This window comes from Hakea prostrata, chromosome 9 (assembly GCF_041222555.1).
Source record: "Hakea prostrata isolate BN-2017 chromosome 9, UWA_Hpros_2, whole genome shotgun sequence".
Taxonomy (NCBI): Eukaryota; Viridiplantae; Streptophyta; class Magnoliopsida; order Proteales; family Proteaceae; genus Hakea; species Hakea prostrata.
The window spans coordinates 44,636,573-44,708,435 of record NC_142608.1 but is presented as its reverse complement, the minus strand read 5'-3'; the positions used below and the strand labels follow the sequence as shown (position 1 = coordinate 44,708,435).

The window sequence follows — 71,863 nt, the reverse complement described above, 5'->3', positions numbered from 1 at the left end:
AGCCGTGGATTGTCCCAAGGGATGCAGGACCCAATTCCCACCGGAGAACCCAAGATACCGAAATGGTTGAGGGAAGAGTGATTTGAGACCTACCCAAGGAAGTATGGTGCTATGACTTAAAGCATGTCTACCCTAGAGACTAGCATATATATAGTTAGAATCATATTTGCATCATCTGTCTCATATCATTTCGCACCATGTTATGACTTGTATCATATGGCTTATGTATTATGGATTAACTGCCTTGCTGAGTTCTTTTGAACTCATTCCTTTTTATGCAATTGTTTTGTTAGACTATTCTACAGGTTTTGAAGAGACTGATGGCACGTCCTTCGAGGCACCCTATGATGAGTCATACTACCCTCAAGGTAGTAGCTACTATGAAGATCACGGTGAAGGTACCGAAGAGGATCATGCTTCGTACCAAGATTAGTCCGATACTAGTGTGGGAGCGGTCGTGCTGGGTTTCTTACATTTATGTTTATGAGGACATATTGTATAAGACCGAGGAAACCTTAGCCTAGGTTTTATGTTGTTATTCTGGAACTTGGATTTGTAATTTAACTTTCATGGATATACTCTTAAATTTTGGACTTGTAACCTTAACTTGAATGATCTGCTTTCCATTGCCATTGAGGGAGTGACTTTCCACCCACTCTCTCTCCTTTTGGATTATATAATTTTGGTATCATTTTATTCCGCACTCTGATTATTTGTTGATCTTATCCATGATTTTTTATTATATGCTTTTACCTTGATTATTATTGTTCATGATTGTGTTATCGTGTATGTGGGAGGCATGGTTGCTCGATACTTGATCCTTGGGGCTGTGGATCACATACTGGGGTATGCCCGATGGGGTATCAGCTGGGTGGATGTGACAAGTCCTAGGTATGACATCCAATAGTTGCGGAAAGCGCCAAGGGGCACTATAGGAATGCATCCCCTAACACCTCCACTAGTGTCCAATGACAAAATTGCCAAAAGGGCATTCCCCAATCCACAACCACACTTAGGCAATCAAATCATATCATGATTCCATAAATATCACAATAAAGACCAACTCACAATTGAATCAATCTCATTCATACAAGTATGCAATTTACATAATGAAACATATTCTAGAATTTCAAAAGTTAACATTATAGAAAAAATATATTTACAGTAGCTAACACTTGCATACAAGTCTTAGCATATCAACGCATGTAATCTTGTTAATTGTGAGTGAACGTACTCACCTTGCATTTGATTCATAAACACCGAAGTATGAGGTCAGAGGGTAAGTCCAAGATCACCAAAATAACCCTAAACAAATAAGTATAGAACATAATGATCAAACCCTAATGATCGGAGACAAAACAAAGGCAAAACATAGCAGAGTTGTTGTCCTGGCACCCTTTTGTTGCTTGGGCTTGGGGCGACCAAGGCAGGCGACCAAGCCTGCTATGTGCGGACAACAAACTCCAATTTTGGTTGAAAACTTCTTGTTCAAGTTCGGAACACTCCGAAATTAATAGGAAATTTCAAAAATAATTTAATAAGACTATCTATGAAGATATAAGCATCTAACATGGTCATTGGAGTAGCAATCTATCGGATCACATAATAGGCTTAATCCAAAATCGATCCATAGATTTTACGGATAGTCTTGAATGAATAGGGATTCATTCTAGAGATAAGAAACCAGTATATCATGGTCAAAAATTCACTTAAGAATAGATCTAGCATAGGTTAGAGGTCAAATGACACAAGTAAAGATAAGATCATGAAGATTATATTAGGTTTAATATCGAAGTCACACCATGTTGTCCACGGAAAGAATAGAGTGAATGGTAATTCACTCTAAGACTATGAGGATCAAAGATTAGGCCATTATAGTAGTGTAAGACCTTCCTCACAATCACAACAATGGGTTAATATAGTAGAGAGAGAAGATCTAGAGAGTATAGATGAAAATATTAACCTTGTAGAAGAAGATTCAATGGAGAAATCTCTCAAAGATGCTTGGAATCAACCTTGGCCTTGAAGAGGAAGCTCTTGGGTTCTTCTCATGTTCTCCAATACCTAAGAGGCAAATTGGTATGAATTAGATTGAAGTTTGAATATATAGGCTCCAAAAACCTAATTTTTCCCAAAGAAACAATTATGTTTGTGGCCAGCTTTGGTCGCTTGGATGGGGCGACCAAGGCAATCAACCAAGGCAGTGCCCTTAGGTCAATTGCTGAATTTTGGTCTCCGAAAGCCATATTCACCACTTAGGTCCTCGTCCAACTTAAGAAAGGGTCTTACCTGATTGTGTAGGACCTGTCGAAGGTGTTAACACTATACTCAAAGTCCATCTTCCAAGTCCATCTTCATTCAAGCTAATTCTTCTCTCAAAGTCATTCAGGGTTTCCATAATAGGATCTTCATTATCGACCTCCATTGATTCTAGGTCAAACCCAATGGGTCTAAAAGAGAGGGTCCACAACTGTCTCCTACCTTGACTTCGGGTTTTTGAACCTACAACATAGATTTTCGGGTTAGGGTTTGTGAGGGATTTCACATAAATCGTCCAGGTGCTCCCTAGGTTGTGACTATGTAGAACGTTCTAAATATAATGGGGAATATATGCAACAACAAAACAACCATTTTAATCAAATGATGAATGTGTTCATGACTGCATAATGCCAACCGTACTGCCCAAGTGAACCCTAACATTGCTGGGACATCTATTGTAGGTGGTAATGCAGTTGTACCTCATGCCAAGATGTTGGAGAATTTCTTAAAACTTCAAGTACCGAACTTCACTGGTGTGACCAAGGACACTTTGTTTCCTAATAAGTGGCTTGGGAAAATGGAGAAGGCCTTTCGAAGTTTGCCTTGTTCAAAAGCTCGGAAAATCATCAATGTAGAACAAAAACTCCAATATGAAGCAGATGCATGGTGGAATTCAACCTGACCAGTTTTAGAGGCTTTGCATAATAATAACATTACTTGGGTTGTTTTCAAAGATACATTCTATAAGAATTACTTCCCTGAAGTAGTTAACGATGCCAAAGAATATGAATTTATGGTGCTTGTCCAAGGACCTCTGACGATGTTGGGATACCAGTAGAAATCTGAAGAACTTTTTACTTTGCTTCTGAGTCAATGAAAGTGGACAAAGAAAAAGCGAAGAAATTTTTCAAAGGACTCGACCTTCTACATACCTCTTAGTCCTACCCATAAAGAGCTATGCCCAGATGGTTCAGAACTCTAAGAAGGTGGAAGAGTCAGAAAGAGAAAATTATCATCTTCAATGCACTTTGCAGAATAAGCACACTGGCTATGCTGATAGAGGTTATAAGAAGTTCAATAGAATGAATCCATACCCTACTCCATCATTTCAACCTAGGAGTATGGGATATGGATATGGGAATGCACAAAACGGACAATATGGACAGAGTGGTGTCAATCGACCAGTTGGTACTACTCAAGCCCCCAAGCCAATCTATGCTAATCTAAGGCCAATAAATCAGAGACCCCTGGTGTTGGTGCAAGTAGGACAAAAGGAACCTATTTGTTTTTTATTGCCAACAAACAAGACATCATGCTCATATCTACCCTCACAAACGAAATCGAAAAATTGATGTAGTGGCAGAGCTAGCACAAGCCCCTCCTGCTAGAAAGTTACATAGCATAGCTAGGACTAAACAAGATCAGAGCCACGATGTTGTGGCATGTACTCTATTCGCAGCCTCCATTTCTGCCCTCGTTTTATTTGACACATGTGCATCACATACATTCATATCATTTGCAATTGTCATGAACTTTTTTCTCTATTGTCTAGGAAGTTAGCCAAGGGTCTAGTGATTAGTAGACTGATTAGATCTATAGTTTGAATAGACGAAGTAAGTAGAACCATGTCCTATAATTATAGATGGTAGAATTGGGAAGCCCACATGGTGGTTTTAGACAAGAAGGACTGATATGGAGTTTCAAGTTGGGAAAAGAGTTGTTCTAAAAGTATCACCTATGAAGGGAGTAATGAGGTTCAAAATCAAAGGAAAGCTTAGCCCTTGGTACATCGGACCTTACGAGATTGTTGAAAAGGTTGGACCGGTTGCATACAGATTAACCTTACCCTCATCGTTGGCCGGTGTGCATGATGTGTTCCACGTGTCGATGCTACGTCAATGTGTAGAAAATCTTGAGCATCTCCTCCAGCAAGAACCGAAAGGTCTACATGCAAACCTTACATATGAAGAAGAACTAGCCGAAATCCTAGATAGGAAAGACAAGTAGTTGCGGAATAGGACCATACCCCTAGTGAAGATTAGGTGGAAGAATAACACTGCCTAAGAAGCTTCTTGGAAAAAGGAAGATGACATGAGAGAGAAGTACCCTTGTCTCTTGAAAACCAGGCATGCTTCCTATTTTGAGGACAAAAATTTTTTGGGGTGGGGGAGGGGAGGATGTGAAATCCCCCACAATCCTAACCCAAAAATATGTGGTAGGTCCGAAAACCCGGAGTGTGGGTAGAAGGCAACTGTAGGCAATCTAGATAGAGACCATGGGATTGAAGTCTAAACCAATGAAAGTGGATGGAGATGATGCTGAGTTGGAAGTTCTAGAGTCCACATCAGACTCTACAACTACAATCCAAGTAATACTCTCTTATAGGATAAGGCTCCTCCTCTGCTCTGGGGAGTTAACAACAATTATAGAGTTTAAGTTGAACTCCATCACTACACAACCAAGCTAATCTACTAAGCTATATATACCCACACCTTCACCGTTATTAGGTACACACTCTTGTGTTACTCTCTCTAGCATTGAGAGCTCTACAGATTATTTTATTCTTCTAAAAGTTGTGCGCTTCCACTAACTTGATCGTTGAAGACATTCCTCGACCAACCTAGTCAAGCACATTTTTTGTAGGTTGTTTGCTTGCATTGCCAAACATGATTTTACAACAACAGTGTGCAACAAAGATTAATTAAATATGGACCAAAAACTAGGCTTGAGTTTGAAGACCATAATTTAGAGTGGATTAGTTAGATAGTTTAAGACATGGTTTTAGTTGGTAATACTAATAGTGGGTTGGATTAACCCTGTCTTTGTTAGCTGAAAGCCTAAAACCCTAGATTGAAATAGATTGAACAAGAGAGAAAGAATAGAGGGGAAAGTAGGGGAGCTGCCATTTTATTCCGCACTTTGATTATACTTTAAGATTTATTCTCTGATTTGTTTCTTAATATAATTGAACATTGATTATTCATTGCTCGTGATTATGTTATCGTGCAATGTGGGTATATGATCTCCCTAAACTTGACCATGGGACTTGTGGATCACACCTCCGGGTATCGCGGTAAGGGTACTGGCTGGGGGGATGTGACACAAGGCATCCATCTCAGACATTCCATGGCTGAGGTTTAGGTCACCACTCTCTCACTCCACCATTGGCATGAGTATTGGCGCATGTCAGGGTTATACCTAGCCTAATGCATGTCATCTACTAAGTCATATCAATCTTGGAGTCAAATACTTCCCTTCCATACCCCCAGGCAGTCCGTTGCAATATCTTTCTCCTTAGAGTCATCGTATCCTATGGCTCCAACCAACTCCGACTATGGACTCTTAACCTTATTGGTCATCCACATATAATAAACGAGAAGCTCTCATATCCTCTCACGGGTTGTCTATCAATCTTAAGCGCCCATGAACCCAGGCTTATTATGTGCGTCCCTACCAATGAATGGCCTGCACGATGTGATTGAGTCCTCTCACGGATTGGATACCGGTCTTGAGAGCCCACAATCCCCACTGTTTTCACGAGTCACTCGGCCTCAATACCCTCGCCAATAGGGTGAGATATAATGGGGTTTCCTAGCCAAACCCATCTAGACAAGTCCTAGGTATGGTATCCAGTAATTATGTAAAGCGCCAAGGGGCACCATAGGAAAGTGTCCCATACCACCTCCACTGATGTCCCAAGATAGAAATACCAAAAGGGTATCCCCCATTCCACAACCACAACTTAAGCAATCACATCACAATATGATTCCATATAGCATATCATATCATATGTCCATTGATAATATAATCAATCACATTCTTACAAGTATGCAAATCAACATATGAATCACATTTTGAAATTACAGAGATATAACAATAATGAATGAGTCCTAAGACAGAAGTTAAATCATGCATACAAGTTATAACATAATAAAGAATGTAATCATGTTAATTGTGAGTGAACGTACTCACCTTAAGCTTGATTTGAAAAATCCGGAGAATAGATCAAAGGGTAGGTTCAAAGTTACCCAAGAAACCCTAATCATACAAGGATTAAGTATTAGGAACAAACCCTAAAGGATTGGAGATGAAACACAACCAAAATAGGGATAGTTGCTATTCTCTGTACCCTTTGGTCGCTTGGGGCGACCAAGCCTTCTGTGTATGGATAGAAAACCCTAATTTTGATCGGGAACTCATTGTTCGGGTTTCAAAACACTCCAAAATTAATAGAAATTTTCTGGAATAGTATAAGGAGACTATCTAGCATGATCTAAGCATCTAACATGGTCAAAGGAATAGAAATCCTATGGATCATATAATAGGCTTAATCCAAAATTTGTCCGCAGATTTCATGGATAGACTAGAGTGAATGGGAATTCACTCTAGGAATAAGAAAGCATAAAATCAGGGTGAGAAAATAACATAGGAATAGATGTATGTGTAGTTGATCTTCATCGATATAAAGTGGGTTGATTTAGTCATTCGGTATACTATTACCCACACCGGGTCATTTCCTTTGCTTGTGCGAGGTAGAGTTGTGACAAAATCCATGGAAATATCTTCCCACTTCCAACTAGGTTTGGGAAGGGGTTTTAGAAGACCAGATGATGGTTGTCTAAAAAGTACCACATTTGGCAACCAAATCTTCCACATCATTCCTCATTCTAGGCCACCAGAAATGTTCCTTCATATCTTGATACATTTTCATACTACCTAGATGAATAGTGAAGATGGAGCATTTAGTCAATCACTTCTTGAGTTCTTGGAAATTGTTCTCACAAGCCTCATTCCATTCAAACTTGACACCTTTCCTAGTAAGCTTTGTCATAGGAGCCGATAATCTGGAGAAATTCTCGATGAATCGTCTATAGTATCCAGCCATATCCAGGAAGCTTATGATTTATGTGACTGTCTCAGGTCTATCCCAATCTGCCACAATGTTAACCTTCTCAGGATCAACTCTAATCCCTTTAAATGATACTATATATCCCAAGAATACCACCCTAGGCAACCAAAACTCACACTTTCTGAATTTTGCAAACAACTTCTCTTTTAATTGCTATAATGCAAAACTCAAGTGGTCAGCATGTTCCCTTTCATTCTTCGAATAAATCAGAATATCATCAATGAACACTATGACGAAATTGTCCAATACATCCTGAATACCTGGTTCATTAAATCCATGAATGTCACATGCGCATTGGTAAGACCAAATGGCATGACTCGAAATTTAAAATGCCCATATCCGGTCCTAATTGTCGTCTTGCAAGTATCATTGGACTTCACTCTTGATTGATGATATCCATATCTTAGGTCAGTCTTTGAGAACACAGTCACACCTTTCAATTGATCAAACAAGTTGTCAATCAAGGGTATCTTAGAGGCAAAGTGGCTCAAATTAGATCGAAGTTGGAATATATAGAGCCTTGGAAACCTAATTTCCAAAAATACCAAATCTGTCTTAGGGAGGTTTGGTCGCTTGGGACGACCAGGGCAATCAACCAAACATTACCTTTTTGCCAAAAAGTGATTTTGGTCCCCGAAAGCCACAAGCTCCTCTTGGATCCTTTTCCAACTTATGAAAGAATCTTAACTAGTTTTGTAGGACCTTCCAATTGTGTTAGCACTATACGCATAGTCCATCTACCAAGTCCATCATTATTCAAGTTGCATCTTCTTCCAAAGTCAGTCAGGGTTTCCATAATAGGATCTTCATCATCAACATCCATTGGGTTCTAGGTCAGACCCAATGGGTTCAAATGAAATGGCCCACATCTATCTTCTACCTTCACTTTAGGTTTTCGGACCTACAACATAGATTTTTGGGTTAGGGTTGTGAGGGATTTCACATCAATACTGGACCAATGTGTCCAGCTGTGAGTAATCAGACTATTGGACCAATGTATGCTAACCCTAACCCAATAGTGAATAACCAGAGACCTACAACTTTAACCCGGTGACTTCAGTTGGCTCGAGAGATATTTCATGTTTCACTTTTGGGAAGACATGCCACTATTCCTGCAACTGCTCTCAAAGGCCTAATCAGCAACTGTTAGCAGTGGCAAGACTAGTGCAGAACCCTCCAATGCTCAATCAAATTTGAAGATAGCTTAGGCAACATATTAATTTGTGAAGTGATCGTTGGATGTGCCAAGGCCTATAACACATTTCTGGAGTCTTTTCATTATGTGTGAATCCTTTGACCCTAGCTTTTATGATGACCTCGAAATTACTTGATCATCTTGGATGGTCGGAGAGTAGAGCTCTTGTTGTAAGTAGATAATATTTTAGACTCCAGTTGGGAGCCGACCGTTGAAGAAGAAGTAGAGGCCCATGCTGAAGATGTCGACGAAAGATGCAAAAGAGGAAGTTCAATCCATAGATCATATTTGTTCTTTCTCGATCATATAGTCCAACTTTTGTTGATCGAACCACCTAGCTTTAGTTTCCAAATCCTTCAAACTTTCCTTGGTCAAGCACTTTTGGCAAATAGTCCCTAGTCGACCACTTCATCTTTGCATAGAATAGCAATCGTTATATATTTTTTAAGGCCCAATTTCCATGATATCTTAGAATTTTAGTGACTCTAGGTATCTTTCCTAGATGCTGCATTGGATTTCAAGAATGAAGATCTCTCTCATATTTATAAAGTAATGCTCAAAAAGCAAGACTTTATGTTAATGCTAAACAGTGAATGATGATTTGACTTACTCAAAAAACAAATTTTGAATTGATGTTAATCATCGGATCAATGTTTTGATCTGGTAGAACCATTCTAGTGTTAGTCAACCAAAGTCATTTTTCTGGTGAGCAGAATCAATCAGGTGCTTGAACCATCTTAAAAAGACTTGCTAAAAACAAGTTTGCATTGATGTTAAACAATGGGTCGAGGATTTGCTCAAAAGGCAAATTTTGAATCAAAGCTAAACAACAAACTAAAGATTTGCTTAGCAAGCAAAATATTTGCATTAATGCTTTTGTTGGATCAAATACTTTTATTGGTCGATCTTGCCCTTTTTTCTTTAATAGTAAAATTCCTTGATCGACTTTGACCTTGGTCGAGCATGATTTTTACCTTTTTTGCAACTTTGTCAGAGACTTTCTTTTAGTTTTATTTTCTTTGTTGTCTCCAACCTGGTCTGTCTATTTTAGGTTGACCATAAGTCACTTGGTCATGGTGGCTCCATACTTGGACAAAGGGATTAGGTCTTCCTTATAATCAAGCTTTGATTTGGCCAGGCAAAGTTCGGTCTGACTTTTGCTCGACCAATGCTGCGGGTGGTGCATTTATGGGCATAAGATCTTTTGCATCATCTCAGTTTTAAGCCAGTGTTCTAGTTGAACGCATCTGAATTTTCATAGTGCTCAAGTCATTGATATGGTCGAACTGGTTAGAATCATTGAACTAGTCGAATTCTTGAGCTTTCATTCCAATTTGTTAGCTCTAAAACAGCCGGGAAGGAGACTAGTACTATTAAACAGGATGAGTCCAACAAATGAGGCTCTAGCTAGTATGGTGAATATGGATTCACTAGTGAGGAATACAAGGTCGCCTAACTACAAGTTTTCTTGGTTGGACCTAGGTTCAATCATCCATATCTTGGCTTTTGTAAAACTTTTGTTATTTAATAGCCAATTTGCTTGGTTGACCCTATCCTTGGTTGAGCATTGTGTTAATCCTTTCGTGAATCCTTTGGTTTTCTTCATCGCCTCTTTGGCTATTGACTAATCATCCTTATCAAGTTGCCATGGTTACCTATTCGGTATATGTAGATATATGTTTGACTACTTCCCCCAAGCATGGTAACTTGAGAATTGCTCAAAAAGTGAATTGATGCTAAGCGCGGCGAATCAAGTGTTTGCTAAAGAAGCGAAATTTACATTGATGCTTAATAGCGACTAGAAGATTTGCTCAAGAAGCAAAATTTACTTCGATGCTTAACAACAACTCGATTTGTTGCTTAAAAAGCAAATTTTACTTCGAAGCTAAATAGCGAATCAAAGATTTGCTCAAAAAGCAAAATTCACTTCAATGCTAAATAGCGAATCGAAGATTTGCTCAATAAGTGAAATTTGAATTGATGTCAAACAACGGACCAACCATCATAGAAGAAAACTAGGGCCTTCGGCAAAGATAAAGTAAGTAACCATTTGCAAGTAAAGAGTTGCATTCCTCTGGAATTCTTAATATAATCTGCTTGATATTCCACATCCATCTTTAGGTTGTATATGGTGAATACTCCCGATCACCCATCAAATGTAGAAAGAATCTTTGCAAATTGAAGATTTCAAATATTGTCAGAAAAAGAAATGATGATAAGAAATCTCTGATATAGAGTCATCTTCTTTGAAGAAGATGAGAACAACTCTTGAAGAAGCTTTGTTGTTAGAACAAGAACTCTACTTCGAGAATTCTTGCTTGAATTGAAGAAACATAATTGAATTTCCGAATGTCCATTCGGAAAAGTCACTTGGAGAGTCAATGTCAAGCCAGTTGTCTGATAACGCGCCATTGGAATTTGAAGGGAACAGCTCGCAATCAGATTCCTTTGGTTTTTTCTCCATGGTGGATTCTGAATTGGAAACAACTAATTTTCTCAACGCATGATGATTAAGAAAATTCAGATATTTGAAGTCTATCTTCCTCCTCCGCTGCCTTGCGAATGATTCAGCAGTTGGATATACATTTTGGTTTCTCACTTTAGCATCCCACTCAAGGCAAGAAATCTCTGACTTAGATTCATTCTTTCTGATTGTAGTAGAATTTTGTGCTCCATGATCTCTTTCTGTACGTGAATTCTTTACACAACACTTCTTGAGGAGTAGAGGTTTGAATACAAGAGCTTTTGGAAAGTGAGATTGCCGCAAAGTTTGCATTTCCTCCACGTTCCCTAGCCTTTGAAACCCCATTAATGGATTTGGTTTTCAACTTTAGATTTCTCTGTGGAAACTTGTCCATTTCGCAAGAAATCGAGTCTCTACTCCACAAAACGACTCCGAGCAAGACGATTGTGATAATTCCTCCGTTATGTCTGTTGCTTCTTCATTCACAATCTTCTTTTATTTTGTTTCTGCCAACTAATCGGTCGTTGGTCTCTTCTCTTCCCTCGAAGTGGCAACTAACAATCGCCTTAAAGTTTTGGTATATCGTTTTGAGATTATTGCCATTCAAATTATAGGCAAAAGTAGATGTGAACTTTTTTTATAGATTTTGCCATGAAGTATTAGAGTGGATGCAGTAGTGAAGCTGGTTAAGTTGCTTTCTGTTGGAGGAAACCCTCTTGCTGTTGTTATTGGTGGTGGTGGTGGTACCACCTGAGGAGGTTGGGTCGTTTGAACCATTATTTTATAGTTCCTCTTCTGAGAACAAGTTCTTCTTCATCTTCTTTTGTTTCACTTCCAAAGATTCCAAGGAAAGCAAAGCATCGGTCGACACTCCAAAGACGCGCCAACATCTCTCTCTGAGCATTTATTGAGTTCAAGGCAGTTTCAATCCTGGTAAGTATATTGAAATCCAAAATTATTCTATTGCTTCCGCTACAATTATGATAATGACATCACCACTAGTTTTGAAAACTCTCTCATTCGTCGGGATACAAATGACTGGCAGGTTTTTCAGGTTTCCTCTGAAGATGCTTCCACATGACTTGAGATCCCATCATTCATTATTGAAGTATTGATATCTACGTTACTATCCGAAGCCTTTCCTCTACAGAGAGGTCAGGCCTGATAATAGTCCAAGCATGCTGTTCGAAATCCTGTATCAAACTCATTTAGGATTTTTAGAAAACGCAAGAATGCTATCTATTTTGTTCGAGCTGCTTTTATTAAAGAAATTCTTGCTTTTCATTCCTTGGCTCTGCTCTAGGTTTTCTAGAAAAATAATTGAGTAATGTTCTGTCTAATTTCCCTGCCTGACTACTTTCTTTCTGACGAAGAGAGTGTTTCAGTAGAGGAGTCTTTGAGCTCGACTTCTCTCATTCTGCCCTCAGGGGAGTTATAAAAATCTACAAGTGGAACTGTACTTTGTCAAAAGGTTTGCGGATCACTTTATTGTAACCATGCTTTGGCAAAAGAAAAACATAAAAAATAGTTAATTCATCATAAATTTGCAATTAGTTCTCTTTATTTAACCGTACTTTGCCAAAAGCAAAATATGAATAGTTAATTCATTGTGACAATGACATTCTTTAGGCAAAGTAATCATGCAAACATAAACTTCTCTTTCCTTAAATCTAAAAGGTTATTTAAAAAAATCAAGGCACGTGGTTCTGACGTTGTGTTCTTGGTAATGTAACTTACAAAAATCAATGCACTCAATGAAGCAAGTGATTGGTTCTTAGAAAACTGAGCGAGTTCCCACAAAATTATGATTAATTGGTTTTGTAGCCTCAAATCAGGGGTAATATAACATTAAAAATTTCTTCAGTAAAATAATTCCTCAAAGTCGATGAAAAATAATGGTTATTTTAATTAGAGAGTAGAGGGAATGTACGATATACGTTATGGTTGGATTACTCAAAAAGGGATTTTGAAGGCAGTTGTACCTCACAATCAAACTTGCCAATCACCTCATGATTAATTATTATTTGGAGGGTTGATTTAGGATGCCTAATCTAATTTACACAATGCCTTTTTTTTTTAACCAAGATTTGCACAGACGGTGCCAAATGTTGCTGCAAAATCTTGTTTGGCAACATAAGCGAACAACCTATAAAAAATGTGCTCGACTGGGTTGGTCAAGGAACGTCTCCGATGATCATGTTAATGGAAGCGCACAACTTTTAGAAGAAGAAAATAACTTGTAGAATTCTCAATGCTAGAGAGAGAAACCCAAGAGTGCGTACCTGACAATGGTGAAGGTGTGGGTATTTATAGCTTAGTAGATTACCTTGGTTGTGAGGTGATGGAGTTCAACTTAAACTCTATAATTGTTGTTAACTTCCTAGAGGAGATGATGAATCTTATCCTATGAGAGAGTATTACTTGGATTGTAGTTGTGAAGTCGGATTTGGATTCCAATAGCAATTCAAACTATCCGACTTGATCATGATTTTTATCCCTATCTTTAAGGAGGTTGGATACGATTCATATCGTACACGTTGCTTAGTGCCTTTATTTTATATGTTTATTTGTGGTCCGACCGAGGTTTGATCTGTTCGGTTCTTCTTTGGTCTACCTAAGTTGGTCTATTATGAATTGTCCATGACACACTTTAATTATCAAAATAATACACTTAACACGAGGTATTATAGGAAATGTGTTTTTGAAATTTAAAATGGGGTCTGTGCTTTAAGGCCTTTCTTTTAGGGTGTCAAGAGCAATTTGGAAGGTAAATTCTCAAACTGGAATCATTGATTGTGTGAGATGGGAAGCTTAAAACTATTTTCATCATGGATCACTCGTTCTTCTCTGAAATTGATATATTAAAATTTTCAGTGAAAAATAAAAGGCTGTTTTAATTGGACCTCTTGAGGTTTGACCAACATCATTTTTTATTAAAAAAAAAATGGCATTTTGGATTTGTCTTCCTTTTAGTATCAGAAGAAGACCAATTAAGGACACACTATTAATGACCTACCAGTTTTAAAATGTTCTAATACGCTTTTAATTTTTTTAATACTGAAATAAATATTATTAAAAAAAACTTACAATTGGATTGCAGAATTATTCGATTGGTAAGACCAACACTTAGTTGGGGATTTTCCCTCATGGTATATTATGTAATATACTAATACTGAATGTATGAAAAAACGCCATTCCCGGAAAAAGGAAAAGAGGGGGCAGGCGGGGTAAAATTTGGATTTGGGGTTTGGGATCCCAGGGTAGGGTTGAACCAACCCCTCGGAAACTCGGGGTTTAAGAGTGGATGAACGGTTCGTGACATCTTCTGCTTCTACGACCTCCAATCGCCCTTCCCTTCATTACATCATCGTAGGTGGTACGTTCGAGACACGGGTTTCCACCAGTCAAGCCGCAGCGACTCTGCAGCACTTCGTAAGGTTTTGAAGGGTTTCTGTTCGTCTGCTCTCTCTCTTTTCTCGAAGGTATGGTGTATCTTTTCTCGTCTGGGGTTAGGGTTCGCGTCGATGTCTTTAGTGAAATGTTTTTAAGTAAAGCATTTGGGATTTTTCTTCTGCATAGCTGAAACATTCTAACTCCTTGATGGGGACCTTTTATGCATTTACTTCTGTTCCGTTCTGTCTGTTTTCTGTCTCTCTGTCTCTCTGTCTCTCTCTCTTCTTATCGGTTTCAGTTTTTTCTTTTATTGAATTATGGTGTTCCCCACTGTCGCATCCGCCGTGTTATTGCTTAGGTAGATATAAGCGAAATCAGTTTAAAGTTTTTTTCTTTGTTGCAAATTTAGTTCTTATGTTCTGATAATTTGTGGGTCCTTAAGCGTAGAAGCTATTTCTGTAGTCTATGGTTGTCCACCCCTGAAAGAGGTCAGGAATTAAGTTTATTGTGGGCGGGCTTATCACTCCCAGTTCTTTCAAACCATTCAATGGACGCTTGCCACACCCCAATCCCCACCATCCCCCTTAAGAAAAAGGAGAGAAAAAATCCCATGTATTGCAACTTTTCCAGTGATGGTTTGTTACTATTTCTACTATGATGTTCTAATTGGGCTTCTTTCCAATGCTGATTGATGTTTTATGTTTTGCATTCAGGTGGCAGTTTCTACTCCAAATATTGATTGGTGAGTATGGGTGAGACTGGCAAGCGAAGCCGTTCGCAGAGGGATAGAGATAATGATGGAAGCGGAAAGAACCAGAAGAAACAGTCAACTAATAAAGATGAATCAGTGGATGGTGAGTTAGTTGTATATCGCATCCTTTGCCCGGACAATATTATTGGTAGTGTGATTGGTAAGAGTGGGAAAATAATAAATTCAATAAGACAAGAGACACGGGCCAAGGTGAAGATTGTGGATCCTTCTCCTGGAGCTAAGGATAGGGTCATTACCATATATTGTTATGTTAAGCACAAGAGTGATGTGGAGGTTGATGATGAGGATGAAGACATGGAACCTCTTTGCCCGGCTCAGGATGCTCTTCTCAAAGTGCATTTGGCAATTACCAATGCATCGGACACTGGCGGTGATTCTAACAAGAAACTAAAAGATAAGGTGGAAACACGCCTTCTTGTCCCTACCAGCCAATCTGCAAATATAATTGGCAAGTCTGGTTCAACTATCAAGAAGTTGAGAAACAAGACAAATGCAAACATCAAAGTTAATCCAAAAGAAACAAATGACCCCAGTCAGTCATATGCTATGGATTTCGACAACTTTGTTCTGGTAAGTAAGATCTCAGCATTTCGATTAGATTGTTGAAATACACTTATCAATAGATCTGCTGACAAAAACCTGCCTGTTAAATTTACTCATGTTTAACTATGAAGATCTTATTGAATAAAATTCTGATCTTGAAAGAGAAGAATTATGTTGACATGAAGCTCTAGTTTGTGAGGGTACCTATGCCCTATGGTGTAAGACTTGACGGGAACATGAACACCCAAGAAAATGGATTTTTGAGTTTTACCAATATTCTGGTATTGGGCTTCTATCTGTAGCTTGTTTTTATTTGCAAAAAATCCATATCTAGGGAGTTGTGCATAGGCACTAGTATATTATTCATGTAACTCTTGTTTATGGTTTTCTTGTAATTGACTTGCCAAAAAATTTAGAGGGTGAGCCTTGTTCCCATAGTAAGGTTGGTCAATTGTGACCAACCACGGTGATGGGTTCGAGTATGAAAGCAGCTCTCTGCTAAGCAGGGGTAAGGCTGTGGACATTCGGTTCCTTTCTAGACCCACAGCCGCATGAACCTTTTTGCAGTAGGTACCTTTTGTTTTCTTCCCCCTGTTCTCAAGGTTTTGCTTCTCCTGGTTTTACTATCTTGAGTCATTTCTGGTGCCTCCTGTATTGAAAATTTATGCATGCATTACCCTGTGGATGACATAGTTTGTACCAGGCAATGATGTATATGCTGCGTCAGACATTTGTGATATATCCTATGTTGTGCGTGTGTGTGATAAATGCATGTCTCAGTGGTTGGCGTAAATCATTGAAAATTTATGAATGCATGCCCTGTGGATGACATTGTCTAATGTGCGCAACTGCATTTATGTTGTTAATTTTTGATTGATCTGTTTTTAATGACTTCTTAACCATTTGGAGGTCTATTGTTGGGCTTGGTGACTGGATACATGTTCTACAGAATGATTTTGGTATTAGTGGAGGGAGAATAGTGTTTCTTTAGTTTCCATTTAAAATGATCTTGTTACTATTGTGTGTATATCCAATGTATAAGTGGACGCAATCCTGATTGCTAAGAAGTTTAAACACATCCAGGTGAATGCCCATGCATTTTATCCATTGAACTTTTGTTGCTTATTGAACTTTCCACCTGCCTCTGATCAGTGAGAAATTATTTTTGTGAGCAGATAACAGGTGCGGCTGAAGCAGTGAAGAAGGCATTATATGCCATATCATGTATCATGTACAAGTTCTCTCCTAGAGAAGATGTCCCTCTTGAGACGTCAGTGCCAGAAGCCCCCCAAAGTATCATTATCCCATCAGACATCCCTATTTATCCTGCTGGTGGTTTCTATCCAAGTGCCGACCCTATGGTTCCTAGTTCGAGATCCATGCCATCAATCATAGGAGCTCCACCTTCTGCACAAGATCTCCCTGTATACACAGACACAGGCAATGCATGGCCAATGTATTCAAGTGCCCTTCCCATGGTTTCTGGTTATGCAGCTCCATCTCGATCTGAGGAGTTGATGATAAGAATGTTGTGTCCTTATGACCAGATTGGCCGTGTTATTGGCAAGGGAGGAAGTTCCATTAAAAGTGTGAGGCAGGCAAGTGGTGCCCGTATTGAGGTTGATGATAAAAAAGCTGACCGTGATGAATGTCTTGTCACCATCACGTCAACAGAGGTTAGACCTTTTCATTTCTTTTTTCGTTTTCTTTAATTTCTAGTTGATTGTGTCATCTTATCATCATTGTTGTCACTTCTTGGTCATCAATGGAATTGAAATATATCATATTTTATATACAAAATATTTTGCAGATAATTTAGGCTATGGATTTCTTCTTGCCAAAACAGATGAATGTGCCCTAGAAATTTTCTTGCTTGAACTAGACATCATGTATCTTCTGGTTTTCGCATACAATCGAATCAAGTAGATTCAAATATTGGAATGAGTGTAGTTATAATATTGGAAAGAATGTAATGTGCGCTTAGTTGATCTCCCTGGGTGGGATTGTAAACACCACTCTTCCTGTCTGCCTATTCCAGACATGCATACTTGCTTCTGTATTTCTTTCTGAACTACTCCTATCAATCTTCTATTTCCAAATTGATGACAAGTGTCCTCACTTTGTTGACAGTCCTCAGATGATGTGAAATCAGTGGCGATTGAAGCTGTTTTACTGCTGCAAGAGAAAATAAACAACAATGATAATGATAGTGTTGGTATTCGTTTCCTTGTTCCATCTAAAATTATTGGGTGTATTATTGGAAAGAGTGGTGCTATTATAAATGAAATCCGGAAGAGGACAAAAGCTGATGTGCGGATATCAAAAAGTGAGAAGCCCAAGTGTGCTAATGATAATGATGAGCTAGTTGAGGTTTGTTTCTGTGCCTGCCTTATGAATATAATCCGGGTGTTATATCTACTTATTTAATTGTTCTGTTCATTTAGGTGTTTGGAGAGGTGAGTAGCGTGCGAGATGCACTTGTTCAAATAGTTTTGAGGCTCCGAGATTATGTTTTGAAAGACAAGGACAGTGGTGGGAATCCTCCTGCTGCAGCTGCTGATTCTACTTATTCCAGCGGTGTTAGTCTTTCTGTGCCTCCAGCATTGCCTAGTGTCCCTTCAGTTGCTCCACTGGGTTATGATCAAAGGGTTGACAGCGGAAGTGGCTTGGGCCTGCTTTCCTCAAGTGGCCTATATAGATATGGGTCATTGCCGGTATGTTACATGCAGTTTCATATTCAGTATTTTTTTTCCAAGTTATTGTATTGGAATCATGTGCCAATATTGACATATTCTTGCACTGGACAACTGCTTTGATTTATCTTGTTGCTGCTTAACATTAATTGTGAGATTCTACACTTGTCTGATAGGTTAAGTTTCAATGGTTTGCGTTGCCACAGATTACCTCTATCTTACCTTGATGTGTGCAACGTTGTGTATAACACTTTGTGATGACCTCTAAGGCTCCAAGGAAAAACACCCAATGGACTTCAAGTTCTGAAAGAGGAATTTTTTAGGTTGTTGCTAACATGCTCTACTGCATTTTATGATGATGTACAATCATTGACTAGATATTCCACCAAATGTGATTAATTATGTGGGCACTGTGGCATCCTTTATGACAAAAATTTTCTTGTAAATGCCAAACTTCATGGTTGTGGGTTTGCATGCAAGTTTTTGATATTTTTGGGTCTGTTCTCTGTGACAGAGAAATGAGATTTTCTTTTTTCTTGCAAATAATCTCTAAATGGTAGAGCACAGGCTAGGAGAATTAGGAAGTTTTTAGAGGAAGAAATCAGAGTTGAAGGGGAGGAGAAGAATGCATAAGAAGACAAAGAGAAAAAAAGTGAGAACAGAAGATGAGTGCACACACACATAGAGCTACATGGGTTCTCTGACCATAATTCACTATCCTAAATCAGAAATTTCATCTTAATACAAACTGTTTGATAGAAGAAAATCTAACTAAGAAGGGAAACATGGTGTAAACTTAGAAACAGAATTTACAAAGGGAAGGGTCTCTGAACTTGTAAGATTCCTGATCAACTTTATACTTGCTCATTATCTAAAATTGACTGACTTGTGTATTCTTATTCTTATATAAAATAATAGCTAACGCGTCCTGATGTGAACGCAAGGACTCCCTGGCTGAAAGCTCAAGTGGGGGCCCTCAAGATGGTTCCAAGAAACCACCCTGAACTGGCTGAACCCTTCTTGGGGACGTTTTGGGCATTTTAGTCTTTATTTTATTTCTGAAATTAACTTCAGAATTTTCCAGAATTTTAATTAACTCCAATTTTGCAATTTGAGTTGAGATTGGTTATGTTTGGACTTTGGAGAAGTCTAGTTTGAGTTAAAGTTGTTTTGAAGGGTCCCAAGTTAGTTTAGGTAAGATTCCTTATCTGTTAGGAGTTGCTTTATGGATGAGAGTCTAGTCAAAGATGTAATTGGAACATTATCTGTTAAGGAATTCCAAAGTGAGTCAGAGTCTTCTATTTTCATGTTATAAATAGGCTCTTTATGTAATGCTATCTTCAGTTTGGATTATTGAATGAAACGTTATTGAGGTTCCTGTTTTGAGGGGACCTCGGCGGGTTTTGAGAGAGTCTTCAACATTCAGCATCTTTATTCAAGTTTCATGTGTTCTTCTTCATCGGTCCAGCAGCTTACATGCCTTCTTCAAGCAAGTCTCTGCAACTTTCAACCAACTCCAGCAGTCACCCATCAACCCCAGCAGCCTTTCAACCAAGTAAGTAAAAACCCCCTACCCACCCCACCTCCCCAAGGTCCATGCACCCAGCCCATGCCCTTCCCATATTCTGCGCAAGGCAGAATCCTTTCCCCCAGACCCCTACAAGCCTAGATCCCCACCCCATTGCTGTTTCAGACCCCTAACCCCCAACCCACCTTTCTGCGACCTAATCCCCTTCCCCAACTTGTCTAGCCCTTAACCATTCCTTCCATTCAGTCCCCTGTTTTCTGGCAAATTTCTGAGAAACAGCAAATCTAGAAATTCTTCAAACTCAATTTGAGACTTCTGAATATGAACATTCTTACAATTCCCTGCTCAACCTTACAATCCAGAACAGTGAAAGCAAGTTCTGAAATCACAAAACTACTAGTTCAGATTTTCCAGCCCTTAACCGGAAACCCTAGTTTCTGAGTCTATTAGATTTCAGACCTGAAACTTACATCTCCGCAGGGTTCTGAGTAGAAAAATCCCTTCTAAACCCTAAGGTATTCATTCTTCTTTGCTGGAATTTCCTGGGCAAACCCTAAGTCTTGGGGAACTACTAAAATACCTCTAACCTAGACCTGGTTTACATCACATCCTATTAAACTTAAGACTTAAGGTAGACCTGGATCATCTCTAATTGGGCACAACTTGGTATGAGTTTGATGCTGGGGCCGATTCAACACTCGACATCAAGTGGAAGGTCAAGACTAGGAAAAGCCCCTAAGGTTGCTGTCGAGATTAGCCAAGTAGTTTTAATTTTAAGGAATTTGAGTGCGCACTATGTTCCCAGTTTATATTCTGTTTTAGAGTTTTAGTTTGACAAGTGTCACACAGTGAGTTTGAATTCCAACTTTCGAAGTCAGTTTACAGGATGATGTAGCTGTAGATTGAATAGGTTTAACTTGGGGCCAGTCTTTTGGATCTCAGTACAAAAGTTAGGTTTTAGGATTTCGGGGAAGTTGATTAGGGTACACAAGAACAGAGGTTTTAGTGGTTGGATGGGGATGAAACTTTGAGACAAGTTAGGTGATAATATATGGGGATGATCCCTAAAGTTTGAACAGTTTTAACGGTTATATCGGGATTGGCGTAGATCTAAGTTTGAAATTTGGGTTTTTGGGAGTACAAAAACTCAGAAAAGAGGGTTTAATCCTTGGATTTTGGATGATATTTTGATGTGTATTCTTGATTGGTAGAAGCGATGATGACAAGTACAGACTGTGGTATGGATTTCCAATGGATTCTAATGGTTAGTTTGGGCTGGAGATAGGTTCTAATGGCTAGGTTTTAAGGTAAAAGAAAGTAGAAAGAAATAGTGTAAGGATTTTGATTAACTGGACAGGAAGAAGAAGAACTCACTGTTATTAAAGGACAGCTCCTGGAATGCTTGGATAGTCCTTGAACTTGCAGAATTTTCAACAATATTGAAGTTCCTTCAGTGAAGATCGAATGAGACAGCTTAGTGGAATTTTAGGAGAGAGGTATAAATTAGTAATACTAATTCACAGAGCATTAATGCTCAAAACAATCTTTCATTCATCGAGTCGTGGGGTAAGCTGAGTAATTACATCAATGTATATATGCAACTTTGGCTGACATAAGATGACATGTAAAACTAGGACTCTAGTAGGACTAGAGTTACTATCCATGGTTGCTCTTCATGTGAACGGTAACTTCATTTTTCCTACTGGAATTACAGCTTCAAATAAGGTTTAAATAAAACCGTTAATAGGATAAACTAAAATTGAAATAACCAAAACGTAAACCCACAAATTTTAGCTGCTGGTGTAGCGGTTCCTCAACGCTTGATCTTTCACCTAATGGTGCTGGTGCATAGTTTGACAGCAAAAGTGCAAAACTGCATCATGGGAGGCCAGTATGAATTTTATTCCATAAATAAAAGTGGAGGCCTTTGACCTGGACTCAAATTTCTGGAAATATGACCTTTGATTTCTCTGGAGTTTTTACTGTTGTGAATTCAGTGATTGTTGCTTTAGGTTCAGCAGTGTACTTTGTCTGACATAAGATGACATGTAAAACTAGGACTCTAGTAGGACTAGAGTTACTATCCATGGTTGCTCTTCATGTGAACGGTAACTTCATTTTTCCTACTGGAATTACAGCTTCAAGTAAGGTTTAAATAAAACCGTTAATAGGATAAACTAAAATTGAAATAACCAAAACGTAAACCCACAAATTTTAGCTGCTGGTGTAGCGGTTCCTCAACGCTTGATCTTTCACCTAATGGTGCTGGTGCATAGTTTGACAGCAAAAGTGCAAAACTGCATCATGGGAGGCCAGTATGAATTTTATTCCATAAATAAAAGTGGAGGCCTTTGACCTGGACTCAAATTTCTGGAAATATGACCTTTGATTTCTCTGGAGTTTTTACTGTTGTGAATTCAGTGATTGTTGCTTTAGGTTCAGCAGTGTACTTTGTCGACCATACGTGTGACAAAATTGACGCGTCCTCACACTTCGAGTTCAGATATGATCTCGACCAGAATTATACACTGACACAATGGTCGAGTTTCCGTTGTTCTGTGGAGGTTTTCCTTGATTGTGTTGCAAAAGAAGCATTGTCTTAGAATATCTTGCTTAACGATGCTATTGATCAATCAACTGGTATCCTTAGCCTTGCAGTTTTCAAAGGAACCTGAAAGTAATGTATCATATCTCATTCAGCAATGCTTATGATGATCAACTCTTTGTATTTATGTTTCCTGTGTTTGGGAGAATTGGGCAAGTTAGTGTCATGTTATCCTAGATGTCCCCTGTTCACCAAATCAACTTACACATCGATTAAGTGCGAGCACCTGCATCTGTGCTAATTATTATTTATGTGAGAGTATATTGCTGTGGGAATGTTGAAGTTTTACTCTGCCAAAATTTATAGCATTAATGTCAGGTATATTTTTGTCCAGTGTGATTTCCATGTTGAATGTATGGGCTATCACTTAAAATTCCTCACGTTTCTAGTAATTTACCTTCATTGAATCTTTTTGTGTGTGTGAAGGTAGGAGAAAACGGTTACGGTTCTTTGTCTTCATACTCGTCATCAAATTTCTATGGAGGGTTCGTACTTTCTAACGCATTACTTGTTTTTACAAAGTTTGTTTCATTCTTGCACTCACAAAATCCTCGTTGCAGAATGCCACCACCTTCAACCTTAGACATAGTGATACCTGGAAATGCAGTTGGTAAAGTGTTGGGCAAAGGCGGGGCAAACCTCGCTAACATTCGGCAGGTAGGTCTTCATTCATTTCGTTTGGAGTCAACATTCTTCTCTCTTTTTTGGGTTAAAGTTATGCTTTCTAGTTTATATCTGTTCTATTGGGAACAATGAAGGTGCTCTCCTGGAAGAAATTAATGTACTTTGGTTGATTGATTACTGCGGGGGAATTGTTTCAGCCATGTTCCTAATGGAAAAGAAAAATGTGATTATTTTCATGACTTTATGGTGAATACTAACTCCAACCAGTATATCTCGGTGTAGGAAATTTAGATTGGTCCAGAAATCAGGTTGCGGTAGTATGGTCAATTTACAATGGACTCCAATGAGAATACAAAGTGGCTGAAGAATCATACGCAGGGAATTATCAAATAAATGAACATATCTATGAATCTACCACATTAATTTGGAGATTAAATTGATAGACCAAGAGGAACAGATTTGTTGTAACTGAAGTGAACTGTTGTGATGCAGACCTGGTATATGGCTACTATGGTGGCTGTAATGGAGGAGAATTAGAAGAATTAGAAGTGGAGGAAGAAGAGGAAGAGGGAGGGAGTGCTCACACTCACACACCAGACACAGGCTCTCATAAACACAATTTATTCTATTAAATCTCAAAATTGTATCATAATACAAGATATTTAAAGAAAAACAAATTGCAAATCCTAGTTGGAATCAAATTCCATAATAGAATGCAAACAAAGTCTAGAACCACTTACATAGTAGTACTAAAACAAATAGAAGAGCAAAATTAAAACTGAAATGAAATACTAATTTAAGTCCAACTCTTGTTGGACCAAACCCCAGTGAACCAGTTCTTCTGGCTGGACTGGAACTGATTAAACTGATCTGATACTGCATCATGTTGTCAAAACAAGCAGCTTATATAGCAAGAAGCTTATTATGTAGCCCTAGATTGAATAGGATTATGTGGGGGCAATTAACCAAGGTCTCTACAGAACCAGCTTCTTAAGTAGGCCAAAACTGAGTGGGTCTCACTTGAGGGATATAGGGTTTGATGGTGGGGTTATGGCAAGTTGATGTAGGCTAGAATTTTGTGGAAAATCACAACTAAATCAGGTGATCAAACCTGGAGTTATAGAGGATTTCTAGTAGGAATAAGGCTAAGGATGGTAATTGTAGGTAATCAACTGGTCAGGTTGCATTGAGATTTGAATGGTTTTGATATAAGGATATGGGGTTGATATTACCACTGGTTCATACCAGCAAAGCTGGTTCAATTTAAAACATGAAATTTAACTATGGAAATAATGCTGCTGCTACTACTACTAATAGACTCTAGGATTACTTGTTCTTCTTGACATGGCCCTTGATTGAAAGGTACCATCTAGGAATAACCAGGGTCTACGAGCCAAGCTTGAGTAGTTCAGAATGGTGTGGATTCAGTTGCAGATTAGGAGTTGCTGGCATTGGTGTTTTGACCAGAAATTTCAACATGGTACAAGTATGTAACATGTTTTGATGCCCTGTTTGGGTGGATTCTTGGTATTTTTTTTGGCCTGGTTTTGGTGTATGTTGTAATGTGAGGAATTGCTCCTCTAAAAGTAAGTTATTCACAAGACCCCAATAGGGTATTTATAATTACAACTTAGTTAAGTCCTATACTAAGTAGAAAAAGGAAATATAGAAATAAAACTCTAGACATATGAGGAAACATAATCCTATTCTAATTAGGAAAATCTTAGTCCATGTTTTCAACACTCCCCCTCAAGTTTGAGCATAGATATTTATCATGCCTAACTTGCTCATAATGTAATTGAATATCTTCGTGCTCAAGCTCTTTGTGATCACATCAGCCCGTTGCTCGTTTGAAGTAATAAAGGTGATATGGATCAGCCCAGCGTCAAGCTTCTCTTTGATGAAATGTCTGTCAATCTCTACATGCTTAGTCCTATTATGCTGTACTGGGTTATGAGCTATGCTGATTGCTGACTTACTATCTGAGTATAACTATATAGGAACCTCCAAATCTGTCCCAACCTCTTGAAGCAGCCCTTTAAGCCATAGTACCTCACAAGTGCCTTGAGCAATCGCCCTAAACTCGGCCTCGGCACTGGACCGTGCAACTATAGCCTGTTTCTTGCTTCTCCAAGTCACAAGGTTATCTCCCACATATACATAATACCCAGAGGTAGACCTCCTATCATCTGGACATCCTGCCCAATCTGCATCTGTATATGCCTCAATCTTCAAATGTCCATGAGCTGAAATTAAAATTCCTTTTCCTGGAGTAGTCTTCAAGTATCTCAAGATCCGATATACTGCATCCAAATGTGAGGAATAAGGATCATGCATATACTGGCTAACAAGACTAACTGCAAATGTGATGTCAGGTCTAGTGTGAGATAGATAGATCAACTTTCCCACTAATTTTTGATACCTTATCTTGTCAACTGGTTCTCCTTCCTTTGCTTTCAAGTGTAGGTTAGGCTCAATAAGAGTCTCAGTAGGCTTACATCTTAGCATTCCAGTTTCCTCAAGAAGATCCAATGTATACTTCCTCTAGGATAGAGATACACTGCTAGTAGAATATGCCAACTCTAAACCTAGGAAATATTTTAGTTTTCCCATATCTTTGATCTCAAATTCAGTTCCCAAAAAAATCTTTAATGCTAAAATCTCATCATCACTACTGCCTGTGATCACAATATCATCTACCTATACTAAAAGTATAGTAGTGTGGCAACCATCTCTTTTAATAAACAAAGTGTGGTCTGCATTGCTCTGCTTATAGCCATTAGATATCATTGCCTTATGGAACCTTCCAAACCACGCTCTTGGAGATTGCTTCAGCCCATATAAAGCCCTCTTTAACTTGCACACTTTCCTATAAGTCTCTATAGTAGAATACCCGGGTGGTATATCCATATATACCTCTTCTTGGAGTTCTCCATGCAAAAAAACATTCTTCACATCTAATTCTTGTAAACTCCACCCTTTATTAATTGCACATGAAATAATAGTACGAACTGTGTTCATCTTGGCAACAAGGTCAAATGTCTCCTGGTAGTTAACGCCATAAGTCTGAGTGAAACCTTTGGCCACCAATCTTGCCTTGTACCTTTCAACAATCCCATCTACCTTGTATTTGATCACAAACACCCATTTGCACCCAACAGTCTGCTTTCCTATGGGTAAAGTCACCAAGTCCCACGTTTTGTTTTTTCCAGAGCTTGCATTTCCTCATCCATATCTTCTTTCCAGTTTGAGTGAGATAATGCCTTCTGCCAAGTGTTAGGAATAGTAGTAGAGGACAAAGAGGAAATAAAACTTTAAAATTCTGGAGATAGAGACTGATATGAAACATAATTGGAAATAGGATGCTTGGTGCAAGTTCGAGGCTACTTTCTTAATGCAATTGGTAAGTCTAAAGTAGGATTAGAAGAAGGGTAAAAGACAGACTCACCTGGAAGCACGGATTGTTCAGGGCCAGGAACCAAAGCTTTTGAGTGGCTTGGTTTAGAAGGGGTCACTTGTTGATTTTTTTGATAGGTCTTCAGAAGTCTAGTCTCCCCTGTATATCATCCACCAACTGTTCCTGTTCGGTCATTCCATCTTCCAAAGGAGGATCATCTGTAGGAATCTCAAGAGAAATATCCAAAGGAGGAATCAACATTGGAACCTCTTCACTAAAATTCTCCCCTTGAAGAGGTGTAGGGGGAAAAAAGGAATTTGTTTTTGGAACACAACATCCATAGAGAAGAAAAAATGACGAGAACTAGGATGATAACACTTATACCCCTTATGTGTAGGAGGATAACCTAAAAAAATGCACTTTAACCCACAAGGATCTAACTTTCCATGAACATGGTGGTTCTGGACAAAGACAATACATCCAAAAACCTTAGGTGAGACTGTAAAGATTGCTGTACCTAAAAGAACCTTAAGGGGACAGTGTTGGTCTAAGACTCGGGAAGGCATTCGGTTAATTAGATATGCCGCAGTAAGAACGGCTTCACCCCAAAACCGAAGAGGCACATGCATAGAAAACATGAGGGAACGTGCTACCTCAAGTAGATGTCTATTCTTGCGTTCGGCAACCCCATTTTGAGGTGGAGTGTCGATGCAATTAGTTTGGTGTATGATGCCATGGTTTGCTAAGTAGGAAGGGAATGCGCCACCCAAGTACTCAGTTCCGTTATCCGTACGAAGGATTTTGACTGTCGCCCCAAACTGAGTCCTAATCATATTATGAAAATTTTGAAAGCATGAGAAAACATCACTTTTTTGGTGAAGTAAGTAAACCCATGTGGTCCTAGTACAACAGTCAATAAAGGTAACAAACCATCTATGACCAGATACAGACACTGTCTGAGAAGGACCCCACACATCAGAGTGAATGACTGAAAAATGAATTTTACTATGATTATCTGAAATAGGGTAAACATGCTTGGTCTGTTTGGCCAAAATACATGCCTCACAATAAAAATCATTTAAATTGCACCTTTTAATCAGATAAGGAAATAATTTGGACAAAATAGGTAAAGGAATGTGGCCAAGACGACTATGCCACTGTAATAAGGTAAAAAGTGCAGGGGAGGTGGAACTAGAGACCGTAGAAAGAGCTGATAGGGACCCATCCATTAAGTAAAGCCCCCCTTTCTGTTTACCACTGCCAATCGTAAGCTCTGTTTCAAGGTCTTGAAACACAATAAGAAGGAAAAAAAGTTATTTTGCAGTTCATATCACGAGTAAGGCTACTGATAGATAAAAGATTAGCTGAAAACTTAGGAACATGCATGACATTAGATAAGGTAAGAGAAGGCGAACAGATAATAGATCCTTTCCCAGCGATAGGGGAGAGAGACCCATCAGCCGTTCGAACGTCCTGAGCAATAGGGACAGATGAATAAGTATGAAACAAAGTAGATGAGTTTGTCATATGGTCGGTTGCCCCAGAGTCAATTACCCATGAGGGATAAGTCAAATTGACATTGTGACAACCAAAAATACATGTGGGGATTTGTGGATCAACAAAGGGATCAATAACAGAGGCTATACTCGTATTGAAAGTCGGTACTGGAGAAGATGAGTCAAGTCTAGACATCAATTGGCGAAGGTGCTGGAGCGCATCTGAGGAAAGAGGTGTTGGAGTACTCAGGGTGTCAGAACTAGCTTGATTTGTAGATGTTTGATTGTTGCCCTTGATTCCATTTCTACTTCCTCCACGGGAATTTGTTGGACGTCCATGCAACTTCCAACACTTGTCCTTTGTATGACGCTCTTTTCCACAATACTCGCACTTTACTGGAGGGCAAAAATTACCAAAACTATATTTATTATTGCCATAACCAGCCATCGATGCAGATCTATCAGATGTTTGAGTATGTACCATAGCTGACCTTTGACTGTCCTCGGTATCTACCATGGCATAGGCTTGAGCTAGAGAAGGGAAAGGCTCTATGCGTGAATTGATCAAATTCTATATTCAATCCTGCCAAAATATTATAAACTCTTTGTTTATCTTCCCATTGTTGATAGGCAATAGCATTTTCAGCATTCTTCGGTGTAAACTTCCCATAGAAATCTAAAGTTTGGTAATATCTTCGAAGAGTGTTATAGTACTGAGAAAGAGGAAGATCCTTTTCTTTTAACTGATTGATTTTTCGTCTAATTTCAAAGCACTATGCATCATTGCCAACTCTAGAGTATGTATCTTTAGTAACTTTCCAAATAGTTGCCGCATCAGGAAGGAGGAGATAACTCTCTGCTATGCTAGATTCAATGGAGTTGATGAGAAAATCCATGATCAAGTATTCATCTGTATACCACTTGGAAAGTTGCAGACCAGGTGTGGAAGGTTTGGTAAATTCCATCAAGATGGATAGTAAGACCACAAGCACCAACAGCAAGAGAAACTGAACGAGACCATCTAAGATAATTTGTCTTAATTAAGTTTCACAGTGGTTATCTGAAGCGGAGAAAACTCACGATCCTTATGAATGGATGACATGGGAGACTCTTTAGATGTACCAGATAAAGGAGATATGGGATCATCCATCATCGTAAGGAGAAATTATTCAAAAAGTCCCTGAACTTTTTCAAAATTTACGAAAAAGTCCTAAAATCTTTTCAAAATTACTCCCACTAATTCACGTGAAAAGTATCTCCTCAGTTTACCTCAAATTGGTATATTGTTGAATCAAAGTACATCAGGAAAGTTTCCAGGAAAGATTGGAGGGACACAACCGGTCCGCTTAAATACCAGACTCCTTAGACAAAATTTTCCTAAACATGCACTTAATCACCCAATATAAATTTCCAGGGTACCCGAAAAGAAAACAAATATGTGAATAGCGACGTCAAAAAAATTTCTAAAGCATCTCTGTAGGATGAAAACAAAACCGTTTTATGATAATGAATAGCGACATCAAAAAAAAATTTCTACAGCACCTCTGTAGGATGAAAACAAAACCTTGCTCTAATACCATGTTGTAATGTGAGGAATTGCTCCTCTAAAAGTAAGTTATTTACAAGACCCCAATAGGATATTTATAGTTACAACCTAGTTAAGTCCTATACTAAATAGGAAAATGAAATATAGAAATAAAACTCTAGACATATGAGGAAACATAATCCTATTCTAATTAGGAAACCTCAGTCTATGTTTTCAACAGTGTACAACCTAGTTTGAGGCCAACACAATATAAGTGTTATTTTTGCCTAAAATTTAGCCAAAGTGATGTTTTTAATCGGCACATGTCATGTTGTATGCGGGTGAAACTAGAACTCTAGAACATGCACATAAATCTAAATATGGATATTATGAAAGAGAAAACTAAAATTTTCTTTAAAATGCAATAGCAAATACAAGAACATATAGAATTCAATATACAAGTGGAAGTGTAGAACTTAATTCTCAGTTAAAAATTACAATTAATGACACATAACAATAAATGGGTGAATTACAATGAATGAATGAATAAGTAAGATACATCATACAAGATATCAGAAGTCCACAATAACAAATATAAACCACGAATGAGACCTAGTCTAATCTAACAAAAGTTGTTTTGTCAGGCTGGATTCATCCCCTGAATCATGGAGTATTCTAAATATTTGACGTTAACAGGCCTTGACATGGTACGGAAAAAGTTATCCTTGTAGTCTGTCATTGCCCTTCTATAGTTAGCATCATCAACATAAAGTAGATATCCTATCCTAGGGAATTTGATGTATGGCCATGGACTGTAACTCGTTTGTGGAACTGGGATTATTGGTTATGTTGGTCCTAATGGATATCCAAAGATGGAGTCCACAAATGATGCACCTGATCCATCCCCATACCCCGATGCAAACATGCTACTGGAATCGGTATATGAACCACCATATGCTCCATCATATCTATATTCATAGCCATAAGCCCTTATGGTACTGCCCCTTCGAATTTTGGTGAAATTTTTGAGATTTCAGCGAAATATTGTAGATGTTGAATTTCGTTTCAACCATGTCAAAACTACTGAAAATTGGCAAAATTTCGTGAAATTAAATACTATGGTTGCTGGTATGCTTGTGACTAGTAAGTGATGGGGAGTTTTTAGTGAAGTTCTAATGTTTTGCAAAAGTGTTTGGATGTTGGCTTTTAAGTTTTCAGCAAATTGGGGTTTTCTTAGGTTTCGAGAAAGTGAAGGATGAAATTCTAAGGTTTTGACTAAACAGATTGGAACAGAATTTGGATGGTTAGGTTTTATGTAATTAGCAGATTAGGGATGGATTTGGAAGTTTAGGGTTTTTAGTAGTCAGCACCAGCCTTTGACGTGGGTCCCAAGACCTACCCCAAGTGGAAGACCAAGGCCTTAGGGAAACCCTAGGCCTGCTTCCCAGCAGCACGGCAGCACAAAGAAGCACTTGTGGCAGTAGCAGGGGTTGATGGTAATTCTGCAAACTGTACCCCTATGATGGACTCCTTTGTTGGGGACTGGTATTTTAAATATTCAGTCCTAGATAGTGTCTAAAGTGAGTCCTAGACTAGTTTCTAATTTCAGCACAGGTTTGTTTCTAATTCTATTGTTAGAATCCAATTAGGACATCTAACTTAAAGTTGATCCTAATTTAGTTAGTTTGTAAGAAACCAAGTTAGTTAAGAATTTATTAGTTGTGTGGCTATGTAACTGACCTGTTGCATATAATCAAGAGAGCGTTTCTCAGATATCAATAAATTCAGCTATTGCAGCCTAGTTATTTTGCTGTTCCTTGAGAACTGGTAATCCAGAGTGTTAAGCTACCTCCTGGTGTTCAAATAAGGGTCTCCTGTTAAGCCAAGTAGGGGTTCCTTTATTGCTGTGGATTCAGGCTGCATTCAGATCAGTCCATTCTCCCCACAACATCAAACAAGGCTTCTTTGTCCAGGTGAATGGCAACCAGCAATCCCCTGTGCCCCTCTTGTTGCCCCCTGTAATTTCCATTTGAATCCCTACCCCATTTGAACCCTTCTCAACATTTACAAACCCTACATTCATATCAGGCCATTAGACCCCAAAATTTCCTGAACTTGGGAGATGCTAGTGTAGGCATTCAACCTTACTATATCCCTGATTTAACCGAAATGAAAGACGACTGTTACAGCAGAAATTCTCCAGTAATTCTAATTGGTCCTTATTCATCTCAGATCGCGAATTATTGGTCTTCATTCCATGAGGCAACTTCTGCTTTAGAATGGGGCAGCAATGTTGAGCGAGTGTTGCTGGTGGTTTGGAAATGTTGTTGGCAAATTTTAGAAGTATTAAATGGTTAATTGGGTAAATAATGAGGTGGAGTTTGTGGAAAACAAAAATTAAAAGGAGATTTGGGGATTGGGATTTTTAGAAGATTTGAATAAGAATTATGGGGCGAGATTCTTGAAACTCACTGTTGCAGAAATACCTTGAGAGCAGCTTGTTTAATGGTGAATGTCCCAAAATCCGCATGAAATTCCAGCAATTTTGAGAGGATGGAATCATATGAGAAACAGTGGTTTTTATTTTTTATTTTCTTTATTTATTGACAGCACCTGGGCACATCAAAGTGTCCATTACATAGTAAAACGCCTGGGTCAAAAGCCCAGCATGTATGGAACCTTTCCTAGACTTATTCCTAGGAAAGAATTGCAATTTGGCTCTTTAGATCATCACTCAGCAACAACCCACAGGAGGAGAATTCTTCTTCGAGGTTGGCAAAGATTCAGCTGATGGATGTGGAGACGTTGCAATGGTCAGAAATAGAAATTTCCATAAGACAGAATTAGGTACTAACAAATGATTAGATAATTAGCAGCAAATAACTCAGAGACTTTAACATGTCAGTGGAAAGAGTAGAAGAAAGATAAGACTAAGAGAAGATGGAAATGGATGTGGAAACATGACTTCGGAATCACAGTCAAGGTCTGGGGAATGGCTTCACCATCATTTCCCAAATGTTGAATCACAGCATTGCTGGAACTGGATTGCCATATTCCAGTGAAGTTAATCACTCTAAAAAAAATGCAAAAGCCAAATTTCTTAGTAATGACAGGCTGACAGCTTAGGCTGCTCCCCTTCATTTACATACATACAGTGATACAGGAACAAGAAATCCCTATCCATGGTAATACAAAGCTCAAGTCCTTTTGAATTTGGGAAAGACACTGTGAAGTAGTAGTATGGCTGTATATGTTTCACCCCTCCAGTCCCTGCTGTAGGGTGCATCCTTTTTTCCTGGGATGTATTTATGAGCCACATATTATATTCAATGTGGAATTTGACAATAAGATTGGTTGGATGTCCTTTACAATATGGACCCACCCATTATTTGATACACGATAAGGGTTAAATGTTGCTGGACTTTGTTGGCTTCGCTAGCCTTTTTTTGATATGTAATTTTTGTCATTGACTCTTCTAGATGGTTTCATTTTCATGCCATAAGATAACCTTGATCTGATTTCTATTTCGTTCCTAACCCTTAATCTCCTTTCAACATTCATTTGGCAGATCTCAGGAGCAATTGTAGAGATCCATGACTCCAAATCATCACGTGGTGACCGCCTTGCCCAGATATCTGGCACGCCTGATCAGAAGCGTTCGGCTGAGAACTTGATTCAGGCATTCATAATGGCCACATGAGATTTCTGGGTCATGTTGGTAGTGACAATGAAGTCTAGTTTATATTCAGAGATCTCTTCCCGACAGTTTTCTTCTTCACATTTCTTTTAGATGTTGCTCCAGAGGAATTTAATGTTCCTAGGTTTCTCCTATGGAAACTCCTATTTCCTGCATAACTGAGCCTGCTTGAGATTCATTGGTGGATTCACACTCAGCTTTTCATTGGGAGCTAGGCTTCTGTCTTAGGTTGCTTAATCTTTTCCCTGTTTCAGAATATCTTAGAAGTTAAGTAGGATCTTTCTTATCTATTTGGTTTTCAACCACGTCTTATCTTGGACAAGCATAGACTCCATCTTATTTCCAGTGTGGTGCTGTGGTCTTTAAATGTTCACTCCAGTAATTTACTCTTTAATGATCTTTTACTTGTTTCATTGCTACTCAAAGTATTCATGATATATATGTGTGCTTTATTTTTCTTGTCTTTGAACCCTTGCCCTCAGCTGTTGTGAAAATGGTCATTTTCTATCGATATATACATAGCAATGTGGTTGGTTTATCTGACTTCCTGGTGTTCTCCTGATTTGTATTATGCAAATTAGTTTGTGCCCTGAAAAACCGTATTACTGCCAGAACCTAAATTAGAAACGTTCCAAAAAATATTGGGTTCATTCCTTCTGCAATTTTCATAAAGAATCTCTCCAGATTAGGATAGTGGAATTTTATGGTTCTCCAGCCTCTAAATCTTAGTTTTATTTCTGCATTTCAGCTGGGATCATTTATTCTTGAAGATTCCATAACAAAAAGCTCTTACCTTTGTTACCTAGAGAACCTGCTATTACACTGCCTTAAAAATTTCACAGTTCCACTTCTGGATCTAGTTCTGCAATCTCTCTGTTGGATCAAGATCAGCTACAATTTTATCATAAAATTCATATCTGTTTCATCTAAAAGCTGCTGTTGCATTGTTTGTATTGCCTTAAATATTGACCTTAACATTTCATTCTGGGTCTAGATTTGCTGTTTTTCTTTTGTATCAAGATCTGCTGTTTTTGCCTTAAATATTGATCTTAAAATTTCGTTCTGAGTCTGGATCTGCTGTTTTTCTTTTGTATCAAGATCTGCTGTTTTTCTTTTGGATCAAGATCTGCTGTTTTTCTTTTGGATTATGATCTGCTCTCTCCCTCTATCTCTGTTTTTATATGTGCCCCATAGCCAGTTTTGTTTAATTTTTATCGTCATAGTTACTGTGTCTTTCCTCTCCTATATTTCTTTACTTCTTTGAGTTGGCAGTGGTTCTGTAATATTTGATCTAGAATTAGCTGGTAACTACTATAGTTCCCAAAATCTTCCGGTGTTTTGTGGCCAAACTAGACACTTTGAATGTGGCTAGAATGAAGAATGCTAATCGAAAAGATGTTTAGCATGCTTCTGTTTTTGTTAATCGTGCCTCAAGTATTGCATTTCTTCCTCTGGTCCTTCACCTTGTTTATTTTGCCGACATTTCAGTTTTACCAATGATATTTGATGGTAGTTGTTCTGGTTGTCGACCAATCTTCAACTTTATTATCACACGAAGCACATCAGTGACTTCGAAAATTATGCTCTAATCAAATAGCTCTTCAGCATGCCATCATTTTTGTGATGAGATTTACATAGCTCCAGGTTCTTAACTCTATAGACAATTCACTGTGTCAAATAGAATTTAATGTGCTTATCTTAACCCCCTTTTTTGACAAACTTGGATGACTTCTAGGCTAGAATTTTTAGTGCTAGTTGAAAGCTAATAGGATTGCCTTGATTCTTGTTTCAAGTAGGTGACACCCTAAGTTGTAGTCTCTACTTCTCCCTGTTTTATTTTAGAGTCCAGATTGTACATTGCTGATATCTGGCAGCATGAAATTTTAGTGCAGCATCAGTTGGTATGCTTCAAACTTCAGTGTATATATTGAAGTAGATGTCTGGTTTGCTAAGGGTTTAGCTTGGTGGTTTCAGAACAAGGGAAGCAGGGTTGTGTCTTGATTGGTGAAATACCTGCTGCAAAAAGAATGACGAACGGAATATCTGTGAATAGATGAGGTGTTGGTTTATTTTTTTGATCGACCGACATCTCATTGTACAGAAGAGAATGTGTATACGTTTCTTAGCTTCAAATATGAAGATTCATTAAATGAGTTTGAACTCTGCTATGGTGGTTTACTTGCTTATTATCTGATTTGTTCATAAAGTATGTTATTATTCATAACTTCATTTCATATTGCCATGGTTTAGGATCTGTCTGCATTCACTGAGTTTAGGGGCTTATGGGCTTATAAATTTTCTAAATTGCCATCATCGCTATCTTGGGTCATTTTCAACATACATGTTTAATTTTTCGGTGTTCTGTGTTTCTCTAATGGATATTAACTTCTTTTGATTTGCTGAACTTACTGAAATTTCATATGAACACCCCCTGGCCCTGGGGTTTTATGTTTTGGGGAACTTTAGATATGGGTCTTCATTCATTAATTTGGAAGGAGAACTGTTGTAGGTCAGGCTGGTCTACACAATCCAATGCAGGAAGATAACTTTGCCTCCAGGTTTAAGAATCTGCTTCCTAAGCTTAGCACATCTATGTCAATGTTAATGCTAGGATATATTATGTTTTTTTTTTTTTTTTTTTTTAATTTTTTTTTATTTCCACTTGAAATTATAAATTCCAAGATGACCCGTTCAGACCAGGTAAAACAGATACCAAATGGATCGACGAATGAAAGCTATTATTAAGAAAGAAAGAGAATCGAGATGGATGAGTTTGTGAAAACTATGGTTCTATCAAGATGGTGTGTTTTCCTTGTTTCTTTTCTTCACTGAGAATATTTAGTGTATTGTTTGATTCTAGGTATTTTAGTTTTTAGGTAATATGTTATATTAGGGCAAATTATATATAGATCCATGTATTATTAGCAATCAATTATATTTAGTACCCTTGAAAAACATTCAATTACAGATGCCATCTTACTGCTCTAGTAGAGTTGTCCATTTACAAGGCATCTGTAATTGTTTTTTTCTTTTTTTGAGGAATAATAGATGTAATTGATTGTAAATATATTTTTAAATAATATTAAGCAAAGGGGTGGTTTTGTTTTATTTTTTTGGTTGTTGTTTTTGTCTTTGTGTTTTAACATCAACAAAAATTCCCATATGAAAGTCCTCGAGCTCTTTTATTTTGCCTCAGTGGGTTAGGAGTTTTAGTTGAAAAGGTCTATTTTGCAAGGTCATTAAAATTTTTTAGAATTAAACCGAGATTTTTGCAATCTCATTGAAAAAGACGTATTTCAAATTGGACAAAATTTAGCGTTGATGTGAATTTAATTAATCCACACGATGTTTATCGAAGTGTCCAAAACAATATGGGTAAGGTTAAGAGGCTTACTTGAGCAGTACCCTTCAGGCAAGGTTTAAAGATATGATATGACATGGTCGACAAGAATCTATATTTAGATACAATTGATATAAATACAGTAAGGCTGTAGCTCTTTATTAGATTGTACTAAAAAATATTCGTTAGTATGATATAATACTCGATATAAGACGATATATTTCTTAAAACTATTTGACTGGTAGAATACTCAATATCGATATTTTAAATGATTCTTTTGGGTGTTGAGAGAAGTTCTAGGACCTCTTAAGGGCCTGTTTGGTTACATGAGTATGAAGATTTCAAATTTATAGATTTCAAATCTATGGAGTCATAATTTATAAAATTAAATGTTTGGTTGTTGAATAAAATCTGTGGATTCATCCTAAAAAACTATTTGATCGACGTGATTTTTGTGAATGTGAAAATGTATGGCTTTTTTTAAAATTTTTAGATTTCACCCCTTTCCCATAAATCTACAGATTCACGTTTTTAGTATAAAAAGGTGAATCTCTAGATTTCATGAATTTAGAAATTTTTACAATCAAATGGGTATAATTCTCAGATTCATGAATCCAAAATCTCTGGATTCATGTAACCAAACAGGCCCTAACCAAATCCCTCGGACATGGTTGAGAACAAGTGATTCAAGGTTTAATCCAACGTTTCTACATAGGAGGTCAGAGTTCGAATTCCCTAGGGCTAAGGGCGAAGCCCCGCTTATATTAATTATATAAAAAGCGCATTGTGGATGTAGTCGTGGTGCGCGCAAACTGGTCCGGATGAACCTCATTCCAAAAAAAAAAAAAAAGAAGGTTTAATCCACATTGTGGGGCCTTAAACATTTCGTTGAAGATGAAACCCAAAAATCCATCCTGATCTTTTAGATTTTGTATTATAAGTTTATAACTCTCGCGGACACCAAAATAGGGTTACAAATAGACACTAACGACTTAGAAACACAGTACAATAATATGGTTTTCTATCATCTTTTTTCATTTTTTCCGCTTCATTCTCATATGGCCATATGGGTCTTCAAGGGAGTGGTGGGCCCACTAGGGAAACAGATACGTTGAGCCTAATTTCTGACGTGTAGTGGGAAATTTTTGTCTTTCCAGCAGGTGATGCCGTAATCCAATGTTAGGTGCACTTCCTTCTTCTACCGTGTGTGACTGTGGATTACGGTGAACTGCATTATCTGATCGATGGAACATTGACGTGGACGAGAGAGAATAATTACACATAAATTAGCATATGCCTTATCCACAACTATAAGTGAGTTTGTTTAAAATTACAAAATCATCCTCTATCTTTTCTTAAAAAAAAAAGATAAAATTATTTATATACTCCATAAACTTGCAATCAAATTTAAGTACATATTACTTCTCTCCACATATTAAGATGAAAGTTTACTGGGTGACTCATTCATGTCTCTTGTTAAAATTCAGAGGTGGGTTCTCTTTTAAAGTATGAGAATAAGAGAAATATTTATTGAGAAATTCTTAAAAATTAACGTTAAATGATGATATCATTTCTTAATAAAACATTTAAAATATTAATTTTACCATTCACTCAGGTCCTCTTTTTCATGTTGAATACTCGTCAGAATTCGTTTAGTTCTAGAGGAAGCCCGGAAGATTTTCATCGCCATGAATATAGTTTTGGAAAAATGTGACTTTTTTCTTTTCTTTCTCATTTTCTTTTTAGTAGTAGAAAAATGTGAAATTTGTGAAAATGAATTATAAATAGTAAGAGGTAAAAACAGAATATAAGGGCAAACTAGGAATTTGATATAAACTGCTTTTCTTTCCGCTTGCCTTTTTTGGGGATTGGAACGGATCAGAGATCAATAAGATCATGGGTTCATGCAGATGCTTTGGGAGTTGCAGTCTTATAAAATGCAATGAAACCAGAATCACAAAGGCAGAGAGGATTGGGCACTTTTTTTGATTTTACGATCTGGGTTGGGTACGAAATTCAAGAAAAAGAAATTCTGTTGAAGGTTGAGCACGCATAGTTTACTTGATTAATTGGTGGTGGGAAAAAAACAGAGCAGCTAATCTTCATCAATGGCTACCAGGAGACCTCTACAGTATGTATTGAAGAGGGTTTGTAGGGGAAGGAGTTTCAGCGCTCTTCCTGAAAAGAAAATTTCCTCTTCTCAGGAACTCATCAACATGGAAAATGAATACAGCGCTCACAAGTTGGTTCTCTCTCTCTCTCTCTCTCTCTCCCCCCCACCCGGTTTAAATGCTGACGAGTTTCAGTAGTAACGTCACTGTGTATTGTTTATCTTGTTGGGTCCCTTTTCTTTCAAGGTTCTGCTTGAATTCTGTTATTTGATTTTCTTTTTACATATCCTTGTTTGAATTCATTACATGGATTAAAAATACACTTTTTGTGGTGAAATACAAGATAAAGTTCGTTCCTTTCTTCGTTTATTTGTTCTAAGTATGGAATTATATATAGTTGTAATTTATTCTAAGGTAAAAATATTTAAAACTATCGTGATACTACATAAGAACGATCAAGAGGAAACCAGAAGGAAGATAAATCCTCACTCGGTTTCAATTTTTTTCTGTTTTGAAATGCCTTGCTAATCATCATCTGGTTCACTATAATTACAGAATCTCAGTTGCAAATTAAATGTGCGTAGCAAGAGGTGTTGTTAGATGCTTGAAGGAGGGGAAATGAAAATGAAGCCGCTGCTAGTCAGTGGTTTTGAATATACAAATAGAACCAGCAGCTTCTATAAGTAGGTATTAACCAGCTCCCGTTACAAGTCTACAACAACAACGACAACAAGCCTTATCCCAACTAAATGGGGTTGGCTACATGGATCCTTCCTTTCCTTCCAATCACCTCTACTTGAGGTCATACTAGATACAAGGCCTAAGCTATGCATATCCTTTGTCACCCTTCTTCTAAGGTTATCTTAGATTTGCCCCTAGTTTTTCAAATTCCTTCTATCTAGATTAAATCACTTCTTCATACAAAGACATTTAAAGGCCTCCAGCTCCCATTACAAGTCTATGTAGAAAAAATTAGCTCTAAGATTTATGGGTTTGTAATAACAAAGGAAAGTAATTTCTTGCCGAGTACTTAGGGTTACCTGGAAAGCTGCTTAAATGCTAACCTGTCTCCTAGCTTTGTCTGTGTGCCTTGACTCTAAAGTCATGCCAATCGACAATTACCTCTGGTGTTTTAGTAATACTCTTCCTAATGTATTGGATAAGCTATTGTTATGCCTTTTCGTCATTGAACTGGTTCTTCAAGAGTTGATACAGAGATTGATTTTTTTTTCTTTCTTTGTCTTTCTTTTGGGGGTTTGAGTTTTTGTTTGTAATGTTTTGTTAGCTAATTAGTTCATCCTGGATAACTTCTAGATTTATAGCCACTAGAACAATCTTCTTTGAGTAAAATTTAGATCACATTTTTATTTCTAATTGAATGATTAAACCCATAAAACTTTATCATGGTAATGCATATCATAGTCTAATTCTTATTAGTTTGGCATATAACCAGACACTCAAAAGTCTCAGCCTTCTGATATGCATAATAAGTATACATTGTAACTCTCCCCTGATATTGAACCTCAATTTGAAGGAAGCCCAAAACGAAAAAAAAAAACTCAATTATGGATGAAGAATAGGGGAATTATGGGCAATTTGGTGCAATCAATCACCATATTTGACTGGTGATCTGATGAGATTTAGCAATCAATGTCAATGCATGAAAAGTTTTGGGCTTGCTTTAACTTTGTTTTGTGTTTCATAAGCTTGATATATCTTTCTCCTATTCTAAGTCAAATACGTTGGATTAAAATGCAGTTACCATCCAATTCCTGTGGTATTTTCTCAAGCAAAGGGATCATGTGTATGGGATGCCGATGGCCACAAATATCTGGATTTCCTCTCAGCTTATTCTGCTGTCAATCAGGTAATTTTTTTCTGTATACAGAATGAGCTTTTGACTTATGTGATAGTTACATCAACATCAGATGCTTAATAATCAACTTATTTTATCATTTGGGGCAGGACATCTATAGATGCCTTGTAATACAGAGTACAACATTCCTTCCAAACTTGGTTGATGTAAATCTGTTTTTTGTAATGTTTACCCAACTCTCATACTCTCTCTCATATCACTATGAAGTTTGCTCAGGGAAAATTTTTCAAGTTGTCAGAAAATTCCTTGCACTTATTTCCACCAATTTCCTTTTGTTTTTGTTGGTATACATTGTTGTGGCCCTAACTTAATAGGTGAGCTATTGCGATTAACTGTTGTAACATGGTATCAAAGCCCAAATGCCAGGTGTTGATTCCTAGTATGTGTGAGGGTGTTTTTTTTTTGTGTGTATTGTACCCCTACTTGTATGATTGTATCCCCCAGTGCCACATGCAGAACCATGCGAATGAGTGTGGACTTGCACATACTGAGGATGCTGATATAATTGTTGTGTCCCACTCTAAGCATCTTCAGCTTTCGGCATATAAGAGGTCATAAATTTTGATTGTTTTAAATATAATAATTCAACTCTATAGTATGACATCCAAATTAGCATTACCCAATTTCTGCATGTGCCTTATTATATTCCAGTTTGGCATGACATGTTCAAAGGGTACTGCTCATCAGGCTGGTGGGCTTAGCTGAGGCATTTTACTGAGGTCCAACAGAATCTTTTGTTTTTGAGGATGTCTGTTGATGTCATAAGTGAACAAACACATACTGCTGACTCGTGCTGTAGTAAAACCTGGATTTAAACTTCATCTCTTGCTTCTGGAATGCAGGGACATTGTCATCCAAAGATCATAAAGGCCTTGGTTGAACAGGTAGAAAGGCTTACCCTGAGCTCTAGGGCCTTCTATAATGATAAATTCCCACTACTTGCAGAACGGCTAAAAAGCATATTTGGTTATGACATGGTGCTTCCAATGAATACTGGAGCTGAAGGTGTGGAAACAGCTCTGAAGTTGGCAAGGAAGTGGGGTTATGAAAAGAAAAAGATCCCGAAGGATGAGGTATGATTCAATTAGTCAGCCATGGAATGTCAAGCTTATTTATGGAGATATTTCTTTGGTTGATGCCAGTGGTCCAAATACAATATTTTTAATGAACTGATGGGTTGTGGCTGATGATGTCTCTTTGACGATCTGTTTGTGATAAAATTGCATGTTTTGGTCTTTGGTAGTTTCACCTAAATAACTCTTAAAATTTATTGACATAAATTGTGAGTCCTGTGAGTTCCTTGTGAATGAATCTGCTTAATAGTAATGGTAGAAATAATCCTTGGAGAGCAATGATATCATTGGGTTCTTTAGCATTGATCCACCAATTTTTGAAAATCTTTTCTTCTTCGAGTTCCAGTACTTGGGTTCTAGCCGATTCATGACCAGTACCAACCTTCTGGACTGATTCAAATTGGAATCCATAGGAAGCCGATCCTGTGGCTTTTGGGTTTTTTTTTTAAACTATGACTTAGTATTTGTAATATCATATTATCATGTCTCATCTTCTCACCAATCTTGTGGTGCATTAAACTTGAAATAACATAAGGGCCTTTGAGAAAAATTACTTTGATCATATAATGTTGATTTAAGCAGAGGACCTATCTGTTTCTTGAGTTTAGCCTTCTAGAGTGTTTATAAGTTTATAAATGGCTTAGAGAAAAGCTAAATGATAAATTTCTTTGTTACTCTATCCCACCAAACCTTGTAAAATGGAGAGTGGCTGGTATATTTTAGCTGAGTCTACAACTTTATTACTTATGTATTTCTTATTCCTTTCTTTAGGTTAGTTCTTTTATAGAACTTCCTATTGATGAGTAAGTTGTTATTTCTTACTAAAGACCAAAATAGTGATCTCTTTTGGCTATTGAAAGTTTGCTATGCACTAGGCCGCTCTAAATTAAATCTGCCCATTTACTCCTTAACTTAGTTTTCATTTTTGAATTGTGTTTAACCATCTAGATTTTGTTTTTAGGATAGGACACAAGTGACATTAATTGATCAAGTCTCTAATATCCAATTCCATTTTGTTGGAAAGAGGCCAACTAACAAACTCTGTTCAAACTGAATCATGTTCAGGCTATTATTATTTCATGTTGTCGCTGTTTCCATGGCCGTACCATTGGTGTGATTTCTATGAGCTGTGACAATGAAGCTACTCGTGGTTTTGGGCCATTGTTACCTGGCCATCTTAAGGTTGATTTTGGTGATGCTGCTAAACTCGAGAGTATCTTCAAAGGTATATAAATTAAAAAAAATATAAACATGTTAGAGATCTGGTAGATTACATGCAGCCATACAGGAAATAATCATTATCAGTTCAGCTTGGAAAAAAATTATAAGCCAAAAAAGCATATAATTATTTGAATAGTCATAGTAACAAAATTTATTAAATTTTTTATGAGATATCTTAGGAGTAAGCCATTGGATGGTGGATCCAGTTCTTGGAGCATGGTCCACCTTACTGCTTTCCCTTTGGTAACTAAATGCATATCTAGGACAAGTCCTGCATTCTTCTTAAGTTTTGGTTGAGAGCTGTAGTCATTCTCATAGCCATTCTAAATGTCATCACTCTAATCATTGACTTCTTTCTGGATTGCAGAGAAGGGAGACCGGATTGCTGGATTTTTATTTGAACCCATTCAAGGAGAGGCTGGGGTATGTCTCCTTGGGATAGGAACTGGCTAGTTGGATGATGCTTACAAACTTTATCAACTATTCCTTGTGTAACTGAATCCAGTGCAATTGGTTTAGAACTGCCTAATCAAATTATCAAATCCTTATTGGATAGTTGTTTATTTTTTCCTGAAAGTTTGAACAAATTCTCTTTTGTTAATTTGATTTCTGTCTCTTCTCTCCTTTTCTCTAGGTTATAGTTCCACCAGATGGTTACCTAAAAGCTGTGAGAGATCTGTGCTCAAAATACAATGTTCTAATGATTGCTGATGAAATACAAACTGGCATAGCGCGCACTGGAAAAATGCTGGCTTGTGACTGGGAAGATGTTCGACCTGATGTTGTGGTAAGGCGTTTTAATTTCTTTATGTGTAAAAATCTGACAAGCCATCAAGGAGCACACACTTTTTATTTATTTTAGTGTTGCTTATATTATGTTGGCATGGACATAGATTTAACATCAATCTGGTGTTCCATTTAGAAGTTCCTTAATGTTATAAATTACTAGGTAACACTTTAAAGTTTGTGATTGTTAAAATCTTATTTACGAGGCTAAGCTTTAAAGTGTGTGACAGCCATATGGAAGACATGCTAGTGTTTCTAGGTTATTCAGATTTCACACCTTTCATAGAGGTGTCCTACCCTAAAAATATTGGATTAGCATATACTGCCACCACTTATTCTGACTTTTGATTTTGACCAAGGAGATGATTGACTAATTGAATAGTGAGACTCATTTCATGTGCACCATATGTATGGCATCTGAGTGATGGGAAATTTTAACTATGCAACAACCTCACACCAAACAAGTCCATGCATCTGTTCCAAAGCTGCTTTCTAAATTTTATTAGATACATGAACAAAAGTATATGGTTTTGGCAGTTTGAACAGATCTAAGAATCAATTGGGGCATGGTTTTATCTTTACACTTATGGAATTATTGCCAGCTCTAGTATGACCCTGAAACTCTGTCATTTCAAGAAAATAATGTTCCATAAGACACTTTTATTTAGTGTTAGAGGCCAAACAAGCATGTACCTCAGCGGTGCTGTGCTAAATTTTTATTTGTCAATATGTTAAGTCATGTCTGAGCTTTAGCTATATTTTGATACGGATAAATACCTAATTATGCCATTCTGTTGAGAGCTTATTCTTTCTTACCATCTTTGATTTCTAATTTTCTATCAACACTCTTTGATTAAGATTCTAGGAAAAGCAATTGGTGGTGGAGTCATACCTGTAAGTGCTGTTCTTGCAGACAAGGATGTAATGCTATGCATCAAGCCTGGAGAACATGGAAGGTGTGTTGCTTCAAGTGATCTATTTTACCTGAAATTTCTCGGTCAAATTGTTGAAGTGCATGCAAATTATGTTTCGTCATTACATTGGCCTAGGATCTTTAACCACATCAGGCTGTCACTTCATTAAAGTATCATAAGATTCATACCCAAGCTGTATCTCAACCATAGTCCTGTGTAGCGTTCATCTGCAGATATTCGGGTTTTATCCAAAACCAAGTGTAAAGAAGCATGTTTCCAGATATTCATTGATGGCTGCTGTTTAGTCCTTATTCTAGTCGTGTGGTGGCACAACTCAGAAAAGCTGGGTTAGGCACCCAACAAATTTTGAATGAGACCAAAACTGGGGATCCAGCTTGATGCAGTTTAAATTTATGCATGAATTCCAGCACAAGTGGTATCCCTAAATTTAGAGCTCAATCATGCCAAATTGATGTATGGAACAGTGACATTGTGATCCACTCCTGTTATATCTCAATGAGGAACTTAAAGTAGGAATTTTGAAATGAATTGAAAATCTAGCTTCCAAGAAATTGATAAATCTGATTTTGAGACCTTAAGATTTAATTTCCATATTCTCTGGATGTCAGTTCATCTAGGAGGCCAGTTTTGGAAGTGATGTTTCAATATTATAGATTCCTCAACTTATGGTTTTACATAAACCAATATGCATTTCATAGTTTGTATATGTTTGCTTTTTTGATATCATTATTAGCTTTTACAAAATTCTTGCCGATGATTTGATTGTTTTCAGCACCTTTGGTGGAAATCCTTTGGGAAGTGCAATAGCCATTGCCTCTCTAGATGTCATCATTGAGGAGGGACTTGTTGAGAGGTATGATATTTTCATTTCGTGATATCTTCTTCATAATGAAGCCTAGTGATCTGGATTAAAAATTGCACTGTTATATCATAGTGGAAAAAGTGCCTGCTTCAATTAGACACCAACTTAAATACTATAGCTAGTTCTGTTAGTATTAGAAGTGGCTAACTCAGTGAAAATTGCTTGATATAGATATTCAGGTTTTGATATATACTTTTTTTGGGTAGCTTGTTAGTGTTGGTTATACAGCATTATGGCAATGGAAAACTTAAATATTTCTCATTTTGAGTCTTACATGATTGGGATTCTCTTTATTTTCTGAACTTGTAATAAGTGATGATATTATGTTGTTACTTTATAGGGCAGAAAAGTCGGGGCAGGAATTGAGGCAGCAGCTAGTGAAGGTTCAGCAACAGTTCCCTCAGATAGTAAAAGAAGTTCGAGGAAAAGGTTTGCTCAATGCTGTGGAGCTCAATGGCAAAGCTTTGTTCCCTGTTTCTGCTTATGATGTCTGTCTCAAGATGAGGGATAGAGGAATTCTTGCTAAGCCAACACATAACAATATAATTCGATTAACCCCACCACTCTCCATGAGGTAAATAATGCATTATGGACAAATATCCATTCTCAAAAGCTATCCTGATTCAATGTTTTTTCAACAGTAGGCATATGGTGACAGAATCATGGAGGTTAACCATTTAACTGTGGTTTTTTACTCCAAATCATTGACATATTTTGGATGCATTGAAAGGCCACCTGATGTAGCCTCACTGGGATGAGGGTCAATAACCAAGGAACCTAGTTGAGTGGGAAGCAAAATGGTTGCGAGGAGTTTATAGGCTGTTTACAGGGTTTAAGGTTTGTAGGAGAGGTATACTAGGTTTGGCTAAGGTTTATAGGCTTTAGGTTAATGAAATACAAATCTCACCTTCTTGTTGTCTTATTTTTTGGTTTTTCTCAGATTGAAATTCTAGGGTTTCTTGGTGGTGGCTTGGGGTTGGTGTCGAGTGCTAGATGAACGGGAGAGATGGTAACTCTAGAAGGGGAGGGGTTTCTGTGGTGGGGATTGATGGATATGGATATTAGGGTTTTTTTTTTTTTTGGGGGGGGGGGGGGGGGTGTTGGGGTTGAGAAGGTTAGGGCCGTATGGTATTGAGGGAATTTGGATAGGTTTGATGGAGGGGAAGAGAGAAAAGAAGGCTTAAGAATGATGGCTTGCCGGTTGAAGGACTTGTGAATGAAAATTGATTCGAAAAATGCAAGGAGTGCAGGAATTCCTGCACTAGAGGAACCCTAATCAATCCTTCCTGTCTTGCTGCAACTTCTCTTCAATAGTTTTATTTTTTGAAAACTGATTTGTTACAAGCATGAGGCTTTGTATTTAGTCTTTATTGAAAACTCCTAATAGGACTGGACTTCAAAACCAAGTTTAAATGGGACTTCTATTTGAATAGAACTTCTATCTAAAAATTGGACTTCTTCTTGACATAAACTGATTCAAATAGCAACACAAAACATAATTAATCCACTAATAAATTCTGAATGTAACAAGACACAACTGGCTCCAGTTGGGGTGCCCAAAATGACAAAATTGCCCCTGCTGTTGAACCATTCTTCTATGCTGTTGGGCAGCAATCTAGGCCCTCTTTCGGGCCTTGGGGATCTTCTTGGGATGGGTGTGGGGACCTACATCACCAACAGTTGATAGTGCTTTTGGCTTTAGCGACTTGATATATGGACTGCTGGTGGTTAAGTGTTCAGTCCATGGTATAGATTTTTACTCTGAACTTCCAGGTGTTATAAATTCCTGGCCATTGCCAGAATGCCAGTCCAAGGGGTGGCCTATCACTATGAAATGTCAGAATTAGTTCAAGGGTAGGCTACATTTCAATAGGCGCTGAAAACACTTCCCATCTCTACAGTACATGGTACCTCCTAGTAGACTCTTTGCAACCGTGGTAAACTTTATTAGTTTATTACACTCAACACAAATGCCTGGCTTTGATACTCTAAAGATTTTACTACTGCATACCATGTGAATAATGCATATTGAGTCCTCTTTCACAGAGAATTTTGATTCCCAAGAATGATATTGTATGCTTGCTTGCAATTGTCTAATGATGTTCACATTCTTAGGAAGAGCAGGACAATTCTTATCATCTGTCCAGGGTATATTCCAGAGTATGATGTTTTGGCATCTTGATCAGGCTAATTTTGTAATAAATCTTTCAACTGGAATCCAACTGCTACTAAGAGCTTTAGCATAGGGAGTGACACCATTGGCAAAATATTATCTTGTCTTCTTGCATAGTGTGCGCATAACATTAGTTGCAACAAATCATAGAGGCCTTTTTGGTCTTTGGCTTCCCTTTAGAGTTTCATAATATAACATGGCAATTGCCTTGGTTTCTGTTTTTGCATTGACTGATTACAGTATGGATGAGCTCAAAGAAGCTTCAACTGCACTGCATAAAGTTCTGGAGATTGACTTACCAAAGATGAAGCAGCAGAAGCCAGATGCAGTTGCTCCGGCAGACTCTGAGGTTTGTGACCGGTGTGGTCGAAATATGTATGGCCCTTCAGATATCTGAGTTCCATGTGATTTCTACCGCATACTATTGGGTCAATGAGTCCTACATAGCTTCTGACACTACCTTCCCAACCCTTCCAAAGGAGAAGAAAATGTAAGAAGAATTGTTTCTGGGTAATATCCTGGCTGTACTTCTGAACCTACATTTCCTTTTACAAATAAAGAAATATCTCAATATAAATAACTGGAGATTGCCTACTGATGAGTATATCTCCTTATTTTCGTTTGTTCAGCTCATTGTGTTCAGTATTTGCTTGAGAGTTGAGCTTCCACTGGAAATTAGTCTTCCAAATTTATACAAAACTGAAAACATGAATATACCCATCAAACACTTAAAAACTGAATAATTTATATTTATGTTTATGCCTTATTTATGAATAATCAATTATGATAATAGGTTATGAATAATATAAAGTTTTTATTTTATTACTATTAAATATAATTTATATTTTAATCGTTTGGGCAAGAAAAAAAAATATAAGAAATTATATAACAAGAATTTTGGCACCGTTGGATGAATAAGATATTATGTATCATCAATATGGTTTTTGATTACTTTTGGTTAATTTTGTGAAATATATATTGGCTTTTAGTCTTCGTTTTATCTCATTTTTATTAGTTTTGACTGGTTTTGATATCCTTAAAATGGAAATGGAAGCAATGTGGAGGTTGGCTATAGAGAAAAATATAGTTTCGTTCTAATTTTTGTAATTTTACCTTTTTATCCCTCGTTAAATAGTAACTTTGCAATGTTCATTAATGGTACCCACGTAATAAAAATTAACAGTTTACAGTGATAAATTGTAAACAGCCCCTGACCTATTTATGAATTTCTGTTTAAATTGATTTATATTAATGAGTAACTCGAGGAGTCATAAATCATATCAAATACATTTATTTGTGTTTAGAGGCTAAATAATCATAAATTAAACTATACCAAAGATAGCATAAGAAAAATAATTAGTTGTTTGTAGATATTTAAGGATATTATTTACCTGAGGCCAATGTTCAAGCCAATGTTTAGAGTAGTAACTTTGGTATACCTATTGCATGATGGATGTTTGGTCTTCCATGCAAGATAGCGTACATAAGACCCCTTCATCTTGAGATATGGAGATTCTTCATTATCTCTTCAATATTTTTTTTTTTTAGTAGAAAACTAGATTAAGTAGAAGGAGACACAAGCTCTAATTGAGGAACATTCTCCTTCAGCCAGATAATAGAATTATGCCAAACCAGTGCTGTCTCAAGCACTAGGGCTTCCTGAGCCAAGGAATGAGCCACAGAGTTGGCTTCTCTTGGAGTAAAAGAAAAAACACAAGACAAAGTAGCCCTTGCCAGATGTCTGATATTAGAGAATACATTTTGTTGCTGAATTGTGACCAGAAGAGCTGGATTTAAGAGGAGCCTTACCACTGAGAGACAGTCATTCTCAATGATGACATGAAGCCAACCATTCTCAGCTGCTAACCATAGTCCTTGTTTTATCCCCATCGCTTCACCAACAGCAGCCTCTCCGAACACTAGAGGAATAGACTTGCCAGTAACGGGTCCCCATCCATTTTCTTGCAACAACTCCTAATCCACTTGCTATCCTATTAGACCGTAGTGCTGCATCAGTGTTGATCTTGATCACGCCCCTTGGAGGTGGTTCCCACATAAGAGATCCATGCTGGTGAACTCGTGATTGAGAGTGAGACAGTGAATTCAGACCTTCCCTGCGTCTCCCTTTAGCAGTTTGAGCAGCAATGTACTCCATGGCTGCTTGAGAAGCCAACTGAATCACATCATCGGCTTCCAACTATCTTGCTTTAAAATTGATTGACATTTCTTGCTCTCCAGAGATGCCACAGTGGAAAACCTATATGGGCTTCTAAATCCTTATATCCTCTTTGATCTTCGCCCCCCCCCCCCCCCCCCCAATCTTTAATCTTTTGATCAATAGAATGTGCTTGTTGCTCATTGAAGCGGAGACTCAGATTTGAACTTAACCAAACAACTCTAGCAAATGTGCAATGAAATAGTATATGTTCAATGGTATCAAGTTCCCCACATCTAGAGCAATTAGCTTTAATCATCATACCCCTACGAGTACAATTGGCACCTGTAGCCAGTGCTTGATTGCAAGCTTTCCAGATTAAGGCTCTCACCTTTGGTAACACATTAAGTGTCCATACCCTCTTCAATATTCATTTGGATTTAAATACATTGACATCTGGAAAAATTAACTCCACTACAAAGTGAGCCCTTTCATCTCTTAGAATTCTTTATATTAAAATTGGCCAAGAGTCTCATCTATGTAATAGCAAGTTATATGCTTAACATTTGTTTTTGACATTAATTCTCTTGTAAGTTTAGTCCCTAGAAGATCTCTCATTGAAAAAGTAATAGACATCCATTATATAATTGATGAAGAAACTCGACATCATTTAAACATCTCAATATCCTTTCCACCGTTTCAACAATTCTGGATATGGAATTACCAATTGACCATTTAATTAGACGACTTTGATAAATTAAGCTATTTAAGACTTACTATTCCAGAACTATTTCACTTAATAGTCTATTACAAAAATAATAATTTAGGGAATGTTATAAAATAAAATATTTATTGTTGAACATTGCCATGCATATCCTCTCATTGGCATTTTGTTGGTGAATGGACCACATAATTAGGTGCATGGAGCAATGAAAAGATGCACTAGCGTATCATCATTCATGAGATTTATAGGGTGAAACAAATAACTTTTTTTGTTTCTCTTTAGATTGTTTGTTTATGAAATATACCATTGTGTTCTTCAACAAATTAATTTTTTTTCCCCCATTAAGTGGGATTGTTGTGAGGGGAGGGTGATTTAGAGAGAAAGTATTCAACAAGATGTTTACAAAGGTGTTAAAATAAAAAATCTAAAAAATGATCGTATATTATATAATGAAAATGTTCTTCAAACTGAGGGTATCCTAAATCCCTTATCTCTCCTCTTCACATGAAATAACTTTGTTACTCTTTGATATGCCAGACCTTTCAATTGCAACTTATTAGTGTGCTCTTTCAAATTTTCGTTGATGGATCATGGGATAGCTCTTCACATAAAGGGGGTAGAGGGTGCATCATGTGGGACTATAATGGTGGTTTTGTAGCAGCTCAAAGCAGATATGGTCATAGTGCTTCAGCAACTTTAGTTGAACTTGAAGCAATTAGAGATGGCATTATTCTGGGTACCTCTTTAGGAACGGTTGATTTGCATATTCATTCAGACTGTTTACCTGTTGTTCGTGCTCTCCGGGGTCTCCACTCATCTTTAGATTGGATGTGTCTCAGTTTAGTAGTAGATATTTTGAAGCGTTGTTCTTTCTTTCTTAGGGTTTCTTTTAGTTATATTTCTAGAATTGGCAATTGCTTTGCTGATTTCCTTGCTAAGGGTGTTTGCAAGTTATCTTTAGACAGATCTTGGTGGGGTATACCACCTTTGTTTATTGTGGATTCCTCTCGTTTGTATAGGTCCTTTGACCTAAACTCTTTCATTTAATATCATAGTAGCTTTTTTATTTTGGCAAAAAAAAAAATTAGTTTGCTCCTTCATGTTACTAAAAAAGGTCTCCTCGCTCTGTGTTTTATTTTGTTGAACTAATATATTTTTTGGCATAGTTTATAGACAAACTTCATTTTTCATTTTTAATCTATTAAAAGTTCATAACTATTAAATCAATATGCATTTAGTTCTATTATGGTTGAAAAACAGTAAAAACTATTGTTATAAAATGGAGAAGATATATTAAAGACAAGAAAAAAATATTAGAACAAAATGAATTTGACTCATATATTAAGCTGTGTACATTACATATTTATAGTAGAAGTAACAGCTTCTTTGATAAGGGAAATATTAGAGTCTACAAATAAATGCAATATATGATTCTTGTACACAATAAGATGCTCTTGATATTGAAGGATAAATTTATGTGATTTTCAATTAATATGATAATATAGATCGTCAAGATTGCACACTGAGGTGGCTAAGATATTCATTTGGAAGTTACATCTTTTGGTATTATCTCTTTAGGGGTAGTGATAGATATCCACAAATAAATATTATTTATAACAATCCTTGTTGGATGTCCATCAATAGATAGTATACCTTGTTAAAATCTTATAAAGAAAAAACCATGTGAGAAAAAATTTTAGTGAAGGAAAAATAGTATACATATTTAAATAACACATCTTACTAAATACTTCTTTAAAAACTTTACTAGGAAAACCCAGTGAGACAAAATCTTGATGAAGGGAAAAAGAGTGCAACACGTATCTTACTCCCCTTGATGATGACATCATTGAATATCGTTAAGAACACCTGACACAAGTGAGAAAACACCTAGAGAGAGAGAGAGAGAGAGAGAGAGAGAGAGAGAGAGAGAGAGAGAGAGAGAGAGAGAGAGAGAGAGAGAGAGAGAGAGAGAGAGTTGATCTCTGGTACTGTTTGAACTGTGAATGGTGCTCAGTGGAGTATTAAGATTGTTGCTGTTCTTCAAGAGTTTGGGAGTCTTAGGAGAGAGAGAGAGAGAGGGCATACAAATGGCAATTGGTTTTGAATAAAGAGATTAGGCTTGGTGCAAATCTAAGTGTATTTCTTATAATGTTATCATCCCAATTCTCATAGTGAAAAAAAATTCCCAATTATCTCATGGATGCAGGCATAGCCGAATCAGTTAAACCTTTGTATTTGTGATTTGTGTGATTTCTATCTCATGTGGGCCCCACAGCACTATTGATAAGTGGAAAAAATATTCAATTTTTACAATAGTTTGTCCCACTATTTTTATTCCTTTTTAAACTATAAATTGGGAAGATTTTCCTAATACTACTATATTTTTTGCAAGAAACGTAATGTGTGCTTATGATACTAGTGTATGGTATTTTTGTCTTATACATAAGGGACAACTTTTTGTTGATCATGAACACTCAACCTTTCATAATGATGTTAAAGGACTAGTGCATGCTTTATATGAAGGTGTACAGAAGGCTGCATCCTTATATCTTCAACTGGAATGTGTAGTTTCAAACTTTTTTAATTGGGATTTACTATTCCTTACCCATCTAAGCCTTGGACCTACTATCTTCTCTCTCTTTTGATGTCTTTGGCCAAAACAGAAAAGCTCAAATATATTAAATGAAAGAATTTAGGTCAAAATACCTATACAAATGAGAAGAATCACAATAAACAAATGTGGTATACCCCCACCAATTTCTATTTAAGGAGAATCTACAAGCACCTCTAACAAGAAAATCAGCAAAACCATTATCGACCCTAGGAATATAACTAAACAAAATCTTATTAATTTTAGAACAAAGTCTCAAAATATCTATAACTTAATTGGAACTCATCCAATTTAAAGGATTGGAGACCTTGGAAAACAAAAATCACAGGTAAGTAATTTGGAATGGATCTGCAAATCGACAGCTCCTAAAGAGGAGCCAAGAAGAATGTCATTTCTAATGGTTTCAAGTTCAACTATAGTTGCCAAAGAACTACATCCACATTTACTTTGAGCCACCACAAAACCACCATTATAATATCATATAATGCAATCTCTACTCCTTCGTGTAAAGTGTTATCCCACGATCCATCTATAAAGATTTGAAACAGAGCAGTTCTTCAGTAATGATATGATTTGGCCTTAGATAAGGTTCCCCACGAACCCTTTGAGACTCCATAATGTGAAGTTGTATAAATGCACATAGATAAGAAAAATTAGTCATTGTATGTATTATGGAAGCATCGACTCCTCTAAAAAGAACTACATTCATAGTGTTCTAGATGCACCAAGCTAAGGCACTCCATATCTAATTCACCAAAGTTAAATTGTCACAACCATTGAACTTTATTTTGAAAAACTACATCCAATAATGTAAATTTGTCCCTAGGAAATCAAATGCATTAATACTGGGGGGGGGGGGATAGTTTCCAACACTCCTTTGCATAGAACAGAAAAATAAAACATTACATACATTCTCCAGATCATAGTTGCAAATTAGACAGAGGGGGTAAGTGGAACATTCCTCGGAAAGAGGGAGCTTCCAATTGCAATATGAGCATTGCCACATAAAGTGTTTAATCTTTGGAAGGGTAGGGATCTGCCAAATATGTTTCCAATACTCAGATGAGGAAGATGAAGAAGCCATGTTACCTTGGTCATTAGCCATAGTTAAACGTCGATGATAAGCAGAATTCATAGTCAACTTACCAACTTTTGCTTTGTCCCAAATCCAAGAGTTTAAATATCAAGAGATAATATAGGGACAGTTAAAATAGCCTGAACCTCACCTGGAGAAAATAATGATTGAAGCAAAGGTAGTTTCCAAATACGAGTATCCCAATCAATGAACTCATGTCCCAAAGTAGGCTATGTCCCAAGGGGGTATTGCTAATGCAGTGGAAAAGCAAAGAGGGGATCCAAGGGTCTCTAATATTCACAATAGCACAATTTCCCATTTGCCTAACAATGCCTTGTATGAAGATATTCCTTCTTGACATGATACTTCTCTAACCATTTGAACAATTATTTGGTACATGACATTTAAAGAAAGAAATGTCTTTGATGTAATTTAAATGTATTACCTAGGCTTATAATGAATTTGAATCGGTCAAGAGTCTCCAACTTTGTTTGGCAATGAGAGATTTGTTGAAACAATGTACATCCCTAGACCCCAAGCCTCCATCTCTTTTATCTTTTCACATGGTTTCTCATTTAACCTAATTAATTCCTCTACATGTCAAATCCTTTGGTTCATCTAATTGCAGAGTTCATTGGATATGAGAAAACATGATATAACATAGATAGAAGAGAAAATGCTACATTAAAATCTCATTCCCAACTTGGGATAGCAATTTTCCCTTCCATCCAAACAATTTAGAATCCAGACTCTCCAGAATGAAATAAAAGATATGCACTTCAGATTTTCTCATAGAAGAGGGGAGACCTAGATAAGTTCCATAAGAGTTTACCTCTTTAATATCAAAAGTAGAGACTATGTCAATCCTGAGGTCGTGTGGAGTTTTGATGCTAAAAATAACAATCGATTTTTCTAGATTGATGTGGAGACCAGAGACTTGTTCATAAATCTTGTAACAAAATATTAATCTCTGATGTATTTGAGATGGATCCAAAGGAGAAGATCATGCTATTATCTACAAAAAATAGATTTTTGTTTTTGTTTTTTTGATATGAGGTTCATCCGGGCCAGCTTACACGCACCACGATTACATCCTCAAGGGAGCTTTTATATAATTAATGCCGTTGAATGGGTGCGAACCCAAGACCTCCCCTAAGGAGGTTGGGCGTTTAACCGTTTTACTAACCCATCACTGGCCAAAGCAGGAGAGCTTAAAGCCAGGTAGCCTGTGAATGTCTATATTACAAATAAGCCTTTATGAGAGAGCTTTTTGGCAAATGATAATAATGTAAATATTTAAAGGACAGCTTTGTCTAATTCCTGTTTATGACACAATGTTCCTAGAAAATGCACTATTGATTTTGATTTAGTATTCAATAGTGATGATACATTGCATAACCCAATGAACCCATCTAGCATCAAATCTCATTGCATCATTGATTTTGATGCCAATATTACATAAGTTGTATTATGTTGAATCTAGACCCTCTATCCATATGAAGATAAATTTTTTCAATTCATCTAGTTGATTCATTGACACTTGTCCAATCTCAAAGCAAGGTCTTCTTTTAGTAAATTAGCTAAAATGGAACTTAACACTATTAATCCATTTTTACTCAAAAAAAAAAAAAAAAGGATCTTGTTTCGAGTTCAGACACGTGTTAATTATTCAATCATATAGATTGGAAGATTTCCTCTCAATGTGAATAAAGGGTCTAAACTCCAACATTTTCTTATTGTTATAATCCACAAGTTAGTTGAACAAGGGGGACTCGGAGTCTTATTGTCTCCCAAGATCAAAATGTATAAACATTTTCTGGTCTAATGTAATTTACTCCTTTTGTCATTTGAAAAAAAAAAGAAGCCATTTTTTTCTTTTGGTACAGAATTATGGCGAGATCCAGAACGAAACAAAATTAAAGCATAAACAATACAGGATCAACCTAAAGGATCTCCTTCAAATCATGAGGGGGATTTGGAAGGAACTCTTTATAACATGTTAAGTGCCAATAAATATATATATATATATATATATATATATATATATATATATATATATATCATACTACTATTATAAAAGCACGAACTGAGGAAGAGGATGGCTACATTTCACTTCCCAAAACACCCTTACATTCTAAAACTACTAAATCTAAGTCATCAAAAATTACCTTCTAAAACTACTAAATCTTTAAGTCATCAAAAATGAATATCTAAAAATGTAATTTTTCAAATAACTTTCTGCATTACATGAATTAAGTTAATAAAGTAACAATTAATACAATTACCTAAATCGTGTGCTGACCCAAATCGTGGTGCTAACTGCTAAGCCGATCACAAACCAACTTCACAATCGTCTTCCATCTGTAGGACAGACAGTTAACTCAATCGTGCTGACAAAACCTCAATCGTGTTGCTAACGGCTAAGTCGATCACAAACCAGAAATCTTCTTCACAATCGTCTTCCAGGCTAAGTCGATCACAAACCAGAAATCTTCGGAGGGTGGAGAAGGTGACGATGCGGAAGTAGCCCCTCCAATGTTGCAGCGAAGCAGAAGTAAGCAACAAACGAAATTATGGCGTACGCACCACCGAAGCCTGGGAAAATTGGTTTGGAGGAACCTCAGGAGCAGGTTCACCGTATCAGGATTACTCTTTCTTCTAAGAACGTCAAAAATCTCGAGAAAGGTTGCTCTTTGCTTGGTTCTCACTCCCTAGGGCTATATTCTGACTACAGATTTTACTTTAAATGGTAATACCTTTCTGGGTTTTTCAGTGTGCGCGGATCTTGTCCGTGGAACCAAGGATAAGCGGCTGAAAGTTAGGGTCCACTGAGGATGCCCACCAAAGTTCTCCACATCACTACCCGTAAATCCCCCTGTGGTGAAGGTAATCCTATAATTGTACACGACTTCCTGAATTCTCTCATTGACGTTCATATCAATTTCTTCACTTTTGTGGTAATCTGCTGATTAGTCTTCGAAGTTGATATCTTGATGTTTTAGAAAGGTTTTACATTTATTGTAAGTTGATATCTTCGACGTTCATTTTTTCAACTATTGTATCAACATAAGCATCAGAAAATTTCTGCATCGAGAAATTCCCCTTCGAATTTATCAATGGTGATGTTGCAAAAGAGAGCATTTGTATTTGTGGCTTACGGTTCGCATGAGTTGTGGAGAGTGAATTGCATATGATAATTGTTTTCTTTTCTCCCCGTATTTGATTTACTTCATAGTTGGACGTGGTTAAGAAAAGTTTTTGTTGCTAAATTGGTTTAAAAAAGTCTTCAAATTGGGACTCATGGTCACTGGGTGTTATGGACCTATGGAAATAACATAATCCATGACTTGTTCTCTGCCTCTGTACGCCTTCTTTTACATTTCCTCTTGCTTTCTCATTCTGAATTTCAGTTTCTTGCTTGCTCATCGTTTTGCATTTGTTTCTATTGTTCTTAACTCTCTCAATATATTTGTGATGTGCTAATCAGTTCTATTCCTTGCATTTGAATTATAATCTCTTCCTTGCGCAGCTTCTTGTATTTCATTCAATGTTCCTATCTATCTCAATATTTAATGGGCTACCCAAGTACTGCTTTTCCATTGAATTTCAACCTTGGGGAGTGCCATTTCATTTTAAATGCTTTGATTGTTTCTTAGATTTTTGGTCCTTTAGGGTTTTCATGTTTTATTGTAGTGTACAGGTAATTTCTAACCCTCGATTGTCTGTTATTGACAATATACACCTTCCACCTACCTTATTATCAAGGTGAGAAGCCACAAGAAGTTTGTTCTTTTGGGCTCTTCCCACCTCCATTTCCAAGTAGCACGTTCGTCTGACCAGATTTTTTGCGTGTAGGGTCGATCTGATTTATTTGATTCTTGACAAGGCCGATGAACAAACTGATAGGCGTCTTCCAAAGCATATTGTTGCTTTGCACTTTGAAAATCCTGAGGTATGATGATTGCCAATACTGCCTTTGCCTGTTAGAGATCTAATGGCATGTTGAAAAGACCTCGATTCTGCATGCAGAGCACCATGCAGGATGTCTTAGACCTTCCTCATTAATTGCTTACGTGAGCTATGCCAGAATGCACATTCATCCACAATTATCTGATGAAGCTGCAGAGGAATTAACAAGAGGGTACGTTGAGATGACGAAAAGAGGCAACTTTCCAGGTAGCAGCAAGAAGGTACGAAATTTGACCATGTCTTTTTTGTTTTAACCTTTCTTCTTGATCAGAATTTGCAATGCTTTCTTACATCCTCCAATGAGCATGTTTCCCATGTTTTCACTCCTCAACAGGTGATAACTGCAACTGCTAGCAGCTTGAGAATCTAATACGACTTAGTGAGGCTTTGGCTTGGATTCGTTTTTTCAGAATTGGTTAGTGAAGCTCTTTGTTTCAAAATTTCAGGATTTTTGTGTTAACAGAATGAGATTTGGGGAATATCTTTGATGGTATTTAGGTTTGCTTCTAACTGCTATTGTAGATTCCCCTGATTTTTTTCCTTTCTCCTTTTCCTTCTATATTCACTTATTTTTATGCACAAACGTTGGTCAAAGAGCTGTCTCTTGCCAGGAGCTCAAGTCATCTCTTGACATGAGCTAATGTTATTGCAGACCTTTGAAAACTATTGCTAAAAGATCTGGTGATGTCTATATACGTCGTGGGGTCTCTGTCCCACCTCTGGATAACCGAAGAAAATAGGTAATCATTTAACATATCATAATTGCATTTTTACCGGATGTGCTGGATACTTGATTAGTTCATGTTTTCTACTGATGCAGGTGAAGGAGACCTTCTAACTGGTGCAGATTTATATGCTGTAAGTTTGATGGCATCAATAATACTCTTGGATATATTTGCGACCATGGGTCGAGGGGTGGGAGATAACGATGGTGTTAATACACTGCTCAGATGTTTCAGTTTGTGCAGCATATAAATCCCAAAATTTTATTGTTGTGTTGCAGAGTGTCTTTGAGAATAGTTTGATGCAACATCATGTTGCTCTTCCTCCTGATGCTATGGGAAAGGTCACTTACGTTGCATCTTCTGTTCAATACTCACTAAAGGTTTGGCATCCAGGTTCTTTAGTAATAAGATCTGTTGATGCATTGATGGTCAAGTTATTCATTATTCTTTTCTTCTCCCCATTCTGAAAGATTGATTATATTGTGGCTTGCTGGTAGTGTTCAACCTAGATGTTAAGGCTGTGGGATGCACCACAAATTCCTCAGAGTGAGACAAAGTTGCTTTGGGGATTTTTTAATTTTGTTAGTCTATAGTCTGACGTTTGCTTTTGTGTTCTGTGTGTTCACTATGTTAATTCTGTGTGTTCACCATGTCATTATTTAGTTTCATCACCTTAAATGTGTCACCTGCCATATGTTTTGCAGGACATGGTGTTGGAGCTTGAGTTTCAAGGTGTTAAAAAGCAATTTACCATGCTTCAGGTGATTAAAATTATTTTCTTTGGCTATTCTATCAATTTAGAACATAATATTTGATTTCTCATTTCTTTGTTGGGTATAAATCAGAATTCATACAATGATTTCTTACATTTGTTTTGCTCTACTGCTGCAGAGTTGGCCTGTCCATACACCCCACCCTGTTTCATCAAAACTTGCTGCTGATACACCTCTCTTAACTGGACTGGTAATAAACAAAATAGAATACATTGCCAGATTTTTTTACTTCATTGCGTCAATTTAAGTTGGATATCTTCATTCTTTCTTTTGAATATTTTCTACAGTGTGTTCTTGATGCCCTTTTCCCTTCTGTTCTTGGGGGGACTTGTGCCATTCCTGGAGCATTTGGTTGTGGTAAAACCGTCATCAGTCAAGCTCTTTCTAAGGTGCGGTTTCTTGTTTATTTGGTGTGTGATGCCTACCGGACTCTCCTTTTATTTTCCAGGGATGATAAAGGATTGATTAACGGAGTTCTTATGTATAAGGTTTTGTTCATGTGCAGTTCTCTAATTCTAACACTGGGGTTTATGTTGGTTGTGGAGAGAGAGGAAATGAAATGGCCTAAATATGTAGCTCTTTTATTCTTTCCCTTGTTTATCAATCCTTTAGTAGCATCTGAAATTTGAATGGTCTGTCTCTTAAAATTTCCAGGTTCTTATGGATTTTCCTCAATTGACTATGACATTACCTGATGGCCGGGGAGAATCTGTCATGAAGCGGACAACACTTGTAGCTAACACTTCCAACATGCCTGTGGCTGCTTGAGAAGCCTCCATTTATACGGGTGAATGTTTATGTTTTTGCTTGCTGAGTTGGTGTACCGTTTATTGCTTCAAAGTATGCCTCTTGATTTCCATCATATACAAAAACCTTTGGGCCATTTTAGTTCTAAAGTTTTTGACTTACTTTTTAAGGTGCTTCTTGTTTTGAAGTTGGTGAATGGTTTTGTTCTGGTACTCTTGATCTAAGAGTGAGGTTAGAATTATATGCTGAAAGAAGACTTCTTTTAGATGTATATTAATATGCATCATTTTGCATGTGAAGCGTACTTTTGTGCTCAACAGTTATTTGGTTCTGAGAAAGGTTTAGACAGTGAGCTGACTTTCAGAAATCCAATGGCCTAGGCTATCTGAAAATTGAATCGTCTTGAGGCCACTTTGCCAGGGAAAACCGCTTCTTTAATTGTCAAGAACGACCAGATATGCAAGATCATGTTACACCTGAGAAAATGAGGGAGCATAAAACATTTAGGAACTTTTTGTTGATAGTTGGCATTTGTAGTTTTTTCAATGCGTGTCTGTGTGTGGTTTTTTTATTTTTTTATTTTTTTATTTTAAATAATATAAATAACTGTTAAGTTTGGAGATTTGTGTTTCAAAAGGCTTATACGCTGAGTAATCTAGAGGTTTGCCGTATGATATGCTCTTTTGGTATCGGCAATACGATATGCTTTAGATGAAATGCTCATGCGGTTAGGGTAGAATCGAATGAAAGCATATCAGATTGACCTCAGTTTAACAATTCAAATGAAGCTTTTTCGTCATCTTTATCATAGGATTTCAAACTAGCCTGATAAGATCAAATCAATCCGGTTGGGTCTGCTTCTGATCCTGCCGTATCATACAGAAACTGATTCCCTACTGTAAACATTAATTAGTACGAATTTGAGTCGGTCTCATCAAAGTTGGAGTCAATTGGTTAGACGACGACAACTTCACTTATTAGAATAGTATTAGCAGCTATCCCAGAATGGAATAAAAAGAACATGTACTGCCACGTTCAACAGATTATTGAAATGACACAACATTTAATTCTCATATTTAGATATCTTCTAACACTTTATGTCAGTATCTCAATCTTTTTCTTCTAATAATTTATATTTGTTTAAAAATAAAAGCATGAATAGAACTAAAAAATTATTTAAGTCAGATTATGTATCATTAAAAATCTATAGTGCTTCAATCTAATTACATTAAGAGCAAAACATCCACGTGCATTGCACGTGCGTTTTTACTAGTATATATATATATATATACCACATGCCTAATTACCCAAACCTGTTTATTGAACAACAAGGTAAAACCTAGGCCAAGACCAATCTGGAGTCATTTATGAATGGAATATATATGGGTTAAAAGATTACCAAGTCAACAATAAACCCTAAACGATAAACGATGACCATAAACGATGACGATAACTTATTTATCATCTACGAGAAACAAATGACCAATATGTAGCTATGCTCCTTGTAGCAGGGTTTATCACATCTTCACCCCTGGCCAATATTTATTGTAAATGCCATCCGATAAAATAAAAATGACAAACTAATTTTAGAAGATAATTAAATTGTCCCTAATGTTGTAAATATATTAATTTACATAATCATTGTACCTTTTATAGGAGATCCTTCCAAATTAAAAGATACATTTTTTGAACAATTATCAAATTTAAAATATAAAGGATTTCACTAATTTAAATGGTATAAGGATACTTTCATATCTAAAGTCCTAACCAAAGATGATGCAAATTCATATTTTTAAAGGAGAAATTTATAATAATATTACCAATAATGTTTGTTGAAAAATTAAAACAAAGAATAAGATAAGACTGCATCTGCCATCTAAACATACCCAAGACTTGAAGATGGGTAGTCGTTAAATCGTCAACCATGACGACATTAAAAAATAGCATGTAAGCTGTGATGTTAATATCAGGACCCTATTACCCAGGGTTAGATATGGGTTACTTTTACTATTTCAGTACTAAATAGTCTAATAGTCCTATCAGTGAAATGACAACTCTATTTATCCTTTTAGGTTAAGTATGGTCGAGCCAAAATCTGGCTTGATTAAATTGGGTTAACCAATTTGAACCAAACCAAAAGGAAAAATAGTGTCTTTGACATGTGGAAATGTCCTAGAAAGGTTCTAGAAGAATTCTTAAACCAATGGTTAAGATATGACCGACAAATCTTATGGCCACAAGTGAATATGCTTTTGGCCACAGTAATCCATCTTCCACTGGCTAGAAGACGAAACAACTTTCGGTTACAATAATCTATCAATTCCTTGGCTAGAAGACAATCTACTTTTAACTATTATAACCCATCTAATAAAGACAAATAGCTTTCAGTGATAGTGTTTCAACAAAAAATGCCATTCATCTATAGTGCCAACCTTCTTATAGAACATGGTTTGTATGTCAAACCAAAGAACAAATTATATTTGTCCCCCGATGGACCAAATTAGATTAATAATCTCAAGCAAAGAAGTTTTAGATGTCTCTTTTAAAAATAGAGAATGAATCAAAGGAGGAATTCTTAAAACTATTGAATATTAAAAATTTTCTAATTTAAACCTCCAAACAATTAGCGAACAATAGAAATGAAAACTTAGTACAACAACAACAAAGAGAAATATCAAAGCCTATTCCTGAACAAAAACGATCTTTCAATACTCTTTTGTTTAAACCATACAAAATCTTCTCACCCTTTAACTATCAAGTTTAAGGTCAATTTTAGTATTTTATATAAATGTTAACATATATATGGCAACAATCTTTCCAATATATCCCATCATAGAACCACAAAAAAATTCTCAATGTAACTTTTTTTTTTTGGGGGGGGGGGGTAAACTTCAATGTAACTTAATTTTTATTGGTTTAAAACTATACTTCGTGTAGGGGATAAATCTCTCCCATGATTTATTTAGAAAAAGTATATTGTTTGGTCATGGGTCTTCTCTGTCTAAACAAAAAAAAAAAAGTAATATTACCATCTCACCTATATTAAATAAACATAGCATTTATGTTGATGTTTTAGTGATCTCATTGACCTCACACTAGTGTAAAGGTTACAAAGCTAGCTAACAATATTTTGTCTTAACTTTTTTAAAAATCTTTAATCTTGGAGTTATTCTTAAAAAGGTATTATCACAACTTTTATTCATCAAAACCTTAAGTGGGTAGTCAAGTTGGTAAGGGAACATCGCCTAAGGAAGTATGAGGTGCCACTCAAATGGGATGTTTAGTGTTTTCATTGTTTTTACTAAAAGTTGAATGGTTTTGAATCCTAATATAACCTAGTTCGTGCATTGTGAGGTCAATTGAACATACAAAGGTGAATTTAGTGCTCTTCATTGTTTTTAGTTTTTATTTTTTTATTTTTGAATGTTGAATTATTTTCATATAAACCCTATATGATTAGTTCATGCACCTATTATTAACAAAAAAAAAAAAAATAATAATAATAAATAAATAAATATGATATCTATTGGAAGGAGGTAGTACATTGGGACAGTTAAGACTAAGAACAAAGAACTGGATCTAGGCTTCAATATTGCATTAGTGCAATGCTTTTTTTTCCGACCAACACTTGGACAAGCAAACCAAAATTTGGTTTATTTCAATTTTTTTAATAATACATTGCTTTATTGGAAAGGAAAGAAATAATAACTTATTCAATAAAAAAAGGCACCCAACCCAAATAGTATGCTAATTAATATAAGAAAATTTGATAAAAGAATTAAAAAAAAAAAAGAAAAAAAAAGAAGGGAACAAACAAATGAGGAAGTAGTGAATCAAAGCATCCCACACTCCATGCCATATCCATATAATCTATGTAATTATTTAAAGAATACTAATGATCCTATTTTGCTTTTGCAGGGATACCTAACAAATGGCTGAAATGCATGAGATTAGCATGCGGCTATATAATAGGGGACATATCCAACTTATTAGCTATGAAAGATTAGAGAATGTAGACAAGTTGGAGAAACTTCTTTTTGGAATACACATAAGAGTTGAAAAAGCCAAACAAAATGGGCTGTAGCCAAGAAAATTTGGTTCAACAACCCACAAGTGTACCTAAGCACAATGCATAAGTGCATTTCATGAATACTATTTTGGGTTATTATTGGCTATATTTTCATGCATGTCTCACAGTTTTATATTTATTTTGTTGCCAATTTTAATATCGATATGTTTCTTCTTAATTTCAATAATTATGATGATTCTATATTTTTCCTATCCTATTCTGATTTGGACTAATTATTTATGGCATTTGAAAAATTAATTACAGAAGAAATATTAGTGGAGGAATATTATCAAATAATTTGCAAGAATATTTTGGGGAACCTTAGAAGATTTGCTTATGGAATCATATGGAGACAAGAAACCCACATCAGATGCACCTTTGTTGGCCTCTTATTTTGAAATTTGAGTTTGAAAATGAAAGAAGAGTAGACCACCTAGCCAACTAGTTTCATAGTTGAGTCCCACTCCCAATAAGGAAGCACCCAATGACATATTATCTATATAAGGATTGACTTGGGACGATTATGGAGAGAGCTTGGACGGGCTGCTTTGGATAGTGAAGATTGAAGAGCAAGGGGAGTTGCTGCTAGAGTCTTCTTCTTCTTTACCTAATCTAGAGTGGTGTGCTTCTACTTGTCTTCTTCTTCCTCTTCTCCTACTATGTTTTAAATTTTTTTGATAGAGTGTAGATGGATTTTTTCATAAATTAAATTGTTAATTTTTTTTTCTTCTTTATGCAATACAATCTCTACTCTTTGCTTTTTTTTTTTTTTACTTTGTTCTTAACGTCTGAATACCTGATATGTCACGCCTGCACTTGTAGGGTCAGGTGGGGCCCATGACACCTAAACCTAACTGGATAACATGGCAGTTACTTCTTCTTACCAATCTTTCAAAACACAATTAAAATATCATAGTAACTACTTTGAAAAAAACTAATCTATTAGGAAAGGGTAAATAACTCAAAAGAACATATCATCTGATGACAACTACAACTCTGACTATGTTCACCATTAAGTATAGTCATCCTTTACCAAAAAAAAAAAAAAGTATAGTCATCTGTATTTTAAAACAAAAACAACTATCAAACTGAACATTACTTTCTTATACAAACCATTAAAATACTTAAAGGTATAATTGTCCTTTACAAACATAAATAACTAGCCTAATCAAAGAGACCTTGACTCTCAATCCTGCTCTTAGATCAATATGCCTTTACCTTGTCCTTTGGCTGTTTGTTTGTAAATGGTAATAGGGTATGAGCTATACTAGGCCAGTGAACATTATTAAACAATACATACATGAATAAAATATGACATGCATATTTTCAAAATAAAATATTCCATCATTTTTCAAATACATATGCCATAAAACATTCAATCTCATAATACATGTTCTGAAAAATATTTTTTTTTAAAAGAAAATAACTACTCTTTCAAATATTCTTTTTTCTCTTTCTCTTTCATTTCAGTCATAAGCCTAAAAAAAACCATGGAGGAGATGTACACCACCGAAGTGGCTACCTTTTCACTATCGAACTAGTTTCATTCTCTGGGTACAAGACCGTGTGCATCTCACAGTCTACTATCATTAGCTAAGATCCAATCTCTCTACTTTAACCCTGGCCACAACTCTTAATAGAACTTACAAGGGTAGTGCTCGTCAACACAATATCTTTTATTCCATTTTAGTTTTGCATTTATAAGGGCTTGTTTGGTTACTTGAATCTAGAGATGTCAAATATTTAGAGATTTCAAATCTATGGAGTCATGGTTCAAAATTAATTGTTTGATTAACCTGATTCTATGGTTCGGAGAGTTCCGTCAAGGTGATTTTCTGAATGCGTAAATGTTTAACTCTTTTATACTAGAGGTAGATTTCACCTCATACCCACAAATCTACATATTCATGTTCTTAGTGTAAAAAGGTGAATCCCTAGATTTCACGAGTCTAGGAATTCATACAACCAAACGGGCATAAATTTTCCATTTATGAATCCAGAGATTAGAAATTTCTAGATTCATTTAACCAAACAAGGCCTAAAGAAATGCAAGAATAATGAAGAATCCATAAATAAGGAAATTTATTGATTATTAAATCATAAGAAAAGAGTTGTAAACACATGCATAGAATAATTATATGCTCAATCAATTGATTTCTTTATTAAAAACATCAAGTGAGTTGTGCTAAAATGAATATAGTAATAGTATACATAGAATGAATTAGATTTAATGCTCACAAATACGAAGAGACCATAAAACACATATATAACATGGATTGAGTTACAATACTCACAAATACATCAGTTTGATCATGTATTTTAAATAGGATGCCCTCCTTCACCAAATTACCATTTTAGTCCTACACCATCAAACGTGCCAAAACTTAATCTATTACAATAAGACAAGTACAATTCGCAGTTGAAGGGTCACTTTGTACGGTATATTACGAAATTGACTTTGACAGGTCGGATTCTGTACATGCCAGTACTTAATTGGCTATGTTGACTACTTTCAGGTCAGTTCCGGGGTTTCTCATAAACATAAGAATTGGAGGTCTTTGAGTCCTCTTTCCAATGCATATTTAATCTCTCAATTAGAAGCATAACAAACAATTTGCAGTGATTTTGTATGCGGGGGTAAATTTGTCAAAAAGACAGAACAACCAACTAGATGAGAGCCTGGTTCCGGATTAGGGACTTCCAATCCCACTTAGTGGTCAAGTTACAAGGGAATTTAGAAACAATAAATTTTGAACAATTTGAGTTTAGAAAATTTTACCTATTGAGTGCCTGTTTTGGTATGAACAGGTCCTCAAGTTTGAATACTAATGATTCATTATCTTTGTATCCCTTCTATTACTTCACTCCAATTTTTGTTGCTGTTCCTCTCTCGCAAATTTCTCTTTGAATTTCTTGCAACTTCATGTATTTTCGTCTCACTCTATTCCTCTTTCCCTTCTCTCTTAATGAGTTATTTTCTTCTCTCTCCCTTTATCTCTCTATTGTCTCTCTTTAATTCTCTTTCATCTTTCTTCCTCTTCTCTCCATGCAAAACCATCACTTTTAAGATCTTTATAGCCCCACATATATTTTCCTACAATTATTCCTTTAAGTGCTTGACACCTCATCCCATGTCCCCCATTCATTTATTCCTCTTCTTTTTTCTCTCTCTTCTCTACTTATTTCACATGAGAGCCAACTCTAACTTATTCTTATTCTCTATATTTTATCACTTTGCCCAACCTCCATCATATTTTCTTTTCGCTAATTTCTCTCTTGTTAACACCATTTTTACTAGGTGTCAACACCTCTCACAGTATACACATTTATAAATTAAACTTGCAGTAATTATTGCTATAATAATGTTTCTTTAACTCATAGTGATAGACAAGTGTATCATTTTTCCCCCATTTCAATATTTGTTAAATGATGCTAGTGATAAATAATGGTATCATTTTTCCACTATTACAATACTTGTTAAATGATGCTAGCGGTAGACAATGGTGGGAGGTGGGAGGTGTCACCACCTCCTTCCTCCACCAATCTTTTTTTTTTTTTACCAAGTGGATGCTAGTCATCATGACTGGGGGCCCATAGACCCTTTGGGGATGAGATGGGGGGGGGGGACGGAGGATCGAACCACAGACCTCCTAAGACTTTAGAACTCTAACAATATGCGCTAGAAGTGCACCCACTTGATCCACCAATCATTATTAAAAATTCCACCATTACCTTCCTCCATCATTATTCCACCACCTTATCTCTATATTCTACTTACTCTCCTTATTTTATTATTCTACCAATTCCAAAAATTGGATAGGGGTCAAGACGCAGCCGGGCGCCGGCGGTTGACTCAAGTGCCCCCTGAACCGCGTGAAATGGTCGCCTATTACACGGGAATAGGTGACACATTTTTACGTGCCAACACAAGTTCTCTCATTCCTCTCTGTCTCACCCCTTATTCTCCCATACCTCTAAGTGTCACCATTTGTTTTTCCATTTCTATCCTTGTGACTAAATGCCTCCCTTTCTTCTTCTTTTTATTTTATAAATTTACTTCACCAAAACACCTCCCCTACAACGTTTTCTAATCCAAGGCATGAATATATAATATATATAATATCATTTATATTATAAAATCTTAATGATCCTTAGTTAGAGAATTGTGGGCCCATTGTGGGGTCCACCTATGGGGGACATGTCATGATTAACTTCTTAGTACCACCGCATGCAAAAAATTACGCTGGTCATTTTCCTGCTTTCAGTTCAGTTCAATTATGTCATACGAGAGGCTGAAAGATGTAAATGCATTTTGACTCGACTATGGATTAGAGGCCCAAACAACACTAATTATTTAATTAATTCAAAGTATTGAGGCATACCAATGCAATATTAAAATAATAATAATATAGTTAGATGTGGGGCATCATATGATCAATATTCATAAATTTATAGCATGTTTTCATATATGTAAAAGTGGAATGCTATACCTAGGGTTGAAGAATGATAAACTACATCTAATGCGTACCAAGTTAGTTGGTTTATTCGATATTAATTGTTTATGAATTCTATTTTTCATGTAATGTATTGAATTGATCTTCTATGTATAAAAGATAGAAGGGATTTGGTGAGTTAGGGATCCTCAAGTATAATAAGTGAGGTGACCTAATTTTATAATCCTGTTAGCATGAATAGAGGGTAAATTGATTCTACGAAGGGAGGAGATTGATCATTTATAATATGTCAGGTGATGAAGTCGAAACTCTAGTGTTTTTTCATCAATTGATTTGTTTCGTGTTTGTTAACATAATCAATAGTTTAATTTAATTAATCCTTACAAATTTGATCCACTATATAATCTTAAGTATTTTGGCCGTTAGTACATGATTAATTAAATTTGATCCTTGCGAAACGATATTCTCTCTTTTATTATATTACTTGGACGACCTTATGCACTTTGGACATGTAGTTTCTATTTTGGTTGATGTTGCAGTGGCAACAAACACTAAACATTATTCTATTTTTAACTCCCCCACACTAGAATTAGTCAATAAGTTAGCTTTAGATTCCTCTTTTAACCGTATTATATAGTATGGAAATGTACAAATCTCTATGTCTGTACTATTTCTAGTTAATCTAAGTTTTTTTTTTATTGAAAAGAAAAAAGAAGGCACTTTTGTTAATTTTAAAAAAAATAATTGACAACAAAAGTAATGAATTTCTTTTTTGTTAACATCTTATAAATTCTCCACTAACCATGGATAGTGGAAAACTTAAACTAAAATTTGGAACCTTAATATCAAACTACATTTAGTTGCTAAATTTTTAATTGAGAATTTGAGATTTTATTTTCTATTGACTTGCAATGTAAAATACTTGGAGGCAAAATACTCAACACCCAAGGAGTCGAATGTGGCGAAACAGTCATATACGGAACAAACCAAGCCCTCCCAACTAGGGAGTCCGCTACGTAGTTGGACACCCGTGGTACATGATTAAAAACACAAAGATCTAATTGTTCAATTATATATATACATCAGCTAGTACATGTTGCACATCCATTTGACAACACCCTGAATAACTTCCAATTTCTTCCCCCCTTATAATCCTAAGCAAAATTTTGGGAAGTTATAACTGTCTTAATTAATGCCAGTTGTTAAGGGATAGTTGTTGAAGTGACTAACGTGGCAGGATGAGACCAAGTCGATGAAATTGGTAATCTAAAATGTTTTGAATTTGAATCCATTGATTGACTATCCATTTGACCATGGGAATTTGGCACATTGGTACTAGTAACTGCATCATCATCGACTTAGGGTATCATTGGAGATGCTGCTATATATGGTGGTTAAGGGATGTTTACTGTCGTAGCCTGGATTCATAGGAACACTATGTGCATCCTTACTGTTGGAATTGAGGTCTCACCCTACTTGTACTTCCCTAATCCTTTGTGCTAAAACTTAAATGATAGAGATCGTAAAGAAATTAGATGCAAGAAAGAGAGGAGTGTAGAAATGCATGTGGAAGCAAAGTTGAACATGCACGAAAGCATAACTAAATGAGTGAAACTCCCCATTAAAATCATTTCCTATAAATTCGCTATGTGAACCTTGCCCACTTAATGTTTGAGAGCAATTTTCTAGCCTCAAGAATCGGAATTTGGAATTGGAAAAAATGAAAAGAAAGAGAAGGAAAATAAAAAGAAAAATAGAGAAAGAGACAAATGGAGTTTGCTACTCCTACTTTGTACCTAGACGAGTGGAATAAAGTGTCACTTAGGGGTAGATTTTTTTGTGGAACCCAAACATTTACCGTGAGTTATTTTTTTTTTGTGTGCATGATGTTAGCTCAAAAAGACTATTTTAAAAAGCTATCAATTAGGGCATATTACGACTTTGTGTGATTCTACTATGAAAATCTCATGACATCTTTTCTAGTCAAAGATCTAAGTGCATTTTGATTACTAATTCTTTAAGATTAAGAATAAATTCAATAGATCTCATGGGACCATGGTTAAGTATTGTGAAAACGTGATATCAGGCCTGTCACTTAAAGCTTGAATATTGAAGAAATTTGGCAGGATGTTCTTGGTCTACTGCAATGCCTAGCATCAAATTTGTCCTAGATCCCTCTTATCTTTTTTCCTTTACGTATTTTTTTTTTCAATGCTTGGTTAGTCCCTTTTTATCTCTAGAAACTATTTGAATCCACTAAAAATGAAACTTTGGAACTCTTTTGAAGTAATATATATTAGGAAGGTGGTAGTTGAACGGACATGTGAAAATGTTAGTTGAACGGTTTTACTGTTTACTAAATCTAAGTCGTTCATTCAAATTTCTATTTTCCTTCCTATTATTTATAGGTTAATTAATTAACCTTCTATTGCCGGTTAAAGGTTCAAAGAGAAAGAAATGAAGTACGCTCAAATCTCGCACATTCACAGTCAGGTTTCCTCTATTCGTTCAATATTTCTTCCCATTGTTGACAGATGCTCGACCAAGTGGATCAGTGGCCATTTGGAAACCCTAAGTATTGAAAACTTAATCTCGTTATTCTTTACTTGCGTTTCAAGGTATGACTAAGTCGTTGCTTTCTCCCAAGTGAAAAAAAAGGGCGCACAAAAAGAAAGAACTAAAAAAGAAAACAAGAAAAGAAAAAAAAGAAAGAGATTGCAAAAAAGGATATTTTCTTTCAAGATCCAAGTTCTAATCATTCGAAAAACCATTCCCAAGTTTAGATTGAGATCAATGTTTATTTTTCTATTTATGTCATCGTCTGGGAGGCCATTGACAGTGTTTACCATAAAGAGGTGCCTCTAAAACAAGATTTCGTTTCACTTTTTCAAAGATAAAGGAATTGGAATCACAGGATTTTCAGTGATGAACTCCTACCTTGATGGATGCAGATGAAAATTGATGGGGGAGAGAGAAGAAACAGAGGAAGAAGGCTTAGATATTTTACCGGTAATAGAAGGTTAAACTTAACTAACCACTAAATAATAGGAGTGAAAATAGGTATTTTATTGAATGATTTAGATT

The 71,863-nt window shown here is 36.5% G+C and overlaps 3 protein-coding genes and 1 long non-coding RNA gene across 10 annotated transcripts; all 4 read left to right on the top strand.

Moving 5' to 3' along the window:
- Window positions 1-14,067: 14,067 nt before the first annotated feature.
- LOC149005291 (KH domain-containing protein At4g18375-like) lies at window positions 14,068-36,519 on the top strand. 2 transcript variants are annotated; one of them, XM_089135652.1, is made up of 8 exons: window positions 14,068-14,309; window positions 14,934-15,562; window positions 16,711-17,211; window positions 17,666-17,905; window positions 17,980-18,249; window positions 22,788-22,846; window positions 22,922-23,018; window positions 32,972-36,518. In XM_089135652.1, the coding sequence occupies exons 2-8, from the start codon at window positions 14,969-14,971 to the stop codon at window positions 33,101-33,103; spliced, it is 1,893 nt and encodes a 630-aa protein (XP_088991778.1). In that variant the 5' UTR covers window positions 14,068-14,309; window positions 14,934-14,968; the 3' UTR covers window positions 33,104-36,518. The 2 variants fall into 2 exon arrangements, with proteins under 2 accessions (XP_088991778.1, XP_088991779.1); XM_089135653.1 differs by having other exon boundaries at window positions 14,303-14,375; window positions 32,972-36,519.
- Window positions 36,520-38,299: 1,780 nt separating this feature from the next.
- Window positions 38,300-48,105, top strand: DELTA-OAT (ornithine-delta-aminotransferase). Of its 2 annotated transcripts, XM_089168275.1 has the most exons (10): window positions 38,301-38,682; window positions 40,310-40,418; window positions 41,270-41,500; window positions 42,566-42,725; window positions 43,089-43,144; window positions 43,356-43,508; window positions 44,366-44,463; window positions 45,215-45,295; window positions 45,645-45,878; window positions 47,718-48,105. In XM_089168275.1, exons 1-10 carry the CDS (start codon window positions 38,549-38,551, stop codon window positions 47,872-47,874), a joined length of 1,413 nt encoding a protein of 470 aa, XP_089024401.1. In that variant the 5' UTR covers window positions 38,301-38,548; the 3' UTR covers window positions 47,875-48,105. The 2 variants fall into 2 exon arrangements, with proteins under 2 accessions (XP_089024402.1, XP_089024401.1); XM_089168276.1 differs by lacking the exon at window positions 47,718-48,105 and having other exon boundaries at window positions 38,300-38,682; window positions 45,645-45,882.
- An 8,257-nt stretch (window positions 48,106-56,362) lies between these two features.
- Window positions 56,363-58,418, top strand: LOC149005289 (uncharacterized). Of its 3 annotated transcripts, XR_016175620.1 has the most exons (6): window positions 56,363-56,727; window positions 56,816-56,928; window positions 57,743-57,807; window positions 57,898-57,994; window positions 58,072-58,232; window positions 58,346-58,418. It is a non-coding gene; the product is annotated as an uncharacterized LOC149005289 (long non-coding RNA). The 3 variants fall into 3 exon arrangements; XR_016175619.1 differs by lacking the exon at window positions 57,743-57,807 and having other exon boundaries at window positions 58,162-58,232; XR_016175618.1 differs by lacking the exon at window positions 57,743-57,807.
- A 39-nt stretch (window positions 58,419-58,457) lies between these two features.
- Window positions 58,458-60,813, top strand: LOC149005288 (V-type proton ATPase catalytic subunit A-like). Of its 3 annotated transcripts, XM_089169155.1 has the most exons (6): window positions 58,458-58,751; window positions 58,832-58,869; window positions 59,015-59,116; window positions 59,441-59,497; window positions 59,628-59,699; window positions 59,797-60,157. In XM_089169155.1, exons 3-6 carry the CDS (start codon window positions 59,036-59,038, stop codon window positions 60,136-60,138), a joined length of 552 nt encoding a protein of 183 aa, XP_089025281.1. In that variant the 5' UTR covers window positions 58,458-58,751; window positions 58,832-58,869; window positions 59,015-59,035; the 3' UTR covers window positions 60,139-60,157. The 3 variants fall into 3 exon arrangements, with proteins under 3 accessions (XP_089025281.1, XP_089025282.1, XP_089025280.1); XM_089169156.1 differs by lacking the exons at window positions 58,458-58,751; window positions 58,832-58,869 and adding an exon at window positions 60,164-60,813 and having other exon boundaries at window positions 58,937-59,116; window positions 59,797-59,898; XM_089169154.1 differs by lacking the exons at window positions 58,458-58,751; window positions 58,832-58,869 and having other exon boundaries at window positions 58,937-59,116.
- The last annotated feature ends 11,050 nt before the right edge of the window (window positions 60,814-71,863 follow it).

Excerpts from the sequence above, each read along its gene's own strand:
- LOC149005291 (XM_089135653.1), top strand. The coding sequence starts at position 14,969 with ATGGGTGAGACTGGCAAGCGAAGCCGTTCGCAGAGGGATAGAGATAAT. Across the intron at positions 15,563-16,710 it reads ATTTCGACAACTTTGTTCTG|ATAACAGGTGCGGCTGAAGC; the intron begins GTAAGTAAGATC and ends TTTTGTGAGCAG. Across the intron at positions 22,847-22,921 it reads TCATCAAATTTCTATGGAGG|AATGCCACCACCTTCAACCT; the intron begins GTTCGTACTTTC and ends TCCTCGTTGCAG.
- DELTA-OAT (XM_089168275.1), top strand. The coding sequence starts at position 38,549 with ATGGCTACCAGGAGACCTCTACAGTATGTATTGAAGAGGGTTTGTAGG. Across the intron at positions 40,419-41,269 it reads CTTATTCTGCTGTCAATCAG|GGACATTGTCATCCAAAGAT; the intron begins GTAATTTTTTTC and ends TCTGGAATGCAG. Across the intron at positions 45,296-45,644 it reads GAGGAGGGACTTGTTGAGAG|GGCAGAAAAGTCGGGGCAGG; the intron begins GTATGATATTTT and ends GTTACTTTATAG.
- LOC149005288 (XM_089169154.1), top strand. The coding sequence starts at position 58,940 with ATGGTGTTAATACACTGCTCAGATGTTTCAGTTTGTGCAGCATATAAA. Across the intron at positions 59,117-59,440 it reads CTGTTCAATACTCACTAAAG|GACATGGTGTTGGAGCTTGA; the intron begins GTTTGGCATCCA and ends TATGTTTTGCAG. Across the intron at positions 59,498-59,627 it reads AGCAATTTACCATGCTTCAG|AGTTGGCCTGTCCATACACC; the intron begins GTGATTAAAATT and ends CTACTGCTGCAG.